We start from the raw sequence: 54,314 nt of genomic DNA, 5'->3' as shown, positions 1-54,314 counted from the left end.
GTGGGGACGATGCGAGAGCCAGACATTTTTTCCATTGAACTTCTCACCATAAATAGAGCCAGTGTACTTTTTGCAACAAGAAAGACAAGTCAGCAGGACATCTCAACACCGTGAAGGGGCATATGACATGTTTGCTCACCGAGTCTTTTAACCACTTTAAAACGTTTCAAGAGATTCATATGTGTGACTGAAGTACTCATCCCGTGAATTTCAGGACTAGTGTGCGTTTCTTTAAAAATTGATACAGGTAACTGAGATGGGAAGGGCATACTAAGTAGTAACTAGTACAATATATGAATACTAGAGATCAAAGAAATGATAGGCTATTTTTTCCTGCTGAATGTCCTTATTTCTGCCAGGCAATGCTCATGAATGACAGTAAAAGAATCGAGAAAATCAATTTGATCCTCTCTTTTAAATAGCACTCCAACCCTTCTCCACATTCACTTGTGCCTTCCTCATGGTCCATGCGCTGAGCTGTGGCACCCTGACCGTGGCACTTCCATTGTTGAAAGCGTAAATGTGGGCCCTGCCGACGTCGGCGAGCACCGCCGGATAAACTCTGGATGTGATGCAAACCCTGCCACCACCGCCGAAGCTCTCCACCGCCGACCGGTCAATCTGCAAGGCAGCATCCATCCATCCATTTTCAGTTCTGACATGTAGGAGATGAATAGCAGGAGAAATGGCAGAGCCTCCCAGCTCAGCTTACCAGAGTTCTGAGTGATATCTTCCTTTCCTTTTCAAGATCAAGTTCAAAGAAGCCTCCATAGGCTGGTTTCTCCAGATCTGGTCTCAGGGAAGACCTGTGCAAACAAAAGAAGATATTTCAATTTAGTTTTCAGACGTTTATGGAGAAGACTAACCAAAATTAAGGCAAAAGACATAATCACTGACCTTCTTAGATCAGAGCACATGAGTACCATGTACTTTTCCTCTGACTTGTAGACTCTGAAATACACCTCAGTGTGCTCGTCCATGTTGTCGGAGGCCAGAATGACAAGTCCAAATGGACCTATACCACCAGGAACTGATGCACCCGCTTCCCCACAATGCTTCTCGGGGTCCAAAAGCCAGGAAGGATCAAAAGGATCGGCGTCATCGATGGACGCCAGCTCAAAACCTATCTCTACATCAGCCTGTTTCAAGAAAATGTGTGCCTAATTAGCTACAGCTTCTCTGAAAAATACAAAACACACCAAAGCTTAAGTATGTATGCCTATCTTTTTGTTGCCAAAAATGTACTACCTCTGTAACTACTAAATATAAGTTGTCTTATATTTAGTTACAGAGGTAGTATGATCCAATATCCATATTTAGTTATTATCAGAAGACCCTACAGCTTTTACTGGCATAACACTTTTTTGAAGTAAAAAAAGGGTTCTACGGAAGACCAAGTAAGCATGTCTGTGAAAAGGAAACTACCTGAAAAGCGTCAACTTCCTTGATCTCAAATAGATCTCCCTTGTTGAGCTCTATTCCTTGATGGCTGATTTCATTTGTTCGAAGGGACTCAATCTCCTCAACTGGCCATTGTAACAACTGCTTGCCATCGTCGGCTAACCAAATGGTCCTGGGGATTGTCTAAATGTAATAAAAACTGAGGTTAAAAATGCTACAGTCATTTACTAAATCAGTTAAATCATTATTTCAACATGAAGCACGGCCAATTAGGGGGAGATTTTCTTACATGGAGTCCTGCCCAACCTTTTTCAAGGTCATCTGAAGGACTATCTGTCTCCCTAGACCAACCCCATATGATCCTCCTGTTCTTGTTCGAGTCAAAGAATGATTTTGAAGCATAGAAAGTGCCATAATCTATTCTCAGCCACAGCCGACGGTCATCTACGACATTATCTGGCACAAAGGCATCACGTTGGAGATCATACACCCCGATCATGTACTTGTCAACTGAATCCACGCTCATTTTGAGGGCATGCTTGGCGCCTTGTGGAATCGCTGCGGACAGATCCAGTCCAGCGTTATTGCCCGGCAATACCGCAAAGAAATCCGGACACTCCCACATATTGGATCCATTATGTGAATACAGTGGGTGATCAACTTTTGTCCAGTTCAGAAAGTCTTCACTCTTGTACAAAAGTGCAGCACTGTAGCCGTTCAGCTCACCACCAACTGCCATCCTCCACAGTCCGTCCGGTCCAATCCAACCGGTTGTCGGATCCCTGAACTCGATCGAGTTCATCCCTGGTTCGTCCGGTCGGAGCACCGGGTTATTGGCTGCTTTGATCCATTCCCTCAGGTATGGGTCAGACCGGTTTTTGGGAAACGCGATGTTTTGTGCCTGATGTTGATCTTTGTCGCCACCAGTGTATATGATGACTGGTTTACCACCTGGCAGAATGGTGACCGAGCCGGTCCAGCAACCGTCTATGTCACTTGGGGTATCCCGCACTAGCGCGGGTTCAAGCCCGATCCAGTTGACGAGGTCTGTTGAAACCGAATGGCCCCAAACTATGTCACCAAAAATGGGGCCGTTCAGGTTGTACTGGTAGAATTCATGGTAGAAGCCATTGAAGTACATTGGTCCTGAAAGTTGTATAAAGGCAGTATGAGTTGTAGAATGCTTCAATTTCTTCTCCTTTTTATTTAGAAGTTTCTGTGCCTGAGATATTCATACCAGATGGATCTTTTGTATTGTCGTAGATTTCACCAATCCATCAGATGTTTGAAAAAGGTAAGAGAACGTCAGTGACTTGCAACAGATGCACAATTAATAGGATATGGACCAAAGATAATCTAGATTCCAAAACAGGCCAGTACTTCATTACTTCTGTATGGGTATATAACAGACATGCCCAATATTTTTCCAACACATAATTTAGGGTGTTGTAGTTTGGCCTGGTATGGACGATAAAAGCGACATGCCTAACTGAACGCTTTCTGACCAAAAACAGCACTAACAGTGGAGCAAATGTGGACATTTTCAGGTGGCATGCACCTTGGTGAGAAGGTACACTATCTATGAAAGTAATTCAATGAATAATCCTGTTTTGTGCAAGCATCAAAATAATATGTGGCTATCATCATATTATGGCAGGACCACTCAAAATCTAACTGCAGCGCCCTTACACTGAGCACCTACTGTTTGCAGCATTCAGCAACAGACCTGAACAAGCAATGAGCTGGCTACCGACCCTATCCCTTGTCTAATTATTTTTTACATAAAAACAGTTTTGCAACGATGCTGCTGCCAAGAATATACTACATATTTTTACACGTGGAATATTAGTACACAAAATTAAGATCAGCTACTAGATTTGACTTAGCTTCTCCAGCAGGGGAAGACATAACAGTTGAGATCACTTGCTTTTTTTAGACCAAGAAGAAGAAAAGCACACCCAATCATAGAGGCTCTCTGATTGGCCTTGCCACAAACAGGAATCAACAGGTCAGTGCTTCCCTTGTGTCGTACTATATGAGTATAACAGATCTGTTTAGTTTGCCTAACTGAATGCTTTCTGATCAAAAGTAACACTGACAGTGGAGCAAACATGGACATTTTCAGACAACGCTACCATTGAAATGTCATACACCTTGGTGACAAGGCGCATACTAGCACTTCCTCTGGCAATAATTCACCATATTTGCGATGGATGCTTCTGTGTTGCCTAACTGAATGATTTCTGACCAAAAGTAAAGACACTAACAGTGGAGCAAACACGGACAGTTTCAGACAATACCAGCATGGAAGTGGCATACACTTTGGTGAGAAGGTACATAACACTTGCTCTGAAATTAGTTCACCATTTCTGCAATGGATACTACTCCCTCCGTTCCAAATTACTCGTTCCAAATTTGAACTAAAACCATGACGAGTAATTTGGAATGGAGGGAGTACTTGTGTTTTGCTCAAGCATCTGCAGAGTATGCCTATACTCAAAATCTATCTGCAGCGCCCTCACACCGAGCATCATTCAGCAACGACCGACTTGCAGAAGCAATGAGGTAGCTAGCCACCAACCCTTTCAGCCGCCTAAAACTTTTTGTTGACACAAGAATATGCACTACATATTTTAACACGTGGAGCATAAGTTTTAATATACTGGCAGGCAAAATTAAGATCGGGTACTGCCCAAGTTGGGAGAAAAGAAACAGTAACCAATCTGATCGCCTGCTTTCTCTTGGACCACGAACAAGAAAAGCACACCAGATCAGAGGGGCTCCCCGATTGGCCCTTGCCACGAACAAAGAGTCAACAGACGGCCCAAAGCAGAGAGGAAGCTTACAAAGGAAAAGAAATCACAGAGCAAGCTCAAAAGGGGGGGAAATTCAGAGAGGAAATCAGCGTATACCGTTCATCCAGTTCTTGGCGGGCTGGAAGTGGAAGGCGGTCTTGTACATGGTGCTGACAGCAGGAGATGGGTCCTGGTCCTTGGGAGCCTGCGCGCAGAGGAACAAGGATCTGCCTCCCCCATCGCCGCCGCAGAGGGGGCCGGATATATAGGTGGGGAAGAAGAGGCTGGTCATGTAGGAGCCGAAGACGAGCACCGGGAGGAGGAAGGCCCAAGCTTGGGCCATGGCGGCAGACGGGGGGAGAGAGGAGGGGAGAGGGAGTGAGGTAGGAGGCGATAAGAGGCAAGCGGGTGCGATGTGAGACGGGGAGGCTTTGTTTAAGGAGGGGTCTGGTTAGGTGAGCGGAGGCGTGCCGTCGTCACGCTTTGGCTCATCAGTCTCTTTCCTTCGCGGATATTTTCCTTCCTCCCCCGGAGCTCCGGAGACTGTAGATCCGCCGCTCCTGTGGAAGAAGATGAGGAGGAGGAGGAGGAAGACGGCCCGAGGTTTGGGCCTTGGGGACAGAAGGATGCAAAGGATCGGATGTATAGTGGGGATTACTGTACTGTTTTTCTGCGATGGATGTATGGGGATCTGTGGTGAGACGCGGAGGCTTTATCAAATTTGTTAAATTCCATTTGTTTTATTAGGTGACAGCGGTCGGCATGTCATGACAATGGCTGCTAAACAGTCCCTCTCGCAGATACTCCCTCCGTCCGAAAATAGTTGTCATCAAAAAGAATAAAAGGGAATGTATCTAGATGTATTTTAGTTCTAGATACATCTCTTTTCATCCATTTTGGTGACAACTATTTTCGGACGGAGGGAGTATATTCTGGTTAGATTGGGCATGGTTTTTTTATGCCCACTTGCTCTCCATTTTACACTCTGGTCCTTTTGCTCTGTGGCAACATCATGATCTGTGAATTAACAGTCCTTCTCACATACAGGAAGTTCCAAATTTAAGATCCAGGAATTAAAAACGAGAGCTCAAAATTTAGTAGCAGTATGGAATTTTAAGAATTGCACATTTTACATGAACTGGTTTTTTCTTTAGATGGTGAATTGGCGCATGCTTGTTTCGTGATTGATACATCAACGGTCTCGACACCTAGTAAATGAAATTAAGTACTTTTTACTAGTGTCATTTACTTTTTTTTCTCGGGAAGCTAAGATAGATCAAATAAATATCATTAGATCTATCATCGAATATATTTTCATATTTTATTCACTTATATAGATTAATGTTTTTCCAAAATAAAGTAGCTCAAACTTCATGAAATTTGACTTAAGACAATGCTAATATGTTAAGTAAAAGAAAAAGAAAAAAAAGTTGTGCCGATCTTCAACTAGGCAACACGAGCTGAAGTTATATTTACTGTAGTTAGTGTCGTAGGGTCCGTCAGCCTGGATGTACCATTTAATATGTACTCTCTCCGTTCCGAATTATTTGTCACGGGTATGGATGTATCTATATGTATTTTAGTTCTAAATACATCAATTTCTGCGACGAGTAACTTGGAACGGAGGGAGTAGTAATAAATAACATATACGTCATACTAAAAACAAATACAGCATCCACTTTTTTTTGCGGGGAAATACAACATCCATTTTGTAGTCTTGTTTGACAATGTTCAGATTTCCAAACATCATAAAAGCGAAAAAAACATTTGCAAACATCATAAAAGCAAAACAAAAACATTTGCAAACATCATGTGGGGTACAAGTGTCACTAGCCTCCCCCACCCCCATGAATATGATCCCCTCTAATTATCTGCTATATGTATGGCAAAAATATATAAAAGTGCGACATTAAATGCTACTACCTCTGTGGCTCCGTCCAGGTTTATTGGTCCCATCGTGTTTTGTGCCAAATCTTGACTAGAGATTTAACTAACAAAAGATTAATGCATGTCATAAAAAATTATATCGTTTAATTCATATTTGAACATAGTTTCTGATGATATGTTCTTATGACATGTATTAACATATTATTAGTTAAATTTAAGGTCAAAATTTGGCACATAATACAAAGGGGACTAATAAACCATGTCGGAGGTAGTAATTAACTTCAACAACATTGATCACTTTGATTTGTCTACTGATGGAGTTGCTTCTCTCTATTTGTTTAAATGCCGTCCGAATCTAAATCACAATGTTCATATGTCTTGCTTTCTCTAAGACAAAATAAACTTTTTATTTTATTTTTATTGCACTGAAGTAAACCTTTTAATGATGCCCGGCCTACAAAATTCCAAAGTGCAGTGAGTTCAAAACGGAAACGAAACAGAAAAGGCCATCATAGGGTCATTGGCCGACGGAGCACACTCAAAACAGGTAAAGGCCATCATGGCGCAGAGAGAGAGAGAGAGAGAGAGAGAGAGAGAGAGAGAGAGAGCGAGAGAGAGAGAGAGGGGTACGAAAAGGGCTTGCAGAGGCAAAGCTCCATTGAGCTCTTTATTTTTTTCAGCAAAAAAAAAACCTTTTCCACATCTCGAAAAAATCTGAAAAAAAGTTTAAATATTTTTTTGAAGAATATCCATATGCATTTGCAGAATTTTTTTTGACATTTTTTGAAAGATTTAAATATATTTAAAATTTTGTTTGCAAAACGAGCTCCATGGAGTAAGAAGTATATAGCTTAATATTTTTTAGTATAAAATTGGTCAAATTTCATGAGGTTTGACCTATGGACAATGCCAATATGCAAAGTAAGAAGTTTGACTATAGACAAGGCCAATATTATTTTAGCATTGTACAAAAAATAAATACAATATCCATTTTGTAGTCTTTATGTTTGACAATGCTCAGATTTTGCAAACATCATGTGGGGTACAACTGTACAAGGGCCACTAGCATCCCCCACCCCCATGAATATGCTCCTCTCTAATTATCTGCCATATACGAGTATGTGGCAAAAAAATACTTCCTCCAATTCAAGAAAAGTGCAACACTAAATGCTAATTAGCTCCGACAAGATTGACCACCTTGATTTGTCCACAGTTGGATTTGCGTCTCCTTTATTTTTTTGCGGGGGGTCCCTATCTTTTTTAATGCAGTCCGAATCTAAATTACACTTTCCGTTTGTCTTGCTTTGTTTAAGACAAAACAAAGCAAACCTTCTTTTTCTTTTTGCACTGAAGAAAACCTTTTGTTGATGCCCGGTCTAGAACAGACCAAAGTGGAGCGAGTTCAAAACGGAAAAGAATAAGTGATGGGGTCACTGGCTGACGAAGCACACTCAAAACAGGTAAAGGCCATCATGGGCACAGAGGGACAGAGAAAGGCACAACAGAGCTTAGCTCAGATCACAACTAGCCTCAAACTTTGACGAGGAGTATGGACCGACGGAGCTTGATCAAATGATCGACGTGCATGGATTTTTGGTATCAACATTTGTTATTTATGTGCGGCATTGATTTGTATGAGCAACACGCATGGATTTGAGAGTCCGAATTTTTGATATATGGATACGGGGCATAAAATATGAGGGGGCAAAGGGTGCTGTATGGGTGACTGGATTTGCCAAGTCGGCTGTAGATGCTCTGATCATGAAAATGGTTTCTGACCGGCCTAACGACAGCATGACATTCTGTGCGTACTGTGGCGACCACTTGAGTGGTCGTTGCAGATCACTCCAAAGCACGCAGCTGTACAGGCTCACCAGCACGAGCCTTCGGCTGGTGGTACCATTTGCCGTTCTTCAGCAAGTCGCTTCGCTACTACAGTACTACTAGTACTCCCTCTGTATTAATTATATTTTGATACAGGGCGAGTAGTGTACAATACTTGTCTGCTCTGGAGTCTAGTTACTGTTTGAGCCAGAAACACGCGTCTAGTGTAGTGTAGTGTAGGTGCTTGCTGCGACTGCGAGGAGACAACACGGCCCGTGCTTGTTTGTTTCGACCGCGCCGTTTGCCGACCTGCGTCTGCTCATTTTGACAGATCGTAGTAAACTAATTCACCGCGCGATCCATTCTGTCTGGGTGTGTTCGTTTGGAATAAAATGAATGAATCAAACGGCCCAGCGTGCGAGAGCAAAACGAACTTTTGTTATTTTTTGTTCATTTTTAATTCATTCTTGGTCCAAACTTGTGCCGTTTTGGGGGTGAAACGGACAGCATGCGGACGGGCGGGACACGCGCTTGTCCTCCCCTAGCCCGTCTGTCGGTGGCACCCCAAACCCTCCCACGTCCCGCCGCCCCCTGTCTTCCTCGTCAATGGCCGACGCCCAGCCGAATTTCGGCGGCCTGGACGTCGACCCGCCCGGAAAGGTGAAGAAGAAGGCGGCCAAGGCGCCAAGAAAGCCGCGATTAGAGTGCACGCCGGAGGAGCTCGCCAAGTTGGACTCGGAATCGGCGAAGAGGAGGAATCGGAGGGTGATCGTCAAGGGCAATGCCGCCGCGGCCAAGTTCGCCACCGAGCGCGATGCGATAGAGGCCGTGCAGCGCAAGGCCGAGGTCGAGGAGAAGGAGGCCATCGTCAACAAAGCGCGCGCCCTCCTCATGCTTGGCATTTGTTGTCTGGCGGGTTTCTCTGCAGCGGCCGTTGGCCCGGCGAGCACAGGCTCGTCGGTCGCCAGGCCTCCGCACTGCCAGTCGCCGACGTCACAGACCACGCCGATGTCGTCCGGCTTTCCCCCGCCAAGGCACGACGGCCAGACCCGTTTCTCGAGGTCGCCGAACGTTGGCGTGATCGCTCCGTCCACCCCGCGCCCCTCGGCCGTCTTCGACCTCAACGTCACGCTGGGGGCCCAGCGGCGGCCGGCCGACCTTCCGTCGAGATGCAAAGAAAGCAAGCACGACCACCGTTTACGGGTACCATGCCGTCCCCCCGTGTCTTGTTCGACGGAATGCCAACACCAACGCCAACGGTCGATGACCCCTTCTACAACCAGTTCGTGGAGGGTGTGATCTACGAGGGTGGGCATGGCCGTGCCTACGATCCTGACGAGACCCAAAGTCGGGATGGCCGCACTCAGTACGTTGTCGATGAAGAGGCCGACGACCGTGCTGACTACGACCATGGTGACTCGTGGCATGAAGACGATGACATCTATTGCGAAGGTGATGGTGATGAAGAAGAAGGCAATGACATTGATATTATTGACGAGCCATTGTTCATCGACGAGTTCACCCAAAGAGCGGAAGCACAAAAGAGGAGGAAGAGCATTCACACGGGTTCATATTCACAAGAGGAGGACAAGTTGATTTGCCAATGTTGGATAGATATTAGCCAAGATCCGACGACCGGCGCGCAACAAAAGGGCCTTGTTTTTTGGACGAGAGTCCACAAAACATTTCAGGAAAGGAAGATGTTTGAGCCCTATCAAATTACGAGCAACCGTGGCATCACCTCGATTCAAAAGAGGTGGTTGTTCATCCAGCAAGAGTGCAACAAGTATTGCGCCGCACTTGAGAGCGTTGAAGTACGGGCCGTGAGTGGTCTCGGCGTTGGGGACATGGTATGTTCTCCTCATCCTAGTTCTTTCGTTGCTATGGCCATGAGACTTCTATGTTTGCATGTTCAATTGTTGTTGATCATGTGATGTAGGCATTTCAATATTTGAAAGCATTCAAGGCCCGTCACAATGACAAGCCATTCATTCTTACGCATTGCTGGATGATCATCAAAAATTGCCCTAAGTTCAAGGATCAATACCGTGAACTTCAAAGGAAGAGAGGCAAGAAGACAGCCAAATTGGCCGGAGGTGGAGATGGCGAGGCGTTGAAGAGGCCGACGGGCAAGACCAACTCCAAGATGGACGACATACGTGATGCCTCATTCATGGCCTTGCATGAGACTTTGCATGGCATGTTGTCTCAAAAGGATATGAGGGACGAGAAAAAGCGGCAAAGCAAGGACGAGCAAATGAAGCAATACCTAGAGCTTCAAAGGAAGAAGCTTGAGATGGAGAAGGCGGCCAAGAAGAGAAAGATTGACATGAAGGAGGCGTCCCGGCAAAGGTAGCTCGACATCGAGGCCGCCAATGTCAAGGCCAGGCAGAGGCAGCTCAACACTACTAGAAAAACCCCTACTAATGGCGCACCTAATTTGGCCATTAATGGCGCATCAGTGGTGCGCCATTACTAGCACGCCATTAGTAATTTTTACTAATGGCGCACCACTGGTGCGCCATTAGTATCTGGTATACTAATGGCGCACCACTGGTGCGCCATTAGTATAGGCCAGGGTGCGCCATTAGTATGCCTCCCAGGGGCCATGTATACCCAGGTGCTTTGGCATACTAATGGCGTACTACAATGGGATGCGCCATTAGTGACCGCGGCATACTAATGGCGCACTGTCCAGTGATGCGCCATTAGTATGCTTTGTCATACTAATGGCGCACTGTCATGTGATGCGCCATTAGTATGAATATTAGGTTTTTTTTATTTTTTATTTTCTGTTTTTTGCACAGGTTACACATTTGCCAAAGTCAGAAAGCTGGTAGGAGCATTAGGAGATGTTAACACACACACACACACACACACACACACACACACACACACACACACACACACACCAGGATATGTTTGCTTCACTCAACTTGACATAATATAGCAGCATGCAAATACAATGGATCTACAATGGAGAAGGATGCCATGCTGTGGCTCCCATATTAGCCCACTAGCCAGACGGCACAACTACAGTAACGCAAATGACTCCAGTTATGTAGTTATGGTATCTTGTATCCTATAATTGCCAGTTTTATTAGATAAGTTGAGATCACAAAACATAAGCAAGACAAGAACTGCTAGTCTTGGTATCTTGTATCCTCTGATTATGGTTATTAGATAAGCTGAGATCACAAAACATAAGCTAGACGGCACACACATATCATAAACAAGTATGCACAGATTATGATTGAAATCTTGCTAGAAGGCACTGCCGAGGTTGTCTTTCACCGTCATGGTGCTGATCTTCCCCTGGACAAGGGCCGACCTCCCTGCATATCCTGCACAGTGTGGTCGCACAGTGGATCAGAGATTGACCGAAATTCCGACGATAGAGGACTATCACATCGCTCTGTGGTAGATCACCTGATTTGGGCCTGCCACGTTAAGCACTTCTTTTCCTTTGCGGAGTAAGGACGACCAATGCATCACAGAATAGTTCTACATCACGTACACATCATGCTTGGAAGTAGCCCACATGATGTTCCTCAGCTGCACATGTACAAGTATACGGTCAGTGCGTTCGTACCAGAATTCTTCTTAAAACTCTGCAGAAATACAATGATGCAAATGAGCGCCATTTTATTCAAGCACACCAAATTCTACTGCGATAACAAACAAGATCGCCCGATGGAGGACATAACAGTGAGCTTCTGTTAAAATTTCTCGGGTAATTACAACTATGTGATTCTACTGTTAATCTAGATCTCCTTCAGGTTTTGATTCATTTAATCAAACAATAGAACACAACTGCTGGAAACTGTTAAGACATACATATTATGTGCACGCCAAAAAATAGCAGATCTATGAAGGGGGGTGTCTATTAGCAAATTTTGGTCTAAATACAACTTAGGCAGGCAAATGCTTAGTGTAACTAATGAACTGATGTTGTTTGCGTTTCTGAACTTTGCTAAATGAACTCTAGACGAATACACCAAAAACTAATGAACTCTATCTCCACAGACTCCATCTCTAGACAAATGATACATTCTCATTCACATTCACTGGAGAATAATCAACATCATTATTGGCAGTTTGTGGCACCTTCAAGATTTTTATATATATAAACAAAATTTTCAACGGCGGGCAATCAGTCAATTAGGCACCCAAACACAATAGTAGTATAATCGTCGCTAGCCGTCGCTGTGGGGAGTTTGGAAGGGGAGGGGCGAGAGGAGGAAGGCGTGGGGAACGGCGGCGAGCTCCTCATGCCCAGGCTCAACTCCGGCGCCATGTGCCGCTAGACCATCGTCCTGAGAAAAGAAGCACAAGCAGAAGGCGGCCGTGAGTGGGTACCAAGGGAAAAAACAGAAGCCGCAACCAAGAATTGCAAGATTTAGTATAAAGGAAATAGCCTCAGCATTCAGATGTTTCTAATAAGATTGCGCACTAATCTAACACAATATACATAAGGTGTCCTCATAGTTTTACTAATACCTGGGGGTATGGATAGTGGGGTATATAAAGAAAAGCAATCCATTATCATGTTCTAGGAACTAACTATTAGAGTACATGCTCAGGATATAAGTGGAAGCAGAGAATATAATGAGATGTCAATAGTCCCCGAGAGGTTTATGCAAGCAGGTCTTTTTATACTACCACTTGCATGATTTATTTATTTGAATAACAACAGGAGAACTGCTATATTCACTGATTATAGAAAGCTCAAATTGGCAGTCGCACATAGCATGGAGTATTCATAAGATTTACAGGAAAAATAGGTATTATATGCAACGATTTGTGCCATATTGGGAACAAAGATTTACAGAATGTCATTCAAAGTTGGAAATAGGTATGCACTTTTTTGTGGTTTCCCCATATTGGAAACAGATATTTGTACCAGCTTCCGACATGGCATCCAGTGCAGGCAGTACAATATACAGTGGGCCGTCAGATAATGGCATCCTTGAGTGTTGTGCATTCAGTTTAAAATAGCATGTTGCTTGGAGCAAGTTATGGGGTCTAATTAACCGGCCATTGCATTGCAAACAAGCAAAATCAGAGACTGAACTACACATCTTCACCTGAAGCCTGGTCTTGATGGCATCGATGGGGTAGAGCGTCGTCTCCACCATGACTCCGGCGGCTCCTCTCGGCTATGACTCCCTCTGCAAGCGAGCGGGCAAAAAAAACAGCACATGTAATCAGTCCCCTTCACCCGTGACTGACTGTAAGGTTGCAGAAGGCGAAGCGAGCTTGTACTGAGCCACTAATAATCCACAGATGGAGATGGGAACCAAAGAATGAGAGAGATGGGGAAGGAGGAGAGGACGCACAGCAGAGGATCTGGAGGAAATTGAAGGGCTTCTCTTCCCCTTCCTCGGCGCCCATGTCTGCCCGTCGACCGCCGAGAAACCTGCGCCGAGGTATGGAGGAAAACAGAAGGCAGCTGAAGTTTTTTGCCTGGTTGCTGCGGAAATTTGCAGGGGAGAGAGGAGAGGAGAGGATTTACACCTGACTGAGGGGAGGGGGAGAAGGAGCCGCTGGGGAGGTCCGCCGTCAGCTCCGTCGCCATCTGGATCTCACTCTGCACGTGTGGTAGGTGTGTTTTGAGTGAGGCTGTGGGTGGGGTGGGGGCGAGGGAGGGAGGGCGGAGAAGAACTAGGAGGTTGAGCCCCGTGTGGCGGCGCAGTAGATGTCGGAAAGGGGTCACCGGAGCCGTGCCGGCGATGGAGGCGTCGTCGCCCCCGAAACCCTAGTGGGAGGGTTGCGGCTGAGCGTTGGAGGCCGGGAGCAGCGAATCCCGCAAGGGGGAAGATCCAACGGAGCGAGGCGAGCTCGGGACGGTGCTGCGGGGTGGCGGGAGTCGCTAGAGAACGCCGGAATCGGCCGGCACCTATGGCGGCGGAGATGTGTCCCGGGAGAGAGAGAGGGTTGTGGGAGAGAGAGGTGGAAGGGTGGGGAGGCGCCTGAGGTGGGAGTGAAGCAGATGGGAGGGAGGAGGCCGCCGGCGTGAGCTGTGGGAGGGACGAGGCGGTGTGTGGGTCGCGGCGGCGGCGATGTGGGAGGGAGGGGATGGATCGGGGTGGGTGGGACGAGGAGTGGGTCGGGGTAGGGGATGGATCCAGGTTACTAATAGCGCACCCCCTGGTGGTGCGTCATTAGTAGTCTTGCAAAAAAACATACTAATGGCGCACTCTGCAACGGTTCGCCATTACTAGTTTCCATTACTAGTTTAAACTAGTAATGGCGCACCGCGCGTGAGTGCGCCATTAGTACTTTTGCAAAAAAAGGAATAAAAAAATGATAAAAAAATAACATTAGTGGCGCACTTTCTGGCTGGTGCGCCATTACTAGTTACAACTAGTAATGGCGCACTTACTAAGGATGCGCCATTAGTATGTTTGGACAGGCGCACTAGTTCAAAAAAAAATTGATACTAATGGCGCACCGTGGACATGGTGCGCCATTAGTAGTTTCAACTCTAATGACGCACCATTTGTCTGGTGCGCCATTAGTGCAATCCCATCTATAGCCCTTTTTCTAGTAGTGCAACATCGAGACCACCGCCGCAACCAAAGCAAAGGAGATGGTCATTTGCAATCATGAGCGTGGACTTGACCAAGATGAGCGAGAAGACAAGGAGCTGGTTTGAGGCCAGGCAGAAGGAGATGTTCGACGCCGACGGCTTGAACTAGGTCGTCCGATCGGCCGTGGCCATTCTTTTTTGGAGGCTGGCATGGGGGTCGTCCGCTGGGCCGCTGATTGTGTGCCGGCGAGAAACACATTTATTTTGGAGACTGGTTGTGTTGCGGGCGAACAAAATTATTCATTTTGGAGGCTGGTTCTGTTGTCGGTGAGGACGTGTAGACCGTTGACTCTGTTGCCGACGTGAACTAGGTCCACTGGCCTGAACTAGGGCCTAATATTTCGAACGTTGTTGTTTTTAAATAAAGGCGGGCAAGATGGGGCCAAAGAATGCAGTCGCGCGCTGGGCGCACGGTCACGCATCTTAAAACAGATCCGGATATGACTTTATTATTCTATCCAAATGAATAAAATTTGGGCAAAGCGGACGTTCGTTTAAAGTCGCGTGATAAAGTTGGCCTAATTGACTGGCGGCCGATCGCCATGCCCGCGGAGCCCGATCGATCCAACAAGGCCGGAGTTTCCTATTCTAGCCGTGGGCCTCGCGAGCTGCCTTTTCCCTTTCTTCGCTGTCGCATCGCTTTTTGCGTCTCGCGGCTCTAGCTTATTACGGCGTGTCTTTTCCCCTCTGTCACAGATTTTTTTTATATTTCATTCGATTTGATATATATATAGAAGTAGGTTCACGTGATTTTCATTCCAAGTTTTTTTTTCGGAAATGTTAACGCCCACACGTGTGGACGTTAGCCAACTCACCCACACGCCTCTATCACCGTCCAGTAACTTCTGCACGAATCTTGGCACGAATTAGCTATTTTGTATGCCACGTAGGACAACTCGCGTGTGTGGTGTGTGAGAGAGGTCGCCCACATATCCGTTTTACCACACGGAGGGGCTGGTGTGTGGGCGTTTAGTAGTTCGCCCACACACCAGTTTCAGTCACGCACAAGGGCTGGTGTGTGGACAGTTTGCCATCTCGCCCACACGCCCGCCTCCTCTCCCGCACCTAAGCTACCAGTTGCCATGCGTTTTGCAGTGTACATGACAACTGCCCTAGTGTGATTGCAAGTAGATGGCAACTCTCTTTTTTTTACCCGAACATGTCAGTTGCCATATGTTTGGCATGGTACATGGCAAACTGCCCTAGCGTGCACGTAAGCAGATGGCAACTCTTTCTTTTTTAAATGGCAACTGCCCTAGCGTGCTTGTGAGCACATGGCAACTCTCTCTTTTTACCCGAACGTTTTTTGCCATGCCTTTTTTTGTAGCGCTACATGGCAACTGCCTAGTGTTAGTAGGTGGCAACTCCTAAAGTTTTGAAATCATGGCAACTGCAGTAGACCAGACCACACATGCCAACAACTGTAGTTGTCCAAAAAATGGCAATCTGGAACTTTGACCTGAGATGGCAACTGCAGTTGAGCAAACATGGCAACTGTAGTTGTCTGACATGGCAACCGTAGTTCAGCGACATGGCAACTGCACTTAAACGAACATGGACGAGGGTCCGGCCCATGGCAACTGCGGGGCGCACGTAAAGTGTCACGTGGGGCGTGCGGGCCTGACGTACCGGGCGTGTGGGCGTCATCTATTTCGCCCACACGCACGCGTGTAAGAGGGACCGGGAGGGAAAAAAAGAGGCGTGTGGGCGCTAGTTGTTTTGCCCACACACAGACGTGTGGGCTGGTCCTCTTAGGCACCAGACAAAACGTGTGGGCAGATTTCTTAACGCCCACACGTGTGGCAGTTAGCGGCGTCCTTTTTTTTTCTTTCTTGAGTTGGCGTTCCAGTCTTTTGAAAGGGCACTGCTGCTCCTGCGTGGCTCGTGTGATTTTCATCTCAAATTAAATAGCTTTCCGTTTCCAACATGACGATTTCTAACTTTCCGCTGCGACCTGCGAGTATGTATATAGCCGTCTTCATGAACTAACTCAACTGCCTCAACGGAAGAAAAAAAAAACACTTCACTTGCCGGCCTCTGTTTCCACGAACGGGAATACTAGACAGAGTAACAAGCACGTGCCGCTGCCCAACGGGACAAAGCAATTCGCGTGTTGAGCATGTCTACGAGTGACCCAGTCATTCCGATGTGTACAAGAAAATAGAGAGGAGATTGATAAAATTGTTGTTTATTAAGTGAGCCTCGTGGGTATATACGTACATAGAAGTACATGATTAACTTGAAATGCAAAACAATGTATAAACAAGCCATGCACTATCCTATGTGTTCCTAATCATGATACTCAACACGGTGGAATCCGGCAAAGAATAAGTGCATACTGAAACCAGCGTGGGCCCGCAAGTTATCGGAACCTCACCTGTCTATTCTTCTAGAGTCATAGGAGTGTACGTAAATGCATCACCGAATGGACATGAAAATGAAATCTCACTCTTTATCCGTGTCGATTCCCCACTTGGAGTATCGGTTAATGATTGAAGTGGGATATTTAGTAAATTCTATACAAAACAAAGGGTGGTGGGGAGCCACGTGAATGGGGCCTATCATGGAAGATATTAAGGGATTGATGATTGGCAACTCAGCAAATCGAGTTGCTCATATTTTCGCTAAGCTTGCAATAGGAGATGAAATATGTCAAGAATGATGCCATGCACCAGCGGGTTGTGTTTTGCATGTAATCTTTGAATACTTAATACTCTCTACCATCTAAATTAATTGTCGTAGCTTTAGTACAACTTTAATACGGAGTAGAATGTTTTCCCTAAAGAAAAAAGTTGCGTGTTTGACCTGTTCACCCATGAGCTAAGCGATTCCAAACAGAACCCGAGGAAGATAACACGCATACTGAAAGCGATACTACTTTGTACGATGGGGTGGGTTGGCGCGTCCGTCTGATTTTATTCAACGATAGGAATATACATAAATATTGGAGACTATAATGTGTAACACTGAATAAAGTGTTGAATCTTAAAAACAGAGGAAAAACATAGTCCGAATTTGAATTAAACTGTTCGTATGGCCTACTAATTTCTTTAGACATAATACACCTTTTATTGCTGCCTTTTCTTGTAGTCTGAATTTGAAAACTACACTGCTCCTATGTCTTTGTTTTTTTTTTCTTTAGACAAGAGTCACGTTTTATTGATGCCCGGTCAATAATTGACCAAAGTTCAGAGGGTTCTAAACAGAGGAAGAGAAAAGAAAAAAAGGTAAGATGCTGGGGTCACCAGCTTACGGAGCAGATAAAGGACATCAGCCATCATGGCACAGAGAAAAAGGTTACGTATACGGAAGCTCAAATCAACGTGGCATCTCAACAAGAAAAATATCACATCAACGTGGCAACTTGAGCTCGATCAGTCCCGGTGATTGATTGCAACGACCGCATGACATTCCGTGGAATTGTGGCAACCATTGGTTGATTGATCAATCATTCATGTGGCCGTTGCGGATTAGGTGGGGGCCAGTCCCGCAAACAAGGTGGTACTGTTTGCCGTTCTCCAGCAAGTAGCTTGGCCACTTCTCTCCTCGGAGCCTAGTTACTATTTGGGCCAGAATCACGCTTTCGACCGCGCCGTTTGCCGACCTGCAAGCGAAACTGTGCTTGTCAGAGAGCAAAAATGCTCGCTTTGACAGATTGTACTTATGCAGAGGCTAATTGGCAACCAATCATATTCATCGCCGTGGGCCTCGCGAGCCGCGGTAGATCCAACAACGTCGGAGTTTCCCATTTCCACCCGTGGGCCTCGCGATCGAGCCGCATTTCCCTATTCCTCCGCTGTGGCATCGCGGCTCATGCTTAGAGCATCTTCAGCTGCGCTTCTAACAGGTTCTTTCAGACGATTTTTTAGTATCGACAGACGAAAATCGGCTTGGTCGTGTTTCCAGCAGTTCGTTTTTTGCCGGGTTAGGCCGAAATAACAACTGGCGCATCCGAGCCGAACCCGGCACGTTGGGAGGCGCCGGCACAAGCGAAAAGGGCGTGGGGCCGATCCGTCGGCGAGAGGAGGGTCTTTTTTCGCCGTTTCTTTCCTCTTTTCCCCCGGCTTCCCTCTCATTCTCTTCATTTCTCCCACCAATCTCCTCCTCCTTCCCTTCCGGCCGGCCGCCATGCCGCCGAAGAAGTGCGTGGTCCCCCGCGCCGCGACGGGCGCGACTGCCGACGTCGCCCATCCGAAGCAGAGGAAGCCGAGGGCGCCGCCGTGCAAGCCCCCGGGCATGTCCAACGCCGACTGGATGGCGAAAGTTCAGCGCCGGGAGGTTGTCACCACCGACCAGCGGAACAGGGCCAACGCCAAGAATGCCCGGGACAGCGCGGCACTTGCGGCGGATCAGGCGGAGCGCTCGGCCAAACAAGCCGAGGCGGCTCGCGTGGGGATGATGAACCCACCCGGGGTCCACGGCTAGTACGCGCCCTGGAGCCAGCAACGCGCCGGTTCTCCGGCTGACTTCTCGTCATTGCCGCAACCCTGGGGCTGCACGCCATCGCGAGGCTACGCCGACGGGGACGCACACGGTGGTTTCAACCCCAACATCACCTTCCCCATGGTCACCCGACCCAGCGCACGCCCTCGCCCGCCTTCGCCGGCGTGCAGTACCCTCCATACACCTACTCGCCGCCGGCCTACGATTCCTCCCCGACGCCCCTTCTCCGCCATGGCGCGCTGCCCTTCTCACAAGCCTCTGCGTCACATCTCGGCGACATCGACGCGACCGAAGCCGACATGGACGACATCATCACGACAGTTTCGACCGCCGCCGCCGCGTCCCCCGAGTTCACTACCCAGGACGACACAATGGACCTCAACGGCGACATGGACGACGAGCTCGACTACGGCGAGGAGGAGCCGGATGAGGAGGAGGAGGAGGACGACGAGAAGGAGGAGGAGCTGGCGCCGGCACCAGTGAGGAAACGGAAGAAGAAGAAGGGGGCGGCCAAGGAGAAGGAGTGTCTCGCCGAAGCGTGGAAAGTCGTCTGCCCCGACCCGATCACTGGCACGAACCAGAGCATCGAGACATATTGAGAGCGCATCAAGGCCGAGTTCGACGAGCGCAAGCTCGTCGACCCCTACTTCAAAGGCGTCTACATGCAGTGCGGGTCAAAGGCAATGGCGAACCATTGGGGGCTCATCCAGTCGGCGTGCAGGCATGGGATCATCGAGGAGCGCGGCTCGCCCGAAGAGCGGCGCCAGCACTGAGGATCAGGTATGGCACGTTGGTCTCCCACTTCTTTTCGCCGTGCGCGCCCGTCAACTGTTTGTTCCTCGGCGCAGCTGGTGCGGATGTTCGTCATGTATCACCAGGACAACAGCGACCAAGACTTCAAGTACCTCCACGTCTTCAAGCGGATTGAGAAGTGCGAGAAATGGGCGGATGTCCGGCGCACCCTCGTCAAGGCCAAGGAGACCTACAAGCCGGACGCGCCAACGCCGGGCACGGGCAATAGGTGAAGGAAATATGCCCTAGAGGCAATAATAAAGTTATTATTTATTTCCTTATAATCATGATAAATGTTTATTATTCATGCTAGAATTGTATTTACCGGAAACATAATACATGTGTGAATACATAGACAAACAAAGTGTCACTAGTATGCCTCTACTTGACTAGCTCGTTAATCAAAGATGGTTATGTTTCCTAACCATGAACAATGAGTTGTTATTTGATTAACGAGGTCACATCATTAGTAGAATGATCTGATTGACATGACCCATTCCATTAGCTTAGCACCCGATCGTTTAGTATGTTGCTATTGCTTTCTTCATGACTTATACATGTTCCTATGACTATGAGATTATGCAACTCCCGTTTACCGGAGGAACACTTTGGGTACTACCAAACGTCACAACGTAACTGGGTGATTATAAAGGAGTACTATAGGTGTCTCCAATGGTCGATGTTGGGTTGGCGTATTTCGAGATTAGGATTTGTCACTCCGATTGTCGGAGAGGTATCTCTGGGCCCTCTCGGTAATACACATCACATAAGCCTTGCAAGCATTACAACTAATATGTTAGTTGTGAGATGATGTATTACGGAACGAGTAAAGAGACTTGCCAGTAACGAGATTGAACTAGGTATTGGATACCGACGATCGAATCTCGGGCAAGTAACATACCGATGACAAAGGGAACAACGTATGTTGTTATGCGGTCTGACCGATAAAGATCTTCGTAGAATATGTAGGAGCCAATATGGGCATCCAGGTCCCGCTATTGGTTATTGACCGGAGACGTGTCTCGGTCATGTCTACATTGTTCTCGAACCCGTAGGGTCCGCACGCTTAAGGTTACGATGACAGTTATATTATGAGTTTATGCATTTTGATGTACCGAAGGTTGTTCGGAGTCCCGGATGTGATCACGGACATGACGAGGAGTCTCGAAATGGTCGAGAAGTAAAGATTGATATATTGGAAGCCTATATTTGGATATCGGAAGTGTTCCGGGTGAAATCGGGATTTTACCGGAATACCGGGAGGGTTACCGGAACCCCCCGGGAGCTATTTGGGCCATAGTGGGCCTTAGTGGAAAAGAGAAGGGGCTGCCCTAGTTGGGCTGCGCGCCCCCCTTCCCCTAGTCCTATTAGGACTAGGAGAGGTGGCCGGCCCCCTCCTCCTCTTTTCCCCTCCGAGGAATCCTAGTTGGACTAGGATTGGAGGGGGAATCCTACTCCCAGAGGGAGTAGGACTCTCCTGCGCCTCCCCCCCTTGGCCGGCCAGCCTCCCCTCCTCTCCTCCTTTATATACGGAGGCAGGGGCACCTCTAAACACACAAGTTGACACAAGTTGATCCACGTGATCGATTCCTTAGCCGTGTGCGGTGCCCCCTGCCACCATATTCCTCGATAATACTGTAGCGGAGTTTAGGCAAAGCCCTGCTGCTGTAGTTCATCAAGATCGTCACCACGCCGTCGTGCTGACGAAACTCTTCCCCGACACTTTGCTGGATCGGAGTCCGGGGATCGTCATCGAGCTGAACGTGTGCTCGAACTCGGAGGTGCCGTAGTTTCGGTGCTTGATCGGTTGGATCGAGAAGACGTACGACTACTTCCTCTACGTTGTGTCATCGCTTCCACAGTCGGTCTGCGTTGGGTACGTAGACAATACTCTCCCCTCGTTGCTATGCATCACATGATCTTGCGTGTGCGTAGGAAATTTTTTGAAATTACTACGAAACCCAACAGTGGCATCCGAGCCTGGGTTATTGATGTTGATGTTATGTGCACGAGTAGAACACAAGTGAGTTGTGGACGATACAAGTCATACTGCCTACCAGCATGTCATATTTTGGTTCGGCGGTATTGTTGGACGAGACGACCCAGACCAACCTTACGCGTACGCTTACGCGAGACCGGTTCCCTCGACGTGCTTTGCACAGAGATGGCTTGCGGGCGACTGTCTCTCCAACTTTAGTTGAACCAAGTATGGCTATGCCCGGTCCTTGCGAAGGTTAAAACGGAGTCTATTTGACAAACTATCGTTGTGGTTTTGATGCGTAGGTGAGATTGGTTCTTACTTAAGCCCGTAGCAGCCACGTAAAACAAGCAACAACAAAGTAGAGGACGTCTAACTTGTTTTTGCAGGGCATGTTGTGATGTGATATGGTCAAAGCATGATGCTGAATTTTATTGTATGAGATGATCATGTTTTGTAACCGAGTTATCGGCAACTGGCAGGAGCCATATGGTTGTCGCTTTATTGTATGCAATGCAATCGCGATGTAGTGCTTTACTTTATTACTAAACGGTAGTGATAGTCGTGGAAGCATAAGATTGGCGAGACGACAACGATGCTACGATGGAGATCAAGGTGTCGCGCCGGTGACGATGGTGATCATGACGGTGCTTCGGAGATGGAGATCACAAGCACAAGATGATGATGACCATATCATATCACTTATATTGATTGCATGTGATGTTTATCTTTTTATGCATCTTATCTTGCTTTGATTGACGGTAGCATTATAAGATGATCTCTCACTAAATTATCAAGAAGTGTTCTCCCTGAGTATGCACCGTTGCCAAAGTTCGTCGTGCCCAGACACCACGTGATGATCGGGTGTGATAAGCTCGACGTCCATCTACAACGGGTGCAAGCCAGTTTTGCACACGTAGAATACTCAGGTTAAACTTGACGAGCCTAGCATATGCAGATATGGCCTCGAAACACGGAGACCGAAAGGTCGAGCGTGAATCATATAGTAGATATGATCAACATAACGATGTTCACCATTGAAAACTACTCCATCTCACGTGATGATCGGTCATGGTTTAGTTGATTTGGATCACGTAATCACTTAGAGGATTAGAGGGATGTCTATCTAAGTGGGATTTTTTAAATAATATGATTAATTGAACTTAAATTTATCATGAACTTAGTACCTGAAAGTATCTTGCTTGTTTATGTTGATTGTAGATAGATGGCTCGTGCTGTTGTTCCGTTGAATTTTAATGCGTTCCTTGAGAAAGCAAAGTTGAAAGATGATGGTAGCAATTACACGGACTGGGTCCGTAACTTGAGGATTATCCTCATTGCTGCACAGAAAAATTACGTCCTGGAAGCACCGCTGGGTGCCAGGCCTGCTGCTGGAGCAACACCAGATGTTATGAACGTGTGGCAGAGCAAAGCTGATGACTACTCGATAGTTCAGTGTGCCATGCTTTACGGCTTAGAATTGGGACTTCAACGACGTTTTGAACGTCATGGAGCATATGAGATGTTCCAGGAGTTGAAGTTAATATTTCAAGCAAATGCCCGAATTGAGAGATATGAAGTCTCCAATAAGTTCTATAGCTGCAAGATGGAGGAGAACAGTTCTGTCAGTGAGCATATACTCAAAATGTCTGGGTATAATAATCACTTGATTCAATTGGGAGTTAATCTTCCGGATGATTGCGTCATTGCCAGAATTCTCCAATCACTGCCACCAAGCTACAAGAGCTTCGTGATGAACTATAATATGCAAGGGATGAACAAGACTATTCCCGAGCTCTTCGCAATGCTGAAAGCTGCGGAGGTAGAAATCAAGAAGGAGCATCAAGTGTTGATGGTTAACAAGACCACTAGTTTCAAGAAAAAGGGCAAAGGGAAGAAAAAGGGGAACTTCAAGAAGAACGGCAAGCAAGTTGCTGCTCAAGAGAAGAAACCCAAGTCTGGACCTAAGCCTGAAACTGAGTGCTTCTACTGCAAGCAGACTGGTCACTGGAAGCGGAACTGCCCCAAGTATTTGGCGGATAAGAAGGATGACAAGGTGAACAAAGGTATATGTGATATACATGTTATTGATGTGTACCTTACTAGAGCTCGCAGTAGCGCCTGGGTATTTGATACTGGTTCTGTTGCTAATATTTGCAACTCGAAACAGGGACTACGGAATAAGCGGGCACTGGCAAAGGACGAGGTGACGATGCGCGTGGGAAACGGTTCCAAAGTCGATGTAATCGCAGTCGGCACGCTACCTCTACATCTACCTTCGGGATTAATATTAGACCTAAATAATTGTTATTTGGTGCCAGCGTTGAGCATGAACATTATATCTGGATCTTGTTTAATGCGAGACGGTTATTTATTTAAATCAGAGAATAATGGTTGTTCTATTTATATGAGTAATATCTTTTATGGTCATGCACCCTTGAAGAGTGGTCTATTCTTATTGAATCTCGATAGTAGTAATACACATATTCATAATATTGAAGCCAAAAGATGCAGAGTTGATAATGAAAGTGCAACTTATTTGTGGCACTGTCGTTTAGGTCATATCGGTATAAAGCGAATGAAGAAACTCCATGCTGATGGACTTTTGGAACCACTTGATTATGAATCACTTGGTACTTGCGAACCGTGCCTCATGGGCAAGATGACTAAAACACCGTTCTCCGGTACTATGGAGAGAGCAACAGATTTGTTGGAAATCATACATACCGATGTATGTGGCCCGATGAATATTGAGGCTCGTGGCGGATATCATTATTTTCTCACCTTCACAGATGATTTAAGCAGATATGGGTATATCTACTTAATGAAACATAAGTCTGAAACATTTGAAAAGTTCAAAGAATTTCAGAGTGAAGTTGAAAATCATCGTAACAAGAAAATAAAGTTTCTACGATCTGATCGTGGAGGAGAATATTTGAGTTACGAGTTTGGTGTACATTTGAAAAATTGTGGAATAGTTTCGCAACTCACGCCACCCGGAACACCACAGTGTAATGGTGTGTCCGAACGTCGTAATCGTACTTTACTAGATATGGTGCGATCTATGATGTCTCTTACTGATTTACCGCTATCTTTTTGGGGATATGCTTTAGAGACGGCCGCATTCACGTTAAATAGGGCGCCATCAAAATCCGTTGAGACGACGCCTTATGAACTGTGGTTTGGCAAGAAACCAAAGTTGTCGTTTCTTAAAGTTTGGGGTTGCGATGCTTATGTGAAAAAGCTTCAACCTGATAAGCTCGAACCCAAATCGGAGAAATGTGTCTTCATAGGATACCCAAAGGAAACTGTTGGGTACACCTTCTATCACAGATCCGAAGGCAAGACATTCGTTGCTAAGAATGGATCATTTCTAGAGAAGGAGTTTCTCTCGAAAGAAGTGAGTGGGAGGAAAGTAGAACTTGACGAGGTAACTGTACCCGCTCCCTTACTGGAAAGTAGTTCATCACAGAAAACTGTTTCAGTGACACCTACACCAGTTAGTGAGGAAGCCAATGATAATGATCATGAAACTTCAGATCAAGATACTGCTGAACCTCGTAGATCAACCAGAGTAAGATCCGCACCAGAGTGGTACGGTAATCCTGTTCTGGAGGTCATGCTACTAGATCATGATGAACCTACGAACTATGAAGAAGCGATGGTGAGCCCAGATTCCGCAAAGTGGCTTGAAGCCATGAAATCTGAGATGGGATCCATGTATGAGAACAAATATGGACTTTGGTTGACTTGCCCGATGATCGGCAAGCAATTGAGAATAAATGGATCTTTAAGAAGAAGACTGACGCTGATGGTAATGTTACTGTCTACAAAGCTCGACTTGTCGCAAAAGGTTTTCGGCAAGTTCAAGGGATTGACTACGATGAGACCTTCTCACCCGTAGCGATGCTTAAGTCCGTCCGAATCATGTTAGCAATTGCCGCATTTTATGATTATGAAATTTGGCAAATGGATGTCAAAACTGCATTCCTGAATGGATTTCTGGAAGAAGAGTTGTATATGATGCAACCAGAAGGTTTTGTCGATCCAAAGGGAGCTAACAAAGTGTGCAAGCTCCAGCGATCCATTTATGGACTGGTGCAAGCTTCTCGGAGTTGGAATAAACGTTTTGATAGTGTGATCAAAGCATTTGGTTTTATACAGACTTTCGGAGAAGCCTGTATTTACAAGAAAGTGAGTGGGAGCTCTGTAGCATTTCTGATATTATATGTGGATGACATATTACTGATTGGAAATGATATAGAATTTCTGGATAGCATAAAGGGATACTTGAATAAAAGTTTTTCAATGAAAGACCTCGGTGAAGCTGCTTACATATTAGGCATTAAGATCTATAGAGATAGATCAAGACGCTTAATTGGACTTTCACAAAGCACATACCTTGACAAAATTTTGAAGAAGTTCAAAATGGATCAAGCAAAGAAAGGGTTCTTGCCTGTGTTACAAGGTGTGAAATTGAGTAAGACTCAATGCCCGACCACTGCAGAAGAAAGAGAGAATATGAAAGATGTTCCCTATGCATCAGCCATAGGCTCTATCATGTATGCAATGTTGTGTACCAGACCTGATGTGTGCCTTGCTATAAGTTTAGCAGGGAGGTACCAAAGTAATCCAGGAATGGATCACTGGACAGCGGTCAAGAACATCCAAATACCTGAAAAGGACTAAGGATATGTTTCTCGTATATGGAAGTGACAAAGAGCTCATCGTAAAAGGTTACGTTGATGCAAGCTTTGACACTGATCCGGATGATTCTAAATCGCAAACCGGATACGTGTTTACATTAAACGGTGGAGCTGTCAGTTGGTGCAGTTCTAAACAAAGCGTCGTAGCGGGATCTACATGTGAAGCGGAATACATAGCTGCTTCGGAAGCAGCAAATGAAGGAGTCTGGATGAAGGAGTTCATATCCGATCTAGGTGTCATACCTAGTGCATCGGGTCCAATGAAAATCTTTTGTGACAATACTGGTGCAATTGCCTTGGCAAAGGAATCCAGATTTCACAAAAGGACCAAACACATCAAGAGACGCTTCAACTCCATCCGGGATCTAGTCCAGGTGGGAGACATAGAGATTTGCAAGATACATACGGATCTGAATGTTGCAGACCCGTTGACTAAGCCTCTTCCACGAGCAAAACATGATCAGCACCAAAGCTCCATGGGTGTTAGATTCGTTACAGTGTAATCTAGATTATTGACTCTAGTGCAAGTGGGAGACTGAAGGAAATATGCCCTAGAGGCAATAATAAAGTTATTATTTATTTCCTTATAATCATGATAAATGTTTATTATTCATGCTAGAATTGTATTTACCGGAAACATAATACATGTGTGAATACATAGACAAACAGAGTGTCACTAGTATGCCTCTACTTGACTAGCTCGTTAATCAAAGATGGTTATGTTTCCTAACCATGAACAATGAGTTGTTATTTGATTAACGAGGTCACATCATTAGTAGAATGATCTGATTGACATGACCCATTCCATTAGCTTAGCACCCGATCGTTTAGTATGTTGCTATTGCTTTCTTCATGACTTATACATGTTCCTATGACTATGAGATTATGCAACTCCCGTTTACCGAGGAACACTTTGGGTACTACCAAACGTCACAACGTAACTGGGTGATTATAAAGGAGTACTACAGGTGTCTCCAATGGTCGATGTTGGGTTGGCGTATTTCGAGATTAGGATTTGTCACTCCGATTGTCGGAGAGGTATCTCTGGGCCCTCTCGGTAATACACATCACATAAGCCTTGCAAGCATTACAACTAATATGTTAGTTGTGAGATGATGTATTACGGAACGAGTAAAGAGACTTGCCAGTAACGAGATTGAACTAGGTATTGCATACCGACGATCGAATCTCGGGCAAGTAACATACCGATGACAAAGGGAACAACGTATGTTGTTATGCGGTCTGACCGATAAAGATCTTCGTAGAATATGTAGGAGCCAATATGGGCATCCAGGTCCCGCTATTGGTTATTGACCGGAGACGTGTCTCGGTCATGTCTACATTGTTCTCGAACCCGTAGGGTCCGCACGCTTAAGGTTACGATGACAGTTATATTATGAGTTTATGCATTTTGATGTACCGAAGGTTGTTCGGAGTTCCGGATGTGATCACGGACATGACGAGGAGTCTCGAAATGGTTGAGACGTAAAGATTGATATATTGGAAGCCTATATTTGGATATCGGAAGTGTTCCGGGTGAAATCGGGATTTTACCGGAATACCGGGAGGGTTACCGGAACCCCCCGGGAGCTATTTGGGCCATAGTGGGCCTTAGTGAAAAAGAGAAGGGGCTGCCCTAGTTGGGCTGCGCCCCCCCTTCCCCTAGTCCTATTAGGACTAGGAGAGGTGGCCGGCCCCCTCCTCCTCTTTTCCCCTCCGAGGAATCCTAGTTGGACTAGGATTGGAGGGGGAATCCTACTCCCAGAGGGAGTAGGACTCTCCTGCGCCTCCCCCCCTTGGCCGGCCAGCCTCCCCTCCTCTCCTCCTTTATATATGGAGGCAGGGGCACCTCTAAACACACAAGTTGACACAAGTTGATCCACGTGATCGATTCCTTAGCCGTGTGCGGTGCCCCCTGCCACCATATTCCTCGATAATACTGTAGCGGAGTTTAGGCGAAGCCCTGCTGCTGTAGTTCATCAAGATCGTCACCACGCCGTCGTGCTGACGAAACTCTTCCCCGACACTTTGCTGGATCGGAGTCCGGGGATCGTCATCGAGCTGAACGTGTGCTCGAACTCGGAGGTGCCGTAGTTTCGGTGCTTGATCGGTTGGATCGAGAAGACGTACGACTACTTCCTCTACGTTGTGTCATCGCTTCCGCAGTCGGTCTGCGTTGGGTACGTAGACAATACTCTCCCCTCGTTGCTATGCATCACATGATCTTGCGTGTGCGTAGGAAATTTTTTGAAATTACTACGAAACCCAACAATAGGCGCCCCGAAGGCAACAAAGGGGCCAAGAAGGGGAACACGCCGACGCGGCTACCGCGCGAGTGCAAGAGTCCATTGACCATTGCCTCGCCGACGCACAGGCCCGGGCCGCCCTGCGTGAAGAGAAGACCGAGGCACGGTGGTCGGTGTTGATGACGAACAGTGCCGTCAAGCTCGACCTACTCCGAACCAACGTCGCTGCGAAGAAGAGGAACACCGCCCCGGCTTTTCTGATGGGCGGGGCGGACATGCTCTAGAGCAACGACGAGCAGCTAAAGGCGTGGTACCTGGTAGAGCGCGGCCTCATCCCGAATCAGCTGCGTCGACGGCGCCTAGTACATCTCCAACATATCTATAATTTTTGATTGTTCCATGCTATTATATTATCAACCTTGGATGTTTTATATGCATTTATATGCTATTTTATATGATTTTTGGGACTAATCTATTAACCTAGAGCCCAGTGCCAGTTTTTGTTTTTTCCTTATTTTAGAGTATCGTAGAAAAGGAATATCAAATGGAGTCCAAACGGAATGAAACCTTCGAAAAAGTTATTTTTGGAAAGAAAGCAATACAGGAGACTTGGAGTGCACGTCAGGGGATCAACGAGGAAGCCACGAGGCAGGGGGGCGCGCCCACCCCCTGGGCGCGCCCTCCACCCTCGTGGGCCCCTCGTGGCTCCCCTGATGTATTTCTTCCGCCTATATATATCCATATACCCTAAAACTATCAGGGAACGCAATAGATCGGGAGTTCTGCCGCCAGAAGCCCCCGTAGCCACCGAAAACCAATCTAGACCCATTCTGGCATCCTGCCGGAGGGGAAATCCCTCTCCGGTGGCCATCTTCATCATCCCGGTGCTCTCCATGACAAGGATGGAGTAGTTCACACTCGGGGCTGAGAGTATGTACCAATAGCTATGTGTTTGATCTCTCTCTCTCTCTCTCTCTCGTGTTCTTGAGGTGATACGATTTTGATGTATCACGAGCTTTGCTATTATAGTTGGATCTTATGATGTTTCTCCTCCTCTACTCTCTTGTAGTGGATTGAGTTTTCTCTTTGAAGTTATCTTATCGGATTGAGTCTTTAAGGATTTGAGAACACTTGATGTATGTCTTGCATGGGATACCCGTGGTGACAATCGGGTATTCTATTGATCCACTTGATGTATGTTTTGGCGATCAACTTGCGGGTTTTGTGACCTTGGGAATCTATGCATAGGGGTTGGCACACATTTTCGTCTTGACTCTCCGGTAGAAACTTTGGGGCACTCTTTGAAGTACTTTGTGTTGATTTAAATAGATGAATCTGAGATTGTGTGATGCATATCGTATAATCATACACACGGATACTTGAGATGACATTGGAGTATCTAGGTGACATTAAGGTTTTGGTTGATTTGTGTCTTAAGGTGTTATTCTAGTACGAACTTTAGGGCTGTTTGCGACACTTATAGGAATAGCCCAACGGATTGATTGGAAAGAATAACTTTGAGATGGTTTCGTACCCTACCATAATCTCTTCGTTTGTTCTCCGCTATTAGTGGCTTTGGAGTAACTCTTTGTTGCATGTTGAGGGATATTTATGTGATCCAATTATGTTATTATTGTTGAGAGGACTTGCACTAGTGAAAGTATGAACCCTAGGCCTTATTTCCACACATTGCAATACCGTTTGTACCCACTTTTATCATTAGTTATCTTGCTATTTTTATATTTTCAGATTACAAAAATCTTTATCTACCATCCATATACCACTTGTATCACCATCTCTTCGCTGAACTAGTGCACCTATACAATTTATCATTGTATTGAGTGTGTTGGGGACACAAGAGACTCTTTGTTATTTGGTTACAGGGTTGCTTGAGAGAGACCACCTTCATCCTACGCCTCCTACGGATTGATAAACCTTAGGTCATCCAGTTGAGGGAAATTTGCTACTGTCCTACAAACCTCTGCACTTGGAGGCCCAACAACGTCTACAAAAAGAAGGTTGTGTAGTAGACATTAGCGCCGCCCACGCCCACGCCCACACCGCCGCCGCCGCCAAGCCCGAGCGATGATGCCTCCGCGACGCCCAGCACAGAAGCAGCTCCGACCCCGCCAAGCCCGCGCACGCCGACTCCGCCGACGCGGGAGGACGACAGCGCCGTTTGATGCGTTGCCCATGCGTCCTTTCTTTTTTTGTACGCCGAACTTTTCATTCGATCGCCGAACTGGGCCGCCGATCGCTGGACTGGGACGTTTTTTTTGTGAGCGGAAATGACGAAGTTTGAATTTGCCGTAAATTGGGGGACGACGCCTGGGGGTGTGGCTGGGAGCTAGATCGCCCCCAGGGGCCAACCTAGCGTCGGCTTGCTCCCAGAAGGCTTTTTTTTGGCGCCCTGAGAAGCCGAACGGTTGGAGATGCTCTTATGAAGTGTCCTTTTCCCTCAGTTACGGAATCTTTTTACCTTTGTTTGATAGCAGGTTCATGTGATTATCATTCCAGCTTTTTTTTTGAGTTGTCGTTTCAGTTTTATGAAAGGGCGCTACTACTACTGCCACACTTCGGTGGCTGATGCATTCAATTTGAACTGCTACTTCATCCATGAGCTTTTCGTTTTCCGCGTGACGATTTCTACTCCATCTCCGCGTAAATTAATAACATAAAACTTAGATGTGCAATATTTAGAGCATGTACAAAAACAGACTTATAGAAATGCTTCAACAAAAACGTTTTTTATAATGGAGTCCGAATCTGAATTACACTTTCTGTTTGTCTTGCTTTGTTTAAGACAAAACAAAGCAAACCTTCTTTTTCTTTTTGAACTGAAGAAAACCTTTTGTTGACGCCCGGTCTACAACAGACCAAAGTGCGGCGAGTTCAAAACGGAAAAGAATAAGTGATGGGGTCAGTGGCTGACGGGGCACACTCAAAACAGGTAAAGGCCATCATGGGCACAGAAGGGGAGAGAAAGGTACAACAGAGCTTAGCTCAGATCACAACTAGCCTACGCCGCATCGCAATCCCGCGTGCGTGGTGTCGTCCACCGGCTTCAAACTTGACGATTTGGGCCTAATCAGCACCGATCAGGAATCGAGATGCAAGTGGCGCCACTGGCGCCCCGTTGGTTCCTGACCGGCGCAACGTCAGCACCATTTGCCGTTCTTCGCCTGGTGGTGCTGTTTGCTGTTCATCAGCAAGTCGCTTCGCTAGTAGGCACTCCCTCTATAAAGAAATATAAGATCGTTGTTCTTTACTGATCCAAATGATCTTATATTTTTTCAGAGCGAGTACTTTACAATACTTATCTGCTTTGAAGTTTAGTTACTGTTTGTTTCGACCGTGCCGTTTGCCGACCTGCGTCCGCGTGTCGCCACGCAAGCGAAAATCTGCTCATTTTGACAGATTGTGGTAAACCAGCCCATGGCACGGCTAATCTAATTGGCGGACGATCGCCATGCCCAACAACGTCGGAGTTCCCCATTAGGAGCCGTGGGCCTCGCGAGCTTGTATGCCTTTTCCTTTCTTCGCTGTGGAAGCATCGCTTTGCGTCTCGCGGCTGAAGCTCATTACGGCGTGTCTTTTCCCTCTGTCATGGAATCTTTTTTATTTCGTTCGATTTTATAGTATGTTCACGTGGTTTTCGTTCTAAATTCTTTTTTCTTTCTTTCTTGAGTTATCGTTCCAGTCTGTTGAAAGGGCACTGCTACTCTTGGGTGGTTCCAACATGACGATTTCTAACTTTCCGCTGCGAGTATGTATACAATGTATACAACCAATTTCATAATAAACTAACTCAACTGCCTCAACAGAAGAAAAAAACACTTTATTTGCCGGCCTTTGTTTCCACGAACGGGAATACTAGACAGAGTAACAAGCACGTGCCGCTGCCCAACGGGACAAAGCAATTCGCGTGTTGAGCATGTCTACTCGTGACCCAGGTCATTCCGGTGTGTACAAGAAAATAGAGAGAAGATTGATGGAATTGTTTTTTATTGAGTGAGCCTTGTGGGCATATGTATATAGAAGTACATGATCAATTTAAAATACAAGACAATGTATAAATAAGCCATGCACCATCTTATGTTTCCTAATCATGATACTCAACACGGTGGGATCCGGCAAAGAATAAGTGCATACTGAAACCGGCGTTAGCCTGCAAGTTGTCGGAACCTCGCCCGTCTATTCTTCTAGAGTCATAGGAGTGTAAGTAAATGCATCACCGAATGGGCATGAAAATAAAATTCTACTCCTTATCCGTGTCGGTTCCGCACTTGGAGTATGGGTTAATGATTGGAGTGGGATGTTTAGTGAATTCTATACAAAACAAAGGGTGATGGGGAGCCACGTGATTGGGGCCTATCATGGAAGATATTAAGGGATTGATGCTTGGCAACTCAGCAAATCAAGCTGCTCATATTATCGCTAAGCTTGCAATAGGAGATGAAATATGTCAGGAATGATGCCATGCGCCCGCGGATTGTATTTTGCATGTAATCCGGGATGAGATCCCAATCTTTGAATACTTGGAAAAGAATTCTATGAGACCAGGTCTCACGCAAGACCCATCCTGATGAATGACATGTGGCATTCACAAATCACAAAACATCCCTCACCCCTCACTTAAAATCAGAGGGGGGGGGGGGGGGGAGATAGATACTTTGTGATTTGTGAATGTCACTTGTCATCCATTAGGACTGGTCTCATATAATTTTTTTCATGAATACTTAATACTCTCTACGATCCAAATTATTTGTTGTTGCTTTAGTACAACTTTAGTACGGAGTATAATAGTTTTCCTAGAAATAAGTTGCATGTTGGGTCTATCCACCCGTGAGCCAGGCGATTTCAAATAGAACCTGATAAAGATAGCACGCATACTGAAAGTGATACTACTCCATACTAGTAAAATGCTCGTGCTTTGCAACGGGTTAGCAAAACTATGACGTTCCAATCAAGCAATTGAGAACATATAATGTATAGTCCACCTTATTAATCCAAAATCAAATGAAATTGAGCGCTAGTTACACTTATAAGAATATAAAACATTTAGTTGATGGATTACATGCGAGAAGCTTAGAGACCACAATTTATTATAAAAATTTAGTTTAAATTTATCAATTGAAACTTCCGTTATTCATCATAGAGATAAAACTGTGACTCTGTTTTTGTTTGGAATTTTCATTTTAGACACAACAATATAGAATACTACTTATATATATATATGCATCTATGAAATTTGTCAAGACATTTTGTAGAGTTTTGAGCACCAAAATATTTAGATTTATGCTAATCCTGAGAAGCTTAGAAGGAGTAGAGAAGAAAGAGATATTCCAACCAATTTCTTTATTTTTATTTTCTTTCAACCCCTCCTTTTGCCACTGACCAGTGGGTCTCTTAGGTCAGTCCAGCACTCCAGCAGCGTCAGCTACTCAACTCCAAGGGACACGCGCCGGCAAGGGCCGCAACACCCTGCCCGGCTGTCTCTTCATCTTTTCTCCTCCTCCACTCTTCACTCTCCCCCCTGGATCCCCTTTCTTGTCAAGCTCGCCGGGGACGCCGCCGCTTGCCGTTGCAACGCCAGCCGTTGGTCCGGATCGACGCTCACGCCTCCGGCTCCGACATGCACGCCCGTTGGACGCCGTCGTGAACCACCTCGCTTCTCCGGTGCGCTCTTGCTCCTAGGTAGTTCCCTAGCTCGATTGTTTCTCTCGCTGTCCCTTTAATGGTGATTCCTAGCGCCAGCGTGCAGGTACGTCTTGAACCAAGGTCGCCTTTCTCGGTTCCGTCGGCCGCTGTTGCGACGCCGCCGCGGTCATCCTCCTCACCGAGCAGCTCTAGGGGCCGTGACGGGCTCCGCGTTGTCCGCGTCTCCTCTGGACCACGGACTCGAAGCCGTGGGTCCCTCCTACTTCTTTCTCGACCGCTGACCGCCATTGACGCCGTCCAAAACTTGTTGCCGTCCGTCCTCTCGCCTCCCTGCTCCGTCCGACCCCGCCACGAACAGCAAGGTGAGGAGCCATCTCTTCCTCCTGCTGCTGCTGTTCGCTGTTGGTTTGCTTTGCTGCTTGTTGTTGTTGCCGCTGCTGGATGCTTGCTTTGCTGCTTGATGCTGCTGGTTGTTTTGCTTGCCGCTGCTGCTTGCTTTTGTTGCTTGCTGCTGCTGGCCTTGAGCTGCCGGTAAATGAGAGAAAGAAAGTTTTACATTTGTATAGGGATATGGTCGTATTTAGATTCACCTAGAAATGGCCATGTTTCAGTACCGTTTCATTTTGTTCGTCGTACTGTCAGGCTAAGGCTAGTCTTTCCTGTGCATAAAAGTTTCAAAAAAATGCTCAACCTGCTGAAATTGGAAAATCCATAAAAAATCATTTCAGTTTCTGTTTGGAGTAGTACTGATATGGAGTTGGCTGGTTTAAATTGTACTGTAGCAGCAGAAAATATGAACATAGTCAATATTATTACTTGGAAGTAAAAGATCATGTACTTTAACAACACGTCTTTAGATCTGGTAAAAATTCACAACTTGCATTAGAAAATGTTGTTGCCAATTTCAGTATCTTCATTTTCATCTTACTGTATGACATCATATTCTTAGCTTTGTTTGACATGGCTAGGAGTTGTTTGCTGTTCATGATCAGCAGGTATGACATTAACTTGGATTAAATAACATGGAAACAAATAAGTGAATTGTGAGAGCCGTGCTTTGATGCTATGGTGGGGTTGGGGTTACCACCAGACGCATCTGTCCCTTTACACATGGTGGGAGTGTCGGTTTCGATGGGACGCGTTAGTCAGACAACCATTGAGCTCGGTACAACACGCTATAGTGGTATTGGCCAAAGCTTCCATTTTGAGCGGTGCTTGTATTCAAGGTCTAATATGACTCATTCACCAATCACTGCAACGCTCTATCTGAATAGCTTAAGGGTGGATGTTTCTAATCATGTACATGGCACTTTGGACACATTCTGCAATGAATTTTGAGGCCTGAAATTGATGTTTAAGAAAGTGTTAGAATTTAAGGACACCTGCGTGCTAAATCTATCACAGAGCTACAGAAAAAAGTAGATGAACATATTATATTCTTTTTATTCATATAGAAGTATCTACTGGCTTGAAAGACCCATCCTTTAATAGTATAGATAGTAGAGATATGAGGAGTTCACTGATGGCAAACTCAGCTCAAATTTGGGTTGTTCATAAATTATCAGATACATAGTTCCTTATCCATGTATTTCTAACAAGAGATTCTATGCAACTGAAGTTTAAGTCAGTATTTTTATTGGTATATGATATTAGATGCCTCAGGTTTTTGTCATATTAAAAAGCATATGCCTTAGAAAGAAATACGAAACCTTAGTATTTTTGTTCTTCTTTACCAAGTCACTGTACAAGCATCTTCCTCCTGCATATGTTGGAAACTTCACGCTGTCTCATGTTATTTCCAGGTTAAACAGGTACATCTCATGTTGTATTGGCTGAAAGGCTGTGTGATTGCCGGCTATGGGAACCATCATAGCCACATGTGTGCACACATTGTCATCATCATCGGACGACGAAACACTGTAGTTAGTGGTGTCCGTTTGTTCGCGTGTGAAGAAACCAGATGGTGGCCGGGCTGTATTGTTGGGTTGTGATCTTGGTCTCCTCTCATAATCAACAACTGATAAAAATGAAGGTAGGCTAAGTTATGAAAGCTTATTGAAGATTTTATGTCGAGACATGTGAGTGGCATGCACATACCTCTTTTCCCTTTATCATACAGATGCCCTCTGTCCTGTGACATTTCTGTGTCCTATAGAAGCTTTATGTTCTTATTACCTGCATTCGTTTGCATTAGAAAAATGATTAGATGCTTACTGTAATTATGACGATATTAGCAATACAGATTGGGGGAATAAGTTGTTTGCATTGGGTGTACTTGCTGGAAAGACATCAGAACTTGAGCCTATTTGTCCTTGATTATGAAACATATTAATTTCCAGAACTTAATGGGCCTATTCTTCCTTGAAATTTATGATTTTCAATGATTAGATGGTTACTGTAATTATGATGATATTAGCATTGGGTGTACTTGCTGGAAAGACATCAGAACTTGAGCCTATTCGTCCTTGATTATGAAACATATTAATCCCCAGAACTTAATGGGCGTATTCTTCATTGAAATTTATGATTTTCAGGTAGCTGGTACATAGCTTAAAATCCTGCATCGCTTAAGTATCTTTCTAATGTAGGTAATTTGCTTTGACATCATGAATGCATTTTATTTTTGTAGGAACCAACTGAGGATGGTAAACCTAGGGAACTGTAAAGATGGTGGCAGGAGGATGTACCTGTGGCGTCCGGAGATGGGTGCAGCAACAGCCGGCGCACGGAGGTGGCTGGTTCCGGCGGCCCTGTCGAGAAACATCATGAAACGGGAGCAGAGGTGCTGGTGCAGCAGAGGCTGTAGCATGAGACGGGAGCAGAGGTTGCTGGTTCCGGCGGCAGCAGAGGCCGCAACTCGCACATCTGCCGTGAGAGCGATGTGGCCGGACTGGTTGCGGCCGATGCGGTCGGGCGGCGACTATGGGTCCAGCGAGAGGAGGAACTGGCGTTTCTGGCGACGTGCGTTCAGGGCTCGATGGAGCTCTCGCACTTGTTTTTTTGTTTGGTTTGGCTCCGACGGTTTTTTTTGGTTTGGCATGGACGTCTTTTTTGGTCAAATGCATGGAGTGGACGTGGTTCATGGATTGAGTCGTAACTGTTTTACTTCGGCTGGTGCGTGATCGTGGGCTGAGTTGGTGATGGATCTCGTTCATGGGCCGAGTTAGCGACGGGATGCTGTCGAGCGAGGGTGGGATTGGTGGAACCATCACGACGACGGCAGATTGCCCTTTAATAGTAGAGATGATTCTAGCACATACTACTAGACCACGATGGGTGGGTTGCCGCGCCCATCTGATTTTATATCAAACGGTAGGAATATTATGAAGTACATTTTGAAACTAAAAACAGAAGAAAAATATAGTCTGATTTTTGAAGTAAACTTGCATACGTCTTCCTATTTCTTTAGACAAAGACACCTTTTATTGCTGCCTTTTCTTTGTAGCATAAGGCATCCGATGCATATTATATATTTGTATCACTTGAAAACTACACTTTTCCTATGTCTTTATTTTTTTAGACAAGAGTCACGTTTCATTGACGCCCGGTCTATAATTGACCAAAATCCAGACGGTTCCAAACAGAGAAAAAGAAAAAAGAAAAAGGTAGATGCTGGGGTCACCAGCTTATGGAGCAGATGAAGGAGATCAACCATCATGCCACAGCAGTGACGGTGCCAGGAATTCAATCATGTGTAGTCAGTTGAATCTTATGTAGTCAGGAGTATACATTTGTAGGATATTTTGCATGATGATTATTTGTTGCATGATGTTTTTTGCAAAAAAGCTGTGCAGTTAATGAACTACACAGCTCATGTGTGGCTTCGCCACTGTGCCACAGAGAAAAAAGTTACGTATACGGAAGCTTATCCAAGGTCAGATCACATCAACTTGGCATCTCAGAAAGAAAAAGATCACATCGACGTGGCAATTTGGGCTTGATGAGCCCGGGTGATTGATTGCAACGACCGCATGACATTCCGTGGAATTGTGGCAACCATTGGTTGATCATTGATCCATGTGGCCGTTGCGGATAACGTGGGTCTCTATGGGGCCAGTACCACAAACAAAGCATGCAGCGGCACATGCCCACCAGCACAAGGTGGTACTGTTTATCGTTCTCCAGCAAGTGGCTTGGCCACTTCTCTCCTTGGAGTCTAGTTAGGCCAACTTCATCGCGCGACCCTATTCTGTCTGGTCCCGTCTGTTTGGGGTAAAACGAACAAAGGAGGCGGCTTAACGCGCGACGGTCCGGACCCATCTTGTCCGTTTTGTATCTGTGCCGGTCAATTTCGAACGCAAACTTGTGCCGGATTTGGGTCGCGGCGGACACCAAACGGACGCGCGCTCGTCCGCGTCGGGGCCGCGTGGCAGGCGGCCACCTACCTCCCACCCGCCCACATCAATGCGCACGAGCGGGCGGCCCCACCTGTCATCCGCACGTCGAGCGGTCGCCGTCCTTCTTTAAGTGGGAAGCGTGGACGGGTCGTCGTCCACACTACCCCACGCCACCCTGCGGCCTCCTCGAAATCCGACAGCGGCGACCACGTCCCAAACCCTAGCCTAGACCTCGCCGGCCGGCCGCCCGCAGCCATGGGCCTCTGGAACTACGGCCGCAAAGGCAGGCACGACCGCGAGGCCGGCTCCTCGTCGGGACGCCGCCGCGGCTCGGTGAAGAAGGAGGAGCCCGCCTCGCCATCGCCACCACGCCGGGTCCCCGCGCCGCCCGCCTTCTCCATCGCGCCCACGTCCGCCGGCGAGCGCGACTGGCATTACGCCCGAGCGTCGATGTGCCGCCGTTATTGGGAGACAAGGACGCCGCTTCCCTGGAGCGACGCCCATCTCCCCAATAACTGGCACCTCTCCGCCGACCGGGTCCCCATCCCGCCGGTCCCGACGACCCCTTCTACGACCCCAGGTACGCCCCCGACTCCGCGCTGTGGGACACCTGGTTTCGTGACGAGCACGACACCAGGCGCGCGTCCTTCTTCGCCGGCACCTCGACGGGGCCGCGGCGGCCACGACAGGGGCGCGCCCAGGAGCGCGGGCGTAGGCGGGTGCGCGGCGTCACGCCCACGCCGTCGCCATCGCCCCCTCCACCTCCTCGCATGTCAGCGGAGGAGGAGGCCCGTCTCCTCAAGCGTGTCATGGACGACTCCATGTACACGCATGACGAGCGGCAGTGGGACGGCCTGGAGAAGGCCATGGCCCTCTCTGCCGCCGGGGACATCGCCTTCCCGGAGCTCCAGATGGTGGCCGTGGAGGACGAGAGGAGGGAGGACCCGCCGGCCGCGTTCCAGCAGCTGCTGTGCCAGAGGTGGCGCTGGTCCTGCACTGCTCCGGAGATGTCCGCCGGCGTGGGCGTGAACTGGTGCCCCACTCCGCCGCGGTCACCGGAGCGGGAGGCCTCGCCACGGGAGGAGGTGGTGCAGGCAGCTCCGGCCGTCCAACCCGCCACCGTCCACCACGCACCTCCGGCCCACCTGTGGACGCCGCCGGACTACGTCGACCTCGTCAGCGACAACGACGATACCGGCGGCCAGTGAAGACGGCGACGGCCACGGCACCGACGGGCGCGGCAGGAGCGCGCGGGAGACGGAGGCGTTTTTTTATTTTGTTTTATATGTTAATTATGAAAAATGGGCCTTTTAAGTGGCCGTGGAAACTGGGCCGTTTTGTGGCCGCCCCTGTATATTTTTTTTGTTTTTTTAAAATGTGTTTATTTAGTTTTTTAGTTATTTCGTTTTAGTTTTAATATTTCTTTTATTCACGTCCACCCCGGACATGATTTGGGGTGCGGCCGCGCAGTGCGCGCACGCACGATCCATCTGACAATGACGGACACGGGTGAACCCATCGACGCCCCAAAGGGACAAAATCCGGCCAATCCAAACGTCCGTTTGAGGTTGCGCGATGGAGTTGGCCTTCCTGTTTGGGCCAGAATCACGCCTGCGCTTTGTATGTTTCGACCGCGCCGTTTGCCGACCTGGCAAGTGTGCATGTCAGTCAGAGAGCAGTGCTCATTTTGACAGATTGTACTTACGCAGAGGCTAATTGGCGACCAATCATATTCATCGCCGTGGGCCTCGCGAGCCGCGGTAGATCCAACAAGGTCGGAGTTTCCCATTTCCAGCCGTGGGCCTCTCAAGCCGCTTACGGAGTGTCCTTTTCCCTCTGTCACGGAATCCTTTTTATCTTGTTTTCGCTCCTTTGTTTCATCGATAGCAGGTTCACGTACGTGATTATAATCGTTCCAGCTTTTTTTTTTGGCTTGTCGTTCCAGTTTTTTGAAAGGGCACTACTACTACTCCTCGGTGGCTCATTCTCGCATCGAGAAGCATTAACGTGTGCATCAAGAGCGCTCGCTCGCGCATGCCACGTCGGCAGAGGAACACAATGAAAAGAAGAGAGGAAAAACCGAACGCGGCGCGGGATTGGTTGCTCGGCGCGTCGGTCAAGTCGTCGCTTCATCTCGAAGAAAGAGAGAGAACGTGAAAACGCCTTGAACTCCACCCCTTCTCTCCGGTCGCACGCAACCTCTCCTTTCCTCTCCAATCTCTCTCGTTTTTCATTCACATCGGCAAGGGTTGCCGCCGCCGCCGCCGCGCTCACGCCCCAAATTTTCTCTCCCCTCCCCCGATCCCGCGGCCGCCTCTGCTGCTCCTGCGCATGGTCGCCGCCGTCTCTGCTGCTCCCGCGCGTGGTCGTCGCGGCCTCTCCTCCCACCTCAGCGTACAACCGCCTCAGCGCCTCTTCCTCTTCATCTCAGAAGACGGCATCGAGTGCGGCCGTCCCGTGCTCTCTTTCCCTCCCAGGTCGACCCAGGAGGAGCTCGAGCGGCAGAGCTGGTCCACGGCGCCGTCGTTGTTGGCAGGAGCGTGAGCGCAGACACGGTCGGCTCCCTCCGGCTTTCGTGTCACCGTCCATATCAACCCGTGAGGTCAGTCCCTGCGTCCTCGCCTCCATCCTCTCTCGCTGTCACGGATGCCTTCTCCTCCGTCCTCTCAATGTTTTGCGATGAACCGACTGAAAAATGCTTGCATGTCACAGCAGACCCGTACCGAAAGCATGTGTGTGGTACTGGTATGTGCCTGCACAGGACCTCCAAATTTGATTTAAGTATCAGTAATACTGATTAGAGTTTACATGAGAAAATACACTTATTTACTGTTGGGAATCTACTTCACGCTGTCAGGCACCTTCCTCCTTTCTCTCCTCTACAGATTGATACGACTGTATATGTATACATTTTACTGTCAATTAATCTCCCCCACCTTTTACACTTTTTAATGCATAATGAATTTTGTGGTGTTGTTCTTTATAATAAAAACAATCTTCGCAGGAAGAGATATATCGATGGCCAAGAACTCCTGGAGCACCCGCTGGGTTCATCTCATGTTCTCATGCTCTCCTTTTTCTTCCGATCTTATGGAAGTTGTGCTATGATTATATATCATCTTCTACTCTGTACATGTTTGTTCGAATTCATGAGGTTGCAAGAATTAAGAAAATTACAACACCAATTCTATTGTACTAATCAATGCGCTTATGCTACTATGCAGCCATGCAGGTATATTCGCAGGTTAGTTGCATGGATAAGGCCTTCCCAAGTAAGTTTTGCCTTGAAAGTTAGATACCACTTCATGTTGTAAAGCAGACAAAATGTTAATGATCTGAGATTAACACTCCAGCTGGGCACGCCCAAGAACGCCTCCTGCAGGAGGGCGCCGCCGCCGTCCCGACCAGCACTCCCCCGCCGTCCTACGACGCCCGGACCGCCACGGCATCGTCATACGGCGACTGCTGCAGGCTGGGCCGCAGGAGCAAGGGAGATGGTCGATGGGGAGACGGCCCCGCCTCTGATGCAGCTGGAGACGCTGCTGGCGCTCGGCCTGGACCAGCGCATGGCGGAGACCGCGCTGGTCAACAGCAAAGTCACCTAGCGTCCGTCATAGCCAAGGTAAACAGCATATCCTATCATTACACGGCAGAAATCACTGTTTTGACCTAAAGACGAAATCAATTCACAAGCTGAACTGTTCTGAAAAAAAATTCACCCAACTGACCTTTTTATGTGGCGCCCGATAACTAGGCGCCACACTATGCTGTGCAGCGCCTAACACACAGGCGCTACACATCTGGACAGCGTGGCACCCTGGAGCCAGGCCTGACCCCACCCCTGATGGTGCAGCGCCTAGGCGAAAGGCGCTACACTATCATGTGCAGCGCCTAGATGAAAGACGCTACACATGCACTTACTAACCGCCTCGGGGCAACAGAGAGCAAAGCTAAAAATTGCTAAGTCAGTGTGCAGCGCCTGAGAGCTAGGCGCTACACGATACAGTGTAGCGCCTAACGTCTAGGCGCTGCAAGATTGATCCACCGCATGTGGCCTGACCGGCTGAGCTGTAAACGCATAGGGCGTGGCGTGACATAACATGCACGGTCAAAATTTGAGTTACTACCTGCACTTGCCCTGCCTTGCTCGCAGTAGGTAGATATGCCATGCGATGAATCTATCCCTACTACTGGTAAGTTCTGTTGCGCATTTACTGTTTACGTACGTACTGCCCTGCAGTGGCTAGTAGCAACAGCTCTGCGCTTCCGTTTTACTGTTACCACCACGGGCCGGCCGACACTATTCTTGATTAACTACACTGGCTAGATGCTAGTTGTACTCCACTGCTCAATGCCTGGTCATTACTGAAGGAGAGACAAAATCTGGCGAAACTAAACGGAAATATACTACTCTCTCCGGCGCACGCTCACTCTTGTTGATCTTTGGCTACATATTCCTTTTATTTAATCGATCCATGCACATATGCTCGTTCTGATCATACCCCGGGCTCTTTTTTTTTTCTAAGAAGATCATTTGATCTGATTGCATAGTGGCCGACACATAACAGGGATGGAGAAGATCCGCGGTGACCGTCCAAGGGTTCGTGCTTGCTTGCTTTTAACCGCAGGAGCATGGGTGTACAAATACGTGACCAGCAGTCAGTCTCTGCCCCTGAGCCAACCAACCTGCAGATCAACCACAGCAGGTAGTAACTCAAATTCTGACCGTGCATGTCATGGCATGTCAGGTCACGCCGCGCCCTATGCGTTTAAGCTCGCCGGTCAGGCCACGCGTGGTGGATCAATCAATTTTTAGTCTTGCTCTCTGTTGCCCCCGAGATGGTTAGTAAGTGCATGTGTAGCGCCTTTCGTCTAGGCGCTGCACATGATAGTGTAGCGCCTTTCGCCTAGGCGCTGCACCATCAGGGGTGGGGCCAGGCCTGGCTCCGGGGTGCCACGCTGTCCAGATGTGTAGCGCCTGTGTGTTAGGCGCTGCACAGTGTAGTGTGCGCCTAGCTATCGGGCGCCACATAAAAAAGTCAGTTGGGTGAATTTTTTCTCAGAACAGTTCAGTTTGTGAATTGATTTCGTCCTTAGGTCAAAACAGTGATTTCTGCCTCATTACACTTGTAGCCTTCATGGTATGTTCACGTAACTCTATTTTGCTTGCACATTATTTTGCCCTGCACATTGTTTTGCCCATAGTGAAAATTTGCTTGAACAACAACTCATAGTAATTTATTTTTCCTATTCATAAGGAAATATCGTACTCATATTATCTGTGCGATTGATGTGATTGTATTTGCATCTTGATATGTTATACTGAATCTACAGTATGAACTCTGAACTCTGCTTTCCAACTTCATCAAATGTCCCCATCGTGTTCTACAGAAAGGACAAGGAAAAGCCGAATTGGTTTGTTGATTCATACGCATTATACCACACATGTTCAGTCCAGTTCAGTTCAGTTGGGTGTGAAATTTATGCTCAAATTTCTGCAACTCTGTAGTTCAGTTGTACGAATAGTGGAGTAGTGTGTTATTGATGCGTGTTGCAGTGAGCAGACAAAGGAGGTGTTGTTCCTTATGAATCATATCGCAAATGCAATCACAGAGCTGTGATTCGGAACTTTATTGTTGTTGTTTGCAGAACCATGGCAAATATGGGAGCTCCATCAAGGCTTTGGTGAGCAAACTGTGTCCTTGCTCAGCCTCTCTCGTGTTGATTGGGCATCTTGGAATTTTATTTTGGCAACTTGGCCAATTGGTCTTCCAACAATCAGCAGTAGCAGGTCCAGTGCGTGATAACAGAACAAGCGATTGTGATCGTTTCTATCTCCCACTGGTATACATGTCTTTAATTCATAGTTTATTATACAGAGTTGGCTTTACTTAATTTTAAAAAAAATTCTCCATAAACTATGAATAGTTTCCTACTAGAATATTGGGAAAATTGAAATGAGTGGTGGTTATTCGCTTACCTGTGGAAGAACAGAAGAAAGGGCACAGTAGAAAGAGTTTTGATTTCACATATTGTGTTCCATGCTTCGTAGATATGCTAGCATGGCTGTCTTGCAGATTATGCAAATGTGTAGTTCTCATGTATCGATGCGCTGCAGTTCGTCTGTATTTACCTGCTCTAAGGTCTTTGCTTAAATAATTCTAAGGAGGTCACTTGATCTGGACTCCCTCTTCCTCCACTACAGCGGCCAAAACCTGCAGTTGCTGCCGGCTGAGACTGGCCAGGACGCCGACAACGGATTTGACTCCTACACCAATCTCATCAAGGTAGGGTGGAAATTCCTCTTAACTCTTTTGTGAGTTGTTGCTATCTGATTGTTGTAAGGTTGCCGGCTTAATCGGATGATATCATTTAGGATTAGTCTATTCATGAATTATTACCTGAGATGTTGGTTTGCCTGATGTTAATTCAGATGCCAAATGAGTACGATTTAAGCTCTTTTGCTTAGAATTGACTGACAAGTGAATGAGTTGATCATGCGATCGTAGCAGTTGACTCACTTTGGCAAGATGATCCTAATTACATGCTCAGTGGAATGCCAGAGTTGCATAAATTGTCTTTTACGAATTTAGCATTAGTTCCTTCTGTTGGTAAATGGAACTTCTATATGTTGTTTCATTACTACATAGTATGTGATTATTTTAGACAATTAACTATTGTTAAGCATTTTAAACATGCTGCTGCACTTGTTACCCTGTATTAACTTATTTGATATGTTTTTAGATGTGGAGTATGGCTGTGGATCTTGTCGTATTCATCAGGATCATAAGAACAATGTGATTTGTCCATTTATTGATACTTTATGATTTCTTTTGTCCACGGAGGTTTTAAGTTTTGTTTGTCTGTCGGACAGAGGGTTATTAAGCTTTCTATCAGGAAGATACTGGACATCCCGTGCTTTCCTGTTTAGCTACGCAAATTACTAAACTTGAATGTCCTTATGTTGTCTTGCAAGAGGAACAACAGAAAATTCCTATTTCACTGATTGTTATAGTTGACAGTCCGGTTTATTTCTCTGATTTGATGTAGGAAATGGATTGGAAGTTTCAGTCTTTCAGTACTGATTTTCTTTCTTCCCTTCATTAGCTGAATTTTCGGTTAGGGAAGGAAGGATAAAATATTGTCCAGAACAATCTAAGTGAGTTTAGTGAATGCTGACCACATTCTTACAATTCATAAGTATATGAAGAAGTGTTTCACACTTTCACTTTGATCCCTTTTTGGGTTACAAGCATACTCCCTCCGTTTTTATTTAGTCTGCATATTAGGTTTGACCGAAGTCAAACTTTGCAAAGTTTGATCAAGTTTATAGAAAAATATATAAACATTTCCCATAACAAATCTATATGATGTGAAAGTACATTCAATAATGAATCTAGTGGTATTGATTTTTTATTGTATATGTTAATATTTTTGTTTATAAACTTAGTCAAAGTTTACAAAGCTTGACTTTGACTAAAGCTAATATGCGGACTAAATAAAAATGGAGGGAGTACTTACCCAATGTTCATGAAAATGTTAAAGCCTAAAGCACTATCACTCTACTATCTTTGGCTAATAATTTAATTTTGCTTTTGATCATATATCACTACAGGTTGTTGTTGGAAAGTCAAAAAGCTACACGGGAAGACCTCCGAAAATAATTTCAGCCCCAAAGTAACAAAGGTGACGACGCCGTTATCACGGCAAGCAAGCTGGCATTCAGTTCAGCTTCTTGACGCGGTTCGGCATGATGGCGGCGCAGATGAAGGCATTCTTCGACTCCACTGGCGCCTGCGGCAGGAGCAGAGCATCTCCGGCAATCTCGCAGGCGTCTTCTTTGCCACGGGCACCTAGGGCTAGCACGCGATGATTGAGACTATCGCCACCTGTTGTCTAGATCGATGCCGGTGAGGAAAAAAAAAATACACGGAGCTACACAAACCAAATTCAATCCCCATCAACATCAGGTACAACCCTGGACTAGGGGATCCCATGAAGAAATCTTAGTCAAATAATTTATGAGTGACTGCTACTTTTTACTTGATAATTAGTTCAGAAAAATAGGAGCTAGCATTAGTTAAGTTAACCATCGATTTGCTTCAGGGTTAATCTATACTCTTAGCAGATTCCCATGTTAGGGAAAATACTTGCTATAATTAAGTGACTGATACCCCTTAGTTTGAACCACTTTTCGTGTCTCTGTGATCAATCTTCTACCTATAAAACGGTTGCTTCTCTGTTTATGCAACCTATTAATATCTATGAAACCCATACACTTGCTCTGGTTTTTGAATGTGCACTGGTTGCCGTGTCTTATATTTTTAACCAGCAACATGGACCTGTCACTCGTCTGTACTGCTTGTCTTGTCGCTAAAATAAGTTCAGTAACACTGCTATGCACATGCTATACCAACATCGCCAAAAAGAAATAACAAGTATAGTAGCCTAATTAGTAGCGCACCTTACCCACACCAAGTGTTTATATAGATCCAAATATTCCAACTCACACAGTCATCTGTGTGAGTTTGTATGGGTCATAGATCAGTTTGTTGAGAACAAACTCTAAACGTATTATCTTCAAACAAGTAAACCTTTTCCTTTGCCTTTGAGATTCTGTCGTGGAATTTCTGGGGTTCTAAATGGTGTTTACTCTTCTAAAAATGGGATAACATGGTATGGATAGGCTCGCTAGAATTTGCAATTGCAGTGGAGGTTCTCTTTTGTACTATATAAATGCATGAATATGTTCTTTCTCGAAATCCAATACATCTTTTCTTGATTTATTATTTGTCCAGAGTTAACCAAACACTGTTCACTTCGGATGAAAGCTCATTCAATCATGAACCTTTACAAATGCATGAATATTTTCTTTCTGGAAGCTCAGCACATCTTTTCTTGAATTATTGTTGTTTGTTAAAACATAAAGGTCACACAGTATAGTTTACTTACTGTTTTCCTATTCGCTTCTCTCATAGAATAGGGCTTGCAAGTTAGTACCTTCTTAAAGTATGCTACTGAATCTATCTATGGGAAGTCTGCAACCTAGAACTAACATCTTGCTCCTGCCTACTACATGTACAATGGTTTCATCAGGAATAATTATGCCCTACGTGGGAGAATGGCCTTACACTTAGATTTGGCAGTAGTTAGAGAAATATAAATACCAGGTAGCTGGACTACTTTGACACATAGGTGAGATAAAAAATCCAACTTCTCAAACTCTTTCTGTGCTATACGAGGTATCCAGTTCCTTTGGATTATATGATAAAAACATCTCTTGTTTTGGAATATCATGAACATTCTTTATGAAGTGCTCCCTAGGGATAATCTACAGTTAGAAATAGAGGGAGAGGAACTGGCTCCGCTCTCCCACGCAGCCACACCAACGTCGTCGCCTCGAGGGAGGAGTGGGCGCAAGTATTAAGCGGCGACGACGGTTTCGATCTGTGATTTTTGCCTTGACACCAGAGGCGGCGGATTGATCTCATCGAAATGGCAAGGTCACAACGACTCATCTACATGACTCTTTATTGTGTACATGAGCAAGAATATTGAAAATTTCCTCGTGTAGCTTTCCTAACAAATACTGGTGAACATCAACTCGTAAAACTTGATTGTTTGTAGAGACTTATGATGCACATGAATAACATTTATCTGCTATGCTTATTAGAAGTGCTCATGTATGAATAGCATCTATATATGCTAAGCTTTCTAGAAATACTCATGCACACAACAAGGACCAAATAAGCCAGTTGAACGGGCGGCAGCAAACCAGACACCGCACAAGCACGCCTCAAACGGCGCCACCGGGTGACGCCCCAACCATTAATTCAAATTAAACTGCTACTGCATCCAAGAGCTTTCCGTTTCCAGCATGCCGATTTCCAACTTTCCACTGCAAGTGTATGTACACTCGTACAGCCATTTGCATAAACTAACGCAACTGCCTGAACAGAAAGAGTGGACGACGCAACAAGCACGTGCCGTTGCCGGCCCCATGGAGCCAAGCAAGCAAGTGCGTGTCCAGCATGTCCACCCGTGAGCCAGGTCATTCCAGTAGCATCCGACAAGGATTACGCACGCACCGAAACTAACGTCGGCCCGCACCTACTCGGAACCTCGTCCATCTGTTTTCGTAGAAGTATCACTTCAATTTCTTTTTACATTCGGAATATGTAAATGGCAATCGTGTGGCAGATTACAAAATCGCCACACCTTCTCGATCTCTCCTTCCATTCCTGCACATCCTCCCGATCTCCTTTCTTTCCCGCCCTCCAGATTTACGGCTCCACACACCTTTCAAATTTTTGGGCAAAAACAATGCTTTAATTAGGATTTGATCTCTGGTCTGCAGGTAATCAATAAAGGGAGCCAACCATCTCACCTATGACACTCATTGTTGAACAAGCTAAGGAAAATACTGTTTTTGACATGTTTTGCCTTTAATATTTTATCACTGAAAAACTTTTGTTTCACCTATCAAACCTGACACATAAACTTTTCCCGTGGTAAATTCTCCATCACCACCACGATAAATGACGCACCACCAACATGATAACTTTTGTATACCACACGGTACATTATGTGTAAGTAGCATGGTCATAAGCATTGAAGACGTGATAACTTTGGTAAAAGCATCATGGTAACTTTGATTATCGAGAAGAAATTTGTTGAACCCCGGCCCCGGGTAATTTCTATAAATAGCACGATAACATTCATGCCATAAACTTGGCAATTTAGATACAAACATCGTGGTAACTTTAACCATTGGGGAAGAAAAATGTGAAAATATACCAGATAATTTATGTGTAAATAGATGGTAATATACGCAGCGCACATCTGATAACTGAGGTAGAAACACCATGGTAACTTTGACCATAGGGAATTTTTTTAAAAAGATACTCCGATATCTTCTGTGTAAATAGCACGGTACTATACCTCCCTCCCCTGGTATTTTTATGTGTAAATAGCATGAAAACATATGCACCGCGATAACTAAACACCATTATAAGTTTTTGACCCGTGGGGGGAAATTTTGCTGAAACATACCCTTGATAAATTTTCCGTAAATAACATGATATTTTAAGCACCGCGGGCTTGATAGGTTACCTAGAATCAACATGATAACCTTTTGTCCCCGGGAAAAGTTGTTCAAAACATCCCCGATAATTTTTGTGTGAATAACATGATAATATAAGCACCACATAACCGATAAGTTACAATATAAACATGATGGTAATGTTTTACCAAAGGAAAACAAGTTGTTAAAAATATACACTCGCCTCGTGAGGCCTCTTAGATGAACACAACACATGATGTGCTACAGAAAAGCCACATAATATTTAGTGTCATGAGGAGGCACATGTGCTCGTGGGTTGGCCCAGAAAAACGGCCCACCTTGACCCGCTATAGGCGTGATAAGTTACGCAAAAACATCGAAAAGTTATGAAAAAAGTTATCGAAACACACCCAGGTTTTTAGGTGTAAGTACCATGATAATATACGAACTGTAGACCTGGTAACTCATGTACAATCCCCCATGATAACTTTGACCAAGGACGAGGTTGATGTACACATACCCTGATAACTTATGTGTAAGTACCACGATATTTTACACATCGAAGACCTTATAACACAGTGGTAACTTTGAAAGGGGTGTGGTTGTTGAAACATAGTACCTGGTAAGTTCTATGTAAACAACACGGTAACTTACGCAACACAGGTCTGATAACTTGCATCCGAATACCATGGTAACTTTGTCCTGAGGAAAAATAGTGGTAATTTTTTGTACTTTTTTGTAGTAACACAATTGTAAAAAAAAGAGATCAAAACGATTAGTTTCTTTAGTTTGAGCAACAAATACCTAAGGATGAGGTTGTTGTGGTGGCGCGCTTTGGTGCCAAGGAGGTGTGGGTTCAAATCCCTTTTTTTTTATCATGTGGTAGACATGAAGAAGTGACAGTTTTCTCGGGGATGGGCGCGCGAGATGTGCGGGAGAAGCAGATTTCTCGGGCGAGTCTGCAAGGTCGTTCAGGAGAAGATGGGGTCGAAGGAAAGGGGACCGTGTGGTACTTTAAAATGAAAGAAGTAGAGGTGTGGCAATTTTGCTTATATGGCACACATGTGCCAAATATCACAGTCTTTTTACATTTTATTATCCCTGTCACGCCATGTGAAGAAAGATGCAAAACCGAATGCGCCATTTCCCCAGGGAACAGGTCCAAATTTGGCATGATACCATGCATAAGGGCATCTCCAGCCGCGCCCCCAAGAAGGCCCCCCCAGGCGTGTTTTCGTCCGCCGGCGCCAAAAAATCGGCCCAGTCGTGCCCCCAAAAGCCCAGTTTTCGCCGGCTCGGGCCGAAATTGGTGCCAGCGGACCCAACCCGAACCCGGCACGCTGGGGGTCGCTCGGGGGCGTCGGGCGAATTGTTTTTGGCGTGAAGAGCCGCGGGCCCACCGCGTCAGCGACTCTACTCTCTTCTCGACCCTTCGTCGTCCTCATCGCCTCGTTTCCCGCGGCGAATCAATGCCAAAGCTGCCGCGCGCTGCCGCGCCGATCAGCCTCCATTGATGCCTCACGGACGGCGCAGTGAAGGCTGGGCGACACGTCCCTCGGCCGCCACGCAATCACGCCACGCGTAACGCGCCGGCCAAGCCTACCACACGGCGTCTCCGCCTATAAAAGCCGACTACAAGCGCGCCGGAGAGACTCACCCCGATCATCCACCGACGACGCGCTCATTTCTCCCCCTTTCCTCCTCTCGCCGTCACCAGTTGAGAAAGCATGGCCGAGCGTTTCCCAGGCGACGGCGCGGCGGGGAACGAATTCGGGCGCCGTCATCTGCACGAGGACGAGGCTCGCCTCCTTTTCGAGGCCGAGTACCCGGTCCCGCCGGACATGCGGGTGCCCGGGGCGTGGAGGATCAGCGTCGGCAGCGTGCCGGTGCCCCCGGTACCCATCAGCGTGGCGCGGCGTGCGGAGATCGCACGCATCCGCTCGTCCCTGCCGCGTGCGGCGAGGGAGAGGCCCCGGTACATCCCCGACAGCCCAATCTGGGAGCCGTACTTCTGCCGCCGGCACGGCGAGCAGCTCGAGGCCACCAACGGCGTCGTGCCCTCCGGCAGGTTCAACGCCGCCGGCCGGCGTCGGTGGTGGGGCGTGCCCGGGCGCACGTTGGAGTCCGTCCTTGAGTACATCGAGGGCGGCAACACGCCGCGCCTCGAGTACCCCGCTCCCCCGTCCTTCTCATGCCGCCGCCGGGGAAGCTCCTGGACGCCGAGGCGCATGGAGACCGGGGTGTCCTCCTCGTCCGGAGGCTCTCCCTGCCTCCACCTCCGCCCCGTCAAGCCGGAGCCCTAGGACACGCCTGTCAGCGCGCGTACCCGCAGCTCCGGCGGCTCTCCCTGCCTCCACCTCCGCCCCGTCAAGCCGGAGCCCCAGGACACGCCTGTCAGCGCGCGCACCCGCAGCTCCGGCGCCCTCGTCGAGCCCAAGGTGGAGTCCAGCCTCCCCCCAGAGTACGAGGAGATAGCCCGGCGCGGCTTCTCCGACGAGGACGCCATGCGGTGGTCGCGCGACGACTACCTGCGTGAGGAGATGATCCGGCAGCGACGACTACGACGCCCCCGGACCGTCCAACCCGCCGCGCCAACCGGGGGAGGTGTGCAGCAGGGACGGCGGAGGCGTAGGCGGGGGCGACGACAACGACGACGGTGACTACACGCGGTTCTACAGCCTCCTCGGCATGTAGAACCGCATGGGCGGGCGGCGAGGGAGACGGTGGGGGTAACCCGCGGTAGTTTTTTTTTCTTTTTTTTTGTAAAATATGTTTAAATTTGAACGAACTCACCCGTGTTTGCGTTGTGTTTGTGCCGAATTTGAACATTTTAAAAACCCGTGGGGGGCCGCGACGGGGGGCATCACGCTCCCAGTGCGCGGTTTAGCGCCGATGCGCCCCCAGAAGGCGATTTTTTGCCCCTCCTGAGAGGCCAACGGCTGGAGATGCCCTAAGCATGGTTGGATCTTGGACGCAATGGGTGGCACGCCATCCATCTGAGTCAGCTCTGCCAGGCTAGTTGCCATCTAGGCACCGTGCCCCGGCCACCCACGCCGCCAGACCAGGAACCGCGATGCATCATACGGTCAGAAGAGGATGGCACCATACGGTCGTCGGCATCGCCGCCGCCGTAACCGCCATGGCTCTTGTCACGCGAGCAGGAGAGAAATTTTGAACCGGAACAACAGCATGGGTAGGCTTATGGCAGACCTGGTCCAAGTTTCAGGCTTCCGTTGTTCCCTACCTAGCCAAAAATTCAGATCATGAATTGGTTGAAAAATACTCACAACTGGAGCTTGATCATGATAAGCTCAAGAGCGATCAGGCAACTATCATGCTAACCTAGCTGGATGGGTCGAAACCACCAATTTATAGTAACTACTCACAGTGTGATGAGCACATACAGATCCATCCATGCAATAGGATCAAAGCAATTGCAAAGGGCCACTCCCTCTCAGGTAGCCTGTTATGTCTTCTCTGCAGCCCCTCAGAGCAAGATGGACAACATTAGTTCTGATCATCATAACCAAATCGAAAGGAGGGTAGCAATACCAGAAGGCGAAGCTTGGTCATGACCAATGAGGATTACACGGACAAAATATTCATTAGGGATAAATTACCTTAGGATAAATTTGCCTACGAGCTGGCAACAAAGCAGGCTGAAAGGTGATAAAGATTTGGCGAGAAACAAGCTTCAATAGAAAAAAGCAAACAGAAAGTAATAGAATGGGCGCTGTTCGGTCCTAATCTTTTGTGCCCAAGCAAGCAGCGACGCCTTTTCAGAATCTTTCTTTGACCTGCACATCCAAAGCTTGCGCCTGTGGAGCGTCCAAACACCACGCCTATATAGAGTCCCAAGCCTAGGCTTCGCCGATGATTGTCCAGAATCAAGAGCAGCAGCGTTAATGCCATCGTTGCAGCAGTTGCCAGAAGCACTGGCCTAAGCTTAATGGAGCAGGAGTTCTCAGCAAACAAAGACTTCGCTGAGCACTATTTGTCTATGGCGAATGAGAAGAGCACCGGAGAAACATCCTTCAGCCGCTGAGCAGAACACCAACGGTCGAGCCAGAATGATACTTCCTCTGTTTCATACTCCTATTAGTTATCGCTAATTTAGTACAACTTTATATTAAATCAGAGATAACTAATGAAACTATGGGAGTATGTTAGAGCCGTCATCTGGTGCACAACGTGTATCCATGACCAGCGGAATCACCGACTCCAGAGTCCTCCAAGTAGCAGTATCCATTCTATGCTTAGGGCTTCTTTGATTCAAAGGAATTTTATAGAATTTTTGGAGGATTGAAATCTTTAGGATTTTTTTCTATGTTGGTCCTTTGATTCATAGGATTGGATTCTATAGGAATTTTTCCTATGGAATCTTTTGTACTACATTTTATAGGAAATTTAACATCCACTCCAACCTTTTTTTACAATTTTTTTGTTTTTCCCGTGGCATCAAACAATCATTGCTAATTCTATAGGATTCAAATGGGTATGCCACTCCAACCCTACACTTTTCCTATTCCTGCGTTTTCAAAATCCTATGAATCAAAGAGGCCCTTAGTAGGGTTGAAAGGATGATCATAT

At 46.8% G+C, this 54,314-nt stretch overlaps 2 protein-coding genes and 1 long non-coding RNA gene across 16 annotated transcripts; 2 read left to right on the top strand and 1 right to left on the bottom strand.

Moving 5' to 3' along the window:
* Positions 1-170: 170 nt before the first annotated feature.
* On the bottom strand, positions 171-4,539 carry LOC119314391 (fructan 1-exohydrolase). The gene is made up of 7 exons (XM_037589108.1): positions 4,314-4,539; positions 2,639-2,647; positions 1,691-2,547; positions 1,426-1,584; positions 898-1,139; positions 713-806; positions 171-621 (listed from the first exon to the last, which is right to left on the bottom strand). Exons 1-7 carry the CDS (start codon positions 4,537-4,539, stop codon positions 415-417), a joined length of 1,794 nt encoding a protein of 597 aa, XP_037445005.1. The 3' UTR covers positions 171-414.
* A 29,403-nt stretch (positions 4,540-33,942) lies between these two features.
* LOC119314389 lies at positions 33,943-37,415 on the top strand. Of its 2 annotated transcripts, none has more exons than XR_005152303.1 (4): positions 33,943-34,343; positions 34,429-34,687; positions 36,128-36,357; positions 36,955-37,415. It is a non-coding gene; the product is annotated as an uncharacterized LOC119314389 (long non-coding RNA). The 2 variants fall into 2 exon arrangements; XR_005152302.1 differs by having other exon boundaries at positions 34,422-34,687.
* A 3,366-nt stretch (positions 37,416-40,781) lies between these two features.
* On the top strand, positions 40,782-48,310 carry LOC119314387. Of its 13 annotated transcripts, XR_005152294.1 has the most exons (8): positions 40,788-41,264; positions 41,667-41,934; positions 42,016-42,284; positions 44,312-44,347; positions 44,829-44,949; positions 46,278-46,632; positions 47,759-47,857; positions 47,977-48,308. XR_005152294.1 is itself a non-coding variant. In XM_037589107.1 (6 exons), exons 2-5 carry the CDS (start codon positions 41,889-41,891, stop codon positions 44,895-44,897), a joined length of 540 nt encoding a protein of 179 aa, XP_037445004.1. In that variant the 5' UTR covers positions 40,783-41,264; positions 41,887-41,888; the 3' UTR covers positions 44,898-44,949; positions 46,278-47,718. The 13 variants fall into 13 exon arrangements, 2 of the variants coding, with proteins under 2 accessions (XP_037445004.1, XP_037445003.1); XR_005152298.1 differs by lacking the exons at positions 47,759-47,857; positions 47,977-48,308 and adding an exon at positions 45,713-45,821 and having other exon boundaries at positions 40,782-41,264; positions 46,278-47,718; XR_005152299.1 differs by lacking the exons at positions 47,759-47,857; positions 47,977-48,308 and adding an exon at positions 45,713-45,821 and having other exon boundaries at positions 40,783-41,264; positions 44,868-44,949; positions 46,278-47,718.
* Positions 48,311-54,314: the final 6,004 nt, after the last annotated feature.

This window comes from Triticum dicoccoides, chromosome 6A (assembly GCF_002162155.2).
Source record: "Triticum dicoccoides isolate Atlit2015 ecotype Zavitan chromosome 6A, WEW_v2.0, whole genome shotgun sequence".
NCBI lineage: Eukaryota > Viridiplantae > Streptophyta > Magnoliopsida > Poales > Poaceae > Triticum > Triticum dicoccoides.
Note: the sequence above shows the minus strand (reverse complement) of the source record. Positions and strands in the feature narration are given on the sequence as shown.

What these genes read in the sequence shown, in the direction of transcription:
- LOC119314387 (XM_037589106.1), top strand. Translation starts at nt 41,865, where the DNA reads ATGCGCTTATGCTACTATGCAGCCATGCAGGTATATTCGCAGGTTAGT. An exon ending in TAGCGTCCGTCATAGCCAAG is followed by an intron (nt 42,285 to 44,311) that starts GTAAACAGCATA and finishes TGTTGTTTGCAG; the next exon opens with AACCATGGCAAATATGGGAG. An exon ending in ATCGTTTCTATCTCCCACTG is followed by an intron (nt 44,507 to 44,867) that starts GTATACATGTCT and finishes CCTCCACTACAG; the next exon opens with CGGCCAAAACCTGCAGTTGC.
- LOC119314391 (XM_037589108.1), bottom strand. Translation starts at nt 4,539, where the DNA reads ATGGCCCAAGCTTGGGCCTTCCTCCTCCCGGTGCTCGTCTTCGGCTCC. An exon ending in AGGAAGTTGACGCTTTTCAG is followed by an intron (nt 1,140 to 1,425) that starts GTAGTTTCCTTT and finishes TTCTTGAAACAG; the next exon opens with GCTGATGTAGAGATAGGTTT. An exon ending in AGATATCACTCAGAACTCTG is followed by an intron (nt 622 to 712) that starts GTAAGCTGAGCT and finishes GCTGCCTTGCAG; the next exon opens with ATTGACCGGTCGGCGGTGGA.